General features: G+C 42.6%; 1 protein-coding gene and 2 non-coding genes across 7 annotated transcripts; 2 read left to right on the forward strand and 1 right to left on the reverse strand.

Moving 5' to 3' along the window:
- Positions 1-5,454: 5,454 nt before the first annotated feature.
- Positions 5,455-5,561, reverse strand: LOC123458943. The gene has a single exon (XR_006635877.1). It is a non-coding gene; the product is annotated as a U6 spliceosomal RNA (small nuclear RNA).
- Positions 5,562-8,020: 2,459 nt separating this feature from the next.
- On the forward strand, positions 8,021-40,668 carry Ndufaf6 (NADH:ubiquinone oxidoreductase complex assembly factor 6). Of its 5 annotated transcripts, none has more exons than XM_045143613.1 (9): positions 8,021-8,205; positions 12,046-12,145; positions 15,651-15,773; positions 20,594-20,650; positions 22,669-22,771; positions 28,838-28,971; positions 31,039-31,140; positions 33,665-33,721; positions 40,516-40,668. In XM_045143613.1, exons 1-9 carry the CDS (start codon positions 8,021-8,023, stop codon positions 40,642-40,644), a joined length of 990 nt encoding a protein of 329 aa, XP_044999548.1. In that variant the 3' UTR covers positions 40,645-40,668. The 5 variants fall into 5 exon arrangements, with proteins under 5 accessions (XP_044999548.1, XP_044999549.1, XP_044999552.1 ...); XM_045143614.1 differs by having other exon boundaries at positions 8,118-8,205; positions 12,046-12,149; XM_045143615.1 differs by lacking the exon at positions 8,021-8,205 and adding an exon at positions 8,412-8,452 and having other exon boundaries at positions 12,046-12,149.
- A 25,395-nt stretch (positions 40,669-66,063) lies between these two features.
- LOC123458933 lies at positions 66,064-66,170 on the forward strand. Its single transcript, XR_006635867.1, has one exon. It is a non-coding gene; the product is annotated as a U6 spliceosomal RNA (small nuclear RNA).
- Positions 66,171-71,763: the final 5,593 nt, after the last annotated feature.

A 71,763-nucleotide genomic window follows, 5' to 3' on the forward strand; every position in this document is an offset into this window, starting at 1 on the left:
ATTCTGCAGTCACAGGCTGCCTTGAACTCACAGTGATCCTTCTACCTCAGCCTCCCAAGTGCTGGGATTAAAGGCATGAGACACCATGACCTTTTTTTTTTTTTTTTCTTTTGGTAGGGTCTTGCTCTAGCCCAGCCTGACCTGGAATTCACTGTGTGGTCTCAGGGTAGCCTCAAACTCATGGCAATCCTTCTATCTCTGCCTCCAAAGTGCTGGGATTAAAGGCATGAGCCACCACCCCTGCTTCACCCAAAGTTTTGATTTTCATCTTAAGGTTCAAGAAACCTCTCACCAAAAAAGTGTGGGAGGGAGTGGGGTGATGATGGCTCATTGGTAAAGGCACTTATTTGCAAAGCCTGCAGATCTGGGTTCAGCTTTCTAGTACCCATGTAAAGCTGGATGCATAAAGTGGCACATGCATCTGAAGTTCATTTGCAGAGGTAGGAGGATTGGCACACCCATTATCTCTCTAGGAAAGAAAGAAAGAAAGAAAGAAAGAAAGAAAGAAAGAAAGAAAGAAAGGAAGGAAGGAAGGAAGGAAGGAAGGAAGGAAGGAAGGAAGGAAGGAAGGAAGGAAGGAAAAAAGAAAAGAAGGAAGGAAGAAAAGAAGGAAGGAAGGAAAAAAGAAAAGAAGGAAGGAAGGAAAGAAGAAAAAAAAGGAAGGAAGAAAGAAAGAAGGAAGGAAAGAAAGAAGAAAAGAAGGAAGGAAGGAAAGAAAAGAAGGAAGAAAGAAAAAAGGAAGGAAAGAAAGAAGAAGGAAGGAAGAAAGAAAGAAGGAAGGAAGGAAGGAAGGAAGAAGGAAGGAAGGAAAAAAAGAAGGAAGGAAAGGAAGAAATAAAAATCTTAAAAAGTATGGGAGAACAGGAGCGGGCAAATGCAGTAATAACAACACAAAGCACATGCATGAGCCTGTCATCTGCAAAGGTAGCCTCTCAGATCTAGTGCATAAAGCAAAGTAAGAAAACTAGTAGCTATATGGAAAAATTAGGTCTCATAACATTTATCCTTCCAAAAAGGAAATGTTAAAAGCAATAGCCCAGTGTGGTAGCTCACATCTCTCATCGCAGGCCCTTGGGAGAAACTCAGGCAAGAGGGTTATTTTCAGTTTGAGGCCAGCATTCCAGGTTACCTTCCACTGCAGAGTAAGCACCCTTGTTTCAAAACAAATCTGGGTGTGGGGAATCCTGGCACCGGGAGGCTCAGGTAGGACTGCTATGAGCTCAAGGCCTGCCTGGGCTGGAATGAGACCCTTCCATAAAACGAAACAAAAAGGAAAAGAAAAGAAATGAAACCAAGTATTGGGAATGAAGCTTAGTGGTAGTAGAGTGCCTTCCTGGGATGCATGAGGTCCTGATTTTGATTCCCAGCAACTATCTGTCTGTCTGTCTGTCTGTCTGTCTATCTATCATCTAACATTCATCCATCTGTTATCTATCCAACATCTATCAATCTATCTAACATCCGTCCATCTATCATCTATCTATCTATCTATCTATCTATCTATCTATCTATCTATCTATCTATCTGTCATCTATCAATCGTCTAATATCTGTCTATTTATCTATCCATCCATCTATAATTAGCTTTATGTGCAAAGTATTTTTGGAAGAATAGTCCCTTTTAAAAGTATTTTATGGGGCTGGATTGCTTAGTGGCTAAGGCATTTGCCTGCAAAGCTAAAGGACCAGGTTCAACTCCCCAGGACCCATGTAAGCCAGATGCACAAGGGGGAGCATGCATCTGGAGTTTATTTACAGTGCTTGGTGGCCCTGACATGCCCATTCTCTATCTGCCTCTTTCTCTCTCCTTATCAGTCTCTCAAATAAATTTTAAAAAATAATAAAAACAATTTTAGGGCTGGAAAGATAACCTTAGTGGTTAGAGTACTTGCCTGCAAAGCCCAACAACCAGAATTTGATTCCCCAGTACCCATGTTAACCCAGAAGCACAAAGTGGTACATACGCCTGGAGTTCATTTGCAGTGGCTAGAGGCCCTGGTGTGCTCATTCTCTGTGTCTCTATATATCATTTCCTCTGCTTGCAAATAAATAAACAAAAATGTCTTGAACTGGGCATGGTGGTGCACGCCTTTAATCCCAGCACTCGGAGGCAGAGGTAGGAGGATTGCTGCAAGTTCAAGGCTACCCTGAGGCTACATAGTGAATTCCAGGTCAGCCCAGACTAGAGTGAGACTCCACCTCAAAAAATACATATATATCTTATTTATTTTTAGTATGTATATATATATATGTATATGTATATGTATATGTATATGTGTATATATGTATGAGAGAGAGAATGCCAGGGTCTCTTACAGGCTTTGCAAGCAAGTTCCTTTAACTGCTGAGCCATCTCTCCAGTCCAAATAGTCCCTTTTTAGTACACTTTGTGTTTCCTTTAATTAGTGAAACAATTTTCTCAGAAGCCCATAATGCATTTTTCTCAAGTCTCATTGGCCAAATAGGGAAGCATGCACTCGACTGGACCAGTTCCTGGTGATGGATGTGGCAGCATCATGCTTAGACTCATTAATCACATGAAATTCCTGGGCTAAAGATTCCTTTAGAGAAAGATTCCTCAGGAGAAACTAAAGGAGTCCACCAGACTCCTCTAGAGAAAGAAGCTAGGAAAAAAATAAAGAGAGAGAGAGAGAGAGAGAGAGAAAGAAAGAAAGAAAGAAAGAAAGAGAGAGAGAATGAGAGAGAGAAAGAGACAAAGAAAGAGAGAGAGAGAGAGAGGAAGGAAGGAAGGGAGGGAGGAAGGAAGGAAAAAGAGTTGGGTTAGGTGTAGTGGCATATGTCTTTAATCCCAGCACTTGGGAAGCAGAAGTAGGAGGACTGGTGTGAGTTTGAGGCAGGTCAGCCTGAGCTAGAGCGAAACCTTACCTACAAAAACTAAAAAAGAGAGAGAGAAAGAGGCTAGGCACATGATTAAAAGGCTCCTCCCAGGGCTGGAGAGATGGCTTAGCGGTTAAGCGCTTGCCTGTGAAGCCTAAGGACCCCGGTTCGAGGCTCGGTTCCCCAGGTCCCATGTTAGCCAGATGCACAAGGGGGCGCACGCGTCTGGAGTTCGTTTGCAGAGGCTGGAAGCCCTGGCGCGCCCATTCTCTCTCTCTCCCTCTATCTGTCTTTCTCTCTGTCTGTCACTCTCAAATAAATAAATAAATAAAAATTAAAAAAAAAAAAGGCTCCTTCCCAAAGAAGGAAGCAGGTGGGATGGGGTCTTTTTTTGTTTGTTTCGTTTTTCTAGGTAAGGTCTCACTCTAGTCCACGCTACCACACCCGACATTTCTTGATCCCTGTGTATCAGCAATTTCTAGCATGCTACCTGAAGGACTAACATCCCCCCAGTTTTCTCCATCTCTATGGCTACACCTACATGATAATTAATCTCTGGTTATCAATTTGACAGCATTTAGAATCACCATGGAAACAAATGTGGGAATGTCTGTGAGGGGTTTTCTAGATTAGATTGAGTCCCTCAGTCCTAGTTCTCTTTCTCCTGCACAGCAGCCAAAGGACAAACTCTTAACTGTGGGAGGCACACTCCATGTGCTGAGACACAGTGAACGTAGAGGAAGAGAGAGAGCAGCGTGTTCATCTCGCTCTGCTTCCTCCCTGTTGAGCTGATGCCGGCTTCCTGCTCCTGTCCTCTTTCCCTGCCCCAGTGGACTCTACCCTCTGGAGCTGTAAACTGAAAATACACCCCCCCTTTCTTCCCCATAAGCTACTTCTGGTTGAGTATTTTGTCCCAGCAATGTGAAAATAACAAGTACAGAAAATTATGACAACTGCTGCTGTCATAAACTTGACCATGTGATTCTCAACAAAACAAAACAATTTTTTTTTTAAACAGGGTCTCTGGCCTTTAATTTGCTATGTAAACAAGGATAACCTTCAACTCCTGCTTCTATCTTGCAACTGCTGAATTACAGGTGTGAGCCTTTTATTCCTTTATTGAGGAAATCCATTTTATTGAGCTTTAAACATATATAATATGTATAATGGAAAACATGTAATAAAATGAAATGACCTAAGAAGTCAGCTGGTACCAGAGAATCTTTTTAAATTTTTAAAAAAACTTTATTATAGTTAAATAATAAGGAATCAAACAAGCCAATCAAAAAATGGGCTATGGAGCTAAATAGAGAGTTCTCAAAGGAAGAAATACGAATGGCATATAAGCATCTAAAAAAATGTTCTACATCACTAGTCATCAGGGAAATGCAGGTTAAAACTACATTGAGATTCCATCTCACTCCTGTCAGATTGGCCACCATCATGAAAACAAATGATCATAAATGTTGGCGGGGATGTGGAAAAAAAGGAACCCTTCTGCACTGCTGGTGGGAATGTAATCTGGTCCAGCCATTGTGGAAAACAGTGTGGAGGTTCCTAAAACAGCTAGAGATTGATCTACCATATGACCCAGCTATAGCACTCCTAGGCATATATCCAAAGGACTCATCTCATTTCCTTAGAAGTACATGCTCAACCATGTTTATTGCTGCTCAATTTATAATAGCTGGGAAATGGAACCAGCCTAGATGTCCCTCAACAGATGAGTGGATAATGAAGATGTGGCACATTTATACAATGGAGTTCTACTCAGCGGTAAAGAAAAATGAAGTTATGAAATTTGCAGAAAAATGGATGGACCTGGAAAGTATTATACTAAGTCAGGTAACCCAGGCCCAGAAAGCCAAGCGCCACATGTTCTCTCTCATATGTGGATCCTAGCTACAGATGACTGGGCTTCTGTGTGAGAATGAAAATACTTAGTAGCAGAGGCCAGTAAGTTGAAAAGGAGACATAAAGGGTGGAGAAAGGAAGGGAGGAGGATACTTAATAGGTTGATATTGTATATATGTAATTACAATGATTGTAATGGGGAGGTAATATGATGGAGAATGGAATTTCAAATGGGAAAGTGTGGGGGTGGGGAGGGAGGGAATTACCATGGGATATATTTTATAATCATGGAAAATGTTAATAAAAATTAAAAACAAACAAACAAAAAAACTTTATTATATTTGTTTGAAAGAGAGAGAGAGAGAGATTGGACACACCAGGGCCTTTAGCCACTGCAAATGTACCCCAGATGCATATGCCACCATGTGCACATGCTTACATGGGTCCTGGGGAATCGAACCTGGGTCATTTGACTTTGCAGGCAAGTACCTTAACCATTAAGCCATCTCTCCAGCCCAAGCAAATCTTGGATAGAGAGAATTCTGGTCCAGCAAAGTTTAACCAGCTGTGGTCTGATACAGTCTCTCAGATTGTTAGACATACAAACACAAGATGTCAAATAAAAACTGACAGATCAACTTGACTCAACATATTAAAGAATGGAACTCAAGTGACAAGTTGGCCTGGCTTGTTTTTCCATTTCATACTTTTCTTTCTTTTCTTTTCTTTCTTTCTTTCTTTCTTTTTTTTTTTTAGTTTTATAAATATTATGGAACGCTTCACGTATTTGCGTGTCATCCTTGCGCAGGGGCCATGCTAATCTTCTCTGTATCGTTCCAATTTTAGTATATGTGCTGCCGAAGCGAGCACTCTTTCTTTCTTTCTTTCTTTCCTTCTTTCTTTCTTCCTTCCTTCCTTCCTTCCTTCCTTCCTTCCTTCCTTCCTTCCTTCCTTCTTTCCTTCCTTCCTTCCCTTCCCCCCTTCCCTTCCCTTCCCTTCCCTTCCCTTCCCTTCCCTTCCCTTCCCTTCCCTTCCCTTCCCTTCCCTTCCCTTCCCTTCCCTTCCCTTCCCTTCCTCTTTCTCCCTTCCTTCCTTCCTTCCTTCCTTCCTTCCTTCCTTCCTTCCTTCCTTCCTTCCTTCCTTCCTTCCTTCCTTCCTTCCTTCCTTTCTTTCTTTCTTTCTTTCTTTCTTTCTTTCTTTCTTTCTTTCTCCGAGGTAGGTGGGGTCTCGCTCTAGCCCAGGCTGACCTGGAATTCATTCCGCAGTCCCAGGGTGGCCTTGAACTTGCAGCGATCCCCCTAGCATGCACATAATGTACTTTGATCATAGTCATTCCCACTACTCTCTCTTATCTCCCTCCCACTCTTACTAACTCCTTCTTTTCCCTTTCCTTTTTACCAACTAGTCCCCTTTTCTACCTTTATGACTCTTTTTTTTTTTTCCCCATTGAGTTTAGTTAGGGTTGTTTTCATGACTATGGGTGAAAGGTTATTTACTGGAGCATGGACAACTTACATTATGGAAGAACATAACTGCCTTTCCCATGGAAACCATCGACTGTTAATAGCCCCTCTGAGAGGGTTGGGCCTCATGAGGACCCCCTCCTTGCCCCGCACCCACGATGGAACGCTGACACGCTCAGTGTTGTGCAGGAACTCACAGCTGCTCTGAGTTGATCAGCGGAAGGGCAACACCACGTCCAGAAAACAGCATTCCACAGCACTCTTCCCCACCTACCAGCTCTTGCATCCTTTCTGCTCTCTTTCTTCCATGATGTCCCCTGAGCCTTCGAGGGGGTGATAAAGATGTCCTGTTAGGGACTGAGCACACAAAGTCACTTACCCTCAGCACTTTGGCCACATATGCATCTCTGCATTAAACTCTGCTCAATGCAAAAAGAAACTTCTGTGATCAAGGATGGCAGTAGCACTAACCTATGGGCAGAAACATAAATACTTAGAAGGCATAGCCTAATTCTCGACAAAAGAAATGGAGCTCTCTTCTTAAAGAAAGCCATGATTGCCAGGTGTGGTGGCGCATGCCTTTAATCCCAGCACTCAGGAGGCTGAGGTAGGAGGATGTTGTGAATTCGAGGTCAGCCTGAGACTACATAGTGAATTCCAGGTAAGCCTGGGCTAGAGACCCATCTCAAAAACCCTTCCCCTCTAAAAAAGCCATGGAAATATAAGTGATGGAGTAATATTTAGAACAAGGCATAACTCTTTACAATGTAGTAATCAACCAAAGAACTAGAGCAGGAGAGATGGCTCTGAAGTGAAAGGCACTTGCTTGCAAAGTGTGAGGGCAGAGGTTCAGTTCCCCAATATCCATGCAAAGCCAGATGCACAATGTGGGTGCATGGACAACTTCTTTTTGCTTGCAAATAAATAAATAAAAACATGAAAGAAAATCAACCAAAGAGCAGTAAAGACTGGGCTAGGGTTTGGAAAGAAATGTGGTTATATTTCATTTACAAGTACACAGATCAGTTGCAATATAGCTATGTAGAGTGATCAACCTGAAGAGGACATGGTGAGCAAGTCACTTATCATCACCATCATCGTCGTCGTCATTGTTTATGCATGCCTGGGGTTCTGTAGCTAGGCTGGCCTTGAACACATGATCCTTCTGCTGGGGTTGCAAAGTGTGCACACGTAGTCCTGACCTTCCATTATGTGAACTGAACTAAATCAACTTCTACACTGCTCAAAGGGACAGTCATGGGAGATAAAGCAAGAACCAAAATAATGACTCTGCCCTCTTGTCATTCTAGAGTATAACGCGAGAGAATGAAAAAGCAGGTGGGCCCAATCAAAGATTTCTGTGTGTTTTTCTCTTGGAAGTACAACTTATACGGCCAGTGGTACCTGTTCAGGGTGGTACTGCCAGAGGGCTCTGGGGAATGGGTGTCCGGCAGTCACCAACGCCTGGGCATTCAGGGATGGCAAGGCGCAGACTGCCCTGTTGCACCCTGAGCGCCAAGATAAACAGTGCAGGGGACTTGGGGATTCTGGTGGCTGCTCCTTTGAGAAGCGGATACTCTTTGCTTCTTACAGGTGCTCCTGGGTCTCCTGAGCTTGGACCTGGGAGATGGTAGGCGGTGCTATTCCTGGTGGCAGCCGAGGACCACAGCGGCAGCCGAAGACAACAGCGGCAGCCGAGGACCACAGCGACACCTGGCGTTCGGGGACCGCGTCCACAGCCTGCCTTCCCGCGGCTTCGCGGCTGGCGGCGGGCCGGGGGCGGGGCTTAGAGTCAAGGCGGGGCTTGGGTCGGGGGCGGGGCTTGGCGGCGCGGCGTGGGGTCGAAGGGCACGCGGCGTCGCTGTCATGGCGGCTTCCATGCTGGGCTCCGGGCCTCTCGGCGTGGCGGGCCTGGGCCGCTGGCGGCCGCCGCGGGGTCTGTGTGAGCGCGTGCGGCGGCTCCCGGGGCCGGCGTCGACCCAGCGAAACGTGGCTGCGGCCAGAGGGCCGAGCGCCTCGGGCTCTGACCTGTACTGCCTGCAGCTGCTGCGGTGAGCCGCCCGGTCCGCCCCGGCGGGGATCCTGGAGCTGCCCGTCGGGCCGGGAGGGGCGGCGGGGGACCCGGGGCGCACCGACCTGCGCCTCCTCCGTGCTCTCTGCGCTCTATAGGGCCCGGCTGCGTGGAGAGCCTCGAAATCCTGGCGAAAGTTCTGTCCACGTGTGTCACCTTTGCCTGAACCTTGATTTGCAAACGGCACTTTCCCCTTTGGCGCGCGAAGCACCTTATATTCACAGCTAGTAATTAATTTTTAAAATTTATTTTTGTTTATTTATTTGAGAGTAACAGACAGACAGAAAGAGGCAGATGGAGAGAGAATGGGCGCGCCAGGGCCTCCAGCCACTGCAGATGAACTCCAGACGCCTGAGCCCCCTCATGCATTTGGCTATCGCAGGTTCTGGGGAATTGAGCCTCGAACCGGGTTTTTAGGCTTCACAGGCAAGCGCTTAACCGCTAAGCCATCTCTCCAGCCCACAGCTAGTAATTAGTTTTTAACATTTAGTTAACTTTGAGTTTATCCTATGCATTCAGCACTATTAAAAGTAGCTTACAGTGCCCCAGCATCGTAAACCGGCCTGGTGGGTACATGTGTGTAATTCCAGCCCTCAGGAGGTGGAAGCATGTAGTTACAAAGCTTCATATTGAGTTCTATGCCAGCCTGAGCTACATGAAATTACTTTTTCTTTTAAGGTAAAGTAGTTCACAAGTAGCCTATTTAATGGTCATTACAAATTATGAGGGGCAAGTGTAGGCCTGACATCTAGGGTTGTGAAGATTAAAGCATTTGGAGCAATGCCTGGGACATAGTTAAGGGGCGGTCTGAGTATAGTGTAGGTGATTATTACCTCATCTAATAGATGTGGAAACAGGATCAAGGGAAAGGAATTTACCTGAGATTCACTAGAATATATCTCATCAAGTTAGGGAATTGTGTTCACCACGTAATTATGGGAAGGCTTGGCATTTGGGACTAACACCTTACCTATATGTGAGGGTGAGGTGGTCCTGTATTGGAATCTGTATAGACAATGATGGCTCAACTTCTCTTACTACCCCTTCTACCCTTTATTTATTTATTTATTTACACACAGACATGTATGCATGTGTGTATTGTGTGTATATGGTCATACTATATTGTCACTGCAAAAAACTCTTAAAGCTTTAAGTGCCCATCTGGCTTTATGTGAGTGACTAGGGAATTAAATGGGTCTCCTCAGCTCTCCTTTTACCCTTTCTTGATTATTGTGATGTCAGATTTTAAAGTATTTGGTTTTAAGAGCCTCTCAAAGATACTAGAGTAACTAAATTACTTTGGATTTGATTGGGCAAGTAAAGTACATGTGTTACTTGTTTTTATCTTCCTCTCTTCCTTTCCCTTCCCTTCCCCCTTTTTTTTCTTTTCTGTTTTATTCATTTATTTATTTTTATTTTTTAATCTTTCGAGGTAGGGTCTCATTCTGCTCCAGGCTGACCTGGAATTAACTATGTAGTCTCAGGGTAGCCTCCAACTCTTGGCAGTCCTCCTACCTCTGCCTCCCAAGTGCTGGGATTAAAGGTGTGCGCCACCATGCCCAACTAGTTCATTCTTTTATGAGGCAGGGTCTCACTCTTAGCTCAGTCTAAACTTTGTAGCTCAGGCATGTAACTCATGGTGATCCTCTCAACTCAGCTTCCCAAATGCTAGGGTTAAAGACATTAGCTACCATGGCTGGCTTTGATTTGTTTTTATTTTATTTGTGACAGAGTGAGTGAGGCAGATACAGAGATGGGCACACCAGGGCCTTCAGCCACTGCAAACTAACTCCAGACATATGTGCCACCTCATGCATATGGCTTACATGGGTCCTAGGATATTCAAACTGGGTCCTTTGGCTTTGTAGGCAAGTGCTTTAACCTCTAAACCATCTCTCCAGCCCCACATTTGTTTGTATGAGGTAGGGTCTTACCATATAGCTCAGGTAAACATGAAACTCGTTTTCCTGCCTCAACTTTCCAAGTACTGGAAGTATAGGCAGTGACCACCACTTGGCTTTTATTTTTTATTTTTATGTTTTGGTTTTTCGAGGTAGGACTCACTCTGGTCCAGGCCGACCTGAATTCACTATGTAGTCTCAGGGTGGCCTCAAACTACCGGTGATCCTCCTACCTCTGCCTCCCAAATGCTGAGATTAAAGGTGTGCGGCACCATGTCTGGCCTGGCTTTTGATTTTTATTTTATTTTTCCAAGGTAAGGTTTCACTCTAGCCCAGGCCTGAAATTCATTACGTAGTCTTGGGCTGGCCACAAACTCAGAGTGATCCTCCTACCTGTCTCTCCCAAGTGCCAGGATTAAAGGCATGCACCACCATGCCTGTTTGTGTTTTCTCTGTGGTGCTGTGAATTGAACTCGGCCTGGTGCTGCTAGGCAAACTATCATTGAGCTACATCCCTAGCCATAATTGCTGTTATATTATTAAATATTTATCTATTTGAGAGAGAATATGGGCACACCAGGGCTTCTAGCCACAACAAACAAACTCCAGATGCACACACCATCTGGATCATCTGGCTTTACATGGGTCCTGGGGAATCAACCCTAGGCTTTTGGCTTTGCAGGCAAGCGCCTTTAACCCCTGAGCCATCTCCCCAGCCATTATTATTAGTATTTATCAAAGACAAGGACTTGCTATGTTGCCCAGGCTGGCCTCAAACCCTTGGGTACAAGCAAGCAATTTAAGTACCCATATTGCCTAGCCTAGTCTATCATCATCCCCACCCCCCCTTCTTTTTTTTTGAGGCAGGGTCTCACTGTAGCTCAGGCTGACCTGGAATTCACTCTGTAGTCTCAGGATGGCCTTGAACTCTTGGTGCTCCTCCTACCTCTGCCTCCTGAGTGCTGGGACTAAAGGCATGCATCACCACAGCTGGCTCATTCTTTTTTGTTTTTTAATGAAAAAATTTTATATTTTATTTATTTGCGAGAGAGAAAGAGGCAGATAGAGATTGAGAATGGGCATGCCAGGGCCTCTAGACACTGCAAATGAACAGTGTTCCATCTTGTGATCAGACTTACATGGATCCTTAGGCTTTGCAGGCAAGTGCCTTAAGTGCTAAGCCATCTCTCCAGCCCTGTTTTTGAGGAAGGGTGTCACTCTAGCCTAGGCTGGCCTTGAACCCTTGAACTCACTGTGATTCTCCTACATCACCCTCCCTAGTCCTAGGATTAAAGGTGTGAGCTTTTTTTTTTTTTTTTTTTTTTTTTTTTGAGACAGGGTCTCATGTAGCCCTGGCTAGCCTCAAACTTACTATATAGTCCAAGCTGACCTTGAACTCCCTATCTTCCTGCCTCCACTTTCTGAATATTGGAATTACAGACATATGGCATCACACCTTCCCTAAAAACAAGGTATTATGAAACAAAATTACAAATGACATAAAAATAAAAGAGACGTCTTTTTTTTTAAATAAAATTTATTATTTATTTGAGAGAATGAGAGAGAACAGATAAAATGGGCATCATCAGGGCATCTAGCTACTGCAAACAAACTCTAGACATGTGCCAACAACCTGTGTATCTGGCTTACATGGGTACTGGGGAATTGAACCTGTGCCCTTAGGCTTCACAGACAAGTGCCTTAACTGCTAAGCCATCTCTCCAGCTCAAGACTTTTTTTAAATATGCTTTGGATGAAGGGTAGATACATTTTCATAATTGAAGAGAAAAACTTACAAAATATAAAAACTATCAGACCTATTGTAAACTGAAGTCACATTGTTTTTAGTTGACTAGTATTTTGTGTACAGCTTGGACAGCGAAGTCTAACTACTCGTTTCCTTCTTTCTTTTGTTGAAGGAAACGGGATTATGAAAGTTATTTATGTTCCCTGCTACTCCCTGCGGAATCCCGAAGCTCTGCTTTTGCACTGAGGGCCTTCAATGTGGAACTGGCTCAGGCTGGTATTACATTACCTTAAAATACTATTGCTTGGTGGCTTTCGCACAGCTGCTGTACTGAGTATGATGGATGTGAATAAGAAGTGAATGATTGTGAGGGCCAGGTGTGGTGGTGCACGCCTTTAATCCTAGCACTTGGGAGGTAGAGGTAGGAGGATGGTCATGAGTTTGAGGCCACCCTGAGACTGTATATTGAATTCCAGGTCAGTCTGGACTAGAGTGAAACCCTACCTCGAAAAACAGAGAGAAAAGAAAAAGAATGTTGGCCTGGCACTGAAGTATAGCTAAGACTCACAACCAATCTGCAGAGTCTACTGGACCAGCTCTTTCCTTCCTTCTGTATATTCCTAGAAGTCATGGATAGTCTTCCTTTCCCTCTTCACATATTAGCATAAGATAGTCACAAGTTAGTTATAAACAATGTTCATTGTGGCCTTTCATTTTATATATATACATATATAATTTTTTTTTTCTATTTGAGAGGAGAGAGAATGAATGAGAATACGAGTGTGCCGGGGCCCCTTATTACTGCAAACGAACTCCAGGTACATGTGCCACTTTGTGTGCCTGGTTTTATGTGGGTCCTGAGGAATTGAATCCAGGCTGGCAGGCTTAGCAAGCAAGTGCCTTTACCTGCTGAACCATATCCCCATCCCTCATTGTAAAAAAAAAAAAAAATTTTCTTTTGAGGTAGTTTCTTTTTTTTTTTTTTTGGTTTTTCAAGGTAGGGTCTCACTCTAGCCCAGGCTGACCTGGAATTCACTATGGAGTCTCAGGGTGGCCTTGAACTTACAGTGATCCTCCTACTTGAGGTAGTTTCTTGATGTAGCCCAGGCTGACCTAGGATTCACTGTGTAGTCTCAGGGTGGCCTTGAACTCAGCAATCCTCCAACCTCTGCCTCTTGTGCTAGGATTAAAGGGGTGCACCACCATGTCTGGCTTCATTATATTTTTTAAATAATTAAAATTCAATTTAAAAACATTTATTTCAGGAGAGACAGAAAGAGGTAGACAGACAGATACACACACACACACACACACACACACACACACACAGTTGCTCTGGGGCCCCCAGCCACTACAAATGAACTCCAGATACATGCACCACCTTGTGTATCTGGCTTTACGTGCATCCTGGGGAACTGAACACAGATACTTAGGTTTTATAGGCAAGTACTTTAACCATTGAGCCATCTCTTCAGCCCCTAAAATTCAATTTTTAATTATTGAATTCCCAGGTCTATCCTAATGGCATATCTTGCTAGTTTGCATAGTCATCTTGCTTTTTTGGGGGGGGGTTTCGAGGTAGGGTCTCACTCTAGCTCAGGCTGACCTGGAATTTACTATGGAGTCTCAGGGTGGCCTCGAACTCACAGCAATCCTCCTACCTCTGCCTCCCGAGTGCTGGGATTGAAGGTGTGTGCCACCACGCCCGCCAGACAGTCTTTTCTATCTATTCTTTGAGTATTGATTGTCTCACATATGCTACACACTGTTTTTTAGGTCTGTAGGGATAGCATTAAATGAAAGATACATCCTTTTTTATTATTACTTTTTATTTGAAAGAGAGGGAGGGAGAGAGAATGGATATGCCAGGGCCTTCAGCTGCTGCAAATGAACTCCAGGCACATGCACCCCCTTGTGCACATGTGCGATACTGCGAGCTTATGTCACTGTGCATCTGGTTTATGTGAGACCTGGAGATTAGAACATGAGTTCTTAGGCTTTGCAGGGAAGTTCCTTAACTGCTAAGCCATCTCTCCAGCCTGAAAGATACATTCTTTATAGTCAGTAAATAAGTAACTAATATACGAGATCAGATAAGTGCTCCAAAGAAAATAAAAGCTTGAGAGATGACTCAGTGGTTAAGGTGCTGCCTGTAAAGCCTAAGGACCCATGCTCAGTTCCCCAGTACCCATGTAAAGCCAGATGCACAAAGTGGCTCATATGTCTGGGAATTCATTTGCAGTGGCTGGAGGCCCTGGTATACCCATTCTGTTTCTCTTCTTTCATTTTTTTCCTTTTGGTTTTGCAGTGTAAGGGCCTCACTCTAGCCCAGGCTGACATGAAATTCACTATGTAGTCTTAGGGTGACCTCAAACTCACTGCAGTCCATCTACCTCTGCCTCCTGAGTGCTGGGATTAAAGGCATGTGCCATCATGCCCGGCTTTTTTCTCTTTCTATATTTCCCTTTCTCTGTTTTTTTTTTTCTCTCTCTCATATAAATAAATAGAATATGAAAAAATTATCAGCCAGGCATGGTGGCACATGCCTTTAATCCTAGCATTTTGGGGGCAGAGGTAGGAGAATCACTGTGAGTTTGAGGCCACCCTGAGAATACATAGTGAATTCCAGGTCAGCCTGGGCTAAAGCAAGACCCTACCTTGAAAAAAGCAAACAAAAAAAGTTATCCTTAAACATTGGTGTTGGATTTGGTTTATAGTAATTGAAGTTATTAGCCAAAAAAATCACAGTGTAGACTGGGGATACAGCAGGCTAGGAGTGGTTCAGAGCCATATCATGAAGCCACCACAGTTGAGTGTGTTTATGGTGTGGGATGTCATCCGAAGTGCATATCACACTTACACAGCTGGCTGGCTCATGCAAAGAATCTCCCCAATCCAAATGCTATAATAATTCTCAGAGAACAGAGTAGATTTGGAGCACAGAGAGATGTTATATAAGAAGAAGGTTAATCTAGGCCTCCCTCCTGAATCATCTTTTTGATAGGCAGGTCACCAATATGGGATCTATGAGCACTGATGCTGCCCTTGACCTTTACCTTCCCTTTGTTTCTTTTTAAATTAATTTATGAGAGCGAGAGAGAGGGAGGGAGGGATGGAGGGAGAAGTGTGTACCAGGGCCTCTTGCTACATTCATTCAGACAGGCTCTCATACCTAGACGTGGTAGACACCTTTGGTCCCAGCACTTGGGAAGTTGAGGTAGAGGATTGACATAAGTTTGAGTGCAGTTTGTGACTACAGTGTGAATACAAGTCGTCTAGACTAGATTGAGACCCTGCCTCAAAACAAACAACAGGTAGACAGAGTCTCACTCTGTAGCCCCACCTGTCCTGGAAGTCATGAGTGTCAGCTTCCTGTGGGCTGGCATTGCAGGTGTAAGCCACCACACCCAGTTTATGTATTGATGATGAAAATAAGGTGATGAGTGGCATTGAAAAAGACTGTATATGGGGCTGGAGAGATGGCGTAGCGATTAAGTGCTTGCCTGTGAAGCCTAAGGACCCCGGTTCGAGGCTCAATTCCCCAGGACCCACGTTAGCCAGATGCACAAGGGGGCGCACGCATCTGGAGTTCGTTTGCAGTGGCTGGAAGCCCTGGCGCGTCCATTCTGTCTCTCACTCTCTATCTGCCTCTTTCTCTCTCTGTCACTCTCAAATAAATAAATAAAAATCTTTAAAAAAAAAAAAAAAAAGAAAAAGACTGTATATGCAAGTCAAATTCACACTACCCCAGCTCAGAGTTTTAAACTTTATTTATAGGTTAAGGACTCAGTCTCTGAAAAGACAATTGGATTGATGCGAATGCAGTTCTGGAAGAAAGCTGTGGAGGAGATATACTGTGACAACCCTCCACATCAGCCTGTGGCTATTGAATTATGGAAGGTAAAAAAAAAAAAATCCTTACTGTTTGTTGTGTTTGCTATTACTTTGTAAGATCCCCCCACCCCTACCCCAGGTAGGGTCTCACTCTAGCTGAGGCTGACTTGGAATTCTCTATATAGATCAGCGATCTGCTTACTGCTGCCTCCAGAGTGCTGGCATGCACCACCACACCTGGCTTAAGAATTTTGTTTGTTTGTTGTATTTTGTTTTATCAAGTTAGGGTCTGGCTGTAGCCCAGGCTGACCTGGAATTCACTATGTAGTCTTAGGGTGGCCTCAAACTCAGGTGATCCTGCTACCTCTGCTTCCCGAGTGCCGGGATTAAAGGCGTGTACCACCATGCCTGGCTAGAATTTTTTTAAAAAATAACTTTTTTCAAAATTTTTTATTTTTTATAATTAACAACTTCCATGATTGTAAATAATATCCCATGGTAATTCCCTCCCTTTCCCCACTTTCCCCTTTGAAACTTCACTCTCCATCATATCCCCTCCTCCTCTCAATCAGTCTTTTATTTTTTTAATTTTTTCTTTCTTTTTTTGTTTTTTTGAGGTAGGGTCTCACTCTGGCCCATGCTGACCTGGAATTCACTATGTAGTCTTAGGGTTGCCTCAAACTTACGGTGATTCTCCTACCTCTGCCTCCCAAGTGCTGGGTTTAAAGGCATGTACCGCCACGCCTGGCTCAGTCTCTCTTTTAAAAAATAACTTTTTAAATTTATTTATTTATTTGAGAGAAAGAGAGAAACAAGGATGCAAATAGTGAGAGAGAGAATAGACATTCAGAGTCTCTAGCCACTGCAAACAAACTCCAGATAAATGTACCACCTTGTGCATCTGGCTTAGATGGGTACTGGGGAATTGAACCTGAGTCCTTAGGCTTCGCAGGCAAGCACTTTAAATGCTAAGCCATCTCTCTACCCACCCCCCTTTTTTGTTTTATTGAGGTAGGGTCTCGTAGCCCAGGCTGACGTGGAATTCACTGTGTAGTCTCAGAGTGACCTCGAACTCATGGTGATCCTCCTACCTCTGCTTCCCATGTGCTGGGATTAAAGGCGTGTGCCACCATGCCCGGCTTCTAATTTTCTCTTTTCTTTCTTTCTTTCTTTCTTTCTTTCTTTCTTTCTTTTTTTTTTAAAGATAGTTAAAATAGTTTTTGTATTTATTTATTTATGAGCAAAGAGAGAGAAGGAGTGAGAGAGTATGTAAGCATCAGGGCCTCCTGCCACTGCACATTAACTCCAAATCATGTACCACTTTGTGTGTCTGGTTTTCTGTGGGTAAATCAAGCCTGGACCAGCAGGCTTTGCAGGGAAGTGGCTTTAACTGCTGAGCCATCTTCCCAGCCTGGCTTCTATGTTTTTCTCACTGTAATTATAGTCCTTACCTTGGGGAAAACTCTGGGTTGTCTTTTTGAGCCAAGGTCTCTCACTGTGTAGCCCTGGCTGGCCTGGAACTTGTTATGTAGCAAGGCTAGTTTCAAACTTGTGGTGATCCTCCTGTATCTGCCTCCTGATCACTGAGATTATAAACGTCCCCCCACACCAGGCCAAGGGGGACACTTTAAAACTGTGACTATCCTCTTAAAATGGTTCTCTGGACTAGAGAGATGGCTTAGCAGTTAAGATGTTTGCCTGCAAGGCCAAAGGACCCAGGTTCAATTCCCTAGGACACACACAAAGCCAGATACACAAGATAGCGCATGTGTCTGGAGTTTGTAGTGGCTAGAGGCCCTGGGGTGCCCATTCTTACCTTTTGTCTATCTGCCTCTTTCTCTCTTTCAAATAAATAAAAATAAAAATAAATTAAGAAAAAAACAATTTTCCCAGAGTTATTAGCCATTAATAGTTCTTATGCTAATCAGACTTTACTATTATATTTGCAAAACGATACTCATTATCCTGTCTGCACCTGGCATTCACTAAGAATGAGCTCCTGTTCTCAATAATTCGTGTGGATGTGTGAATTCTTGTTTTCATTCAGTAGATATCATTAGTGAATTGAATGGTTTTGGATTGTCTCAGATTTGGACAGTAGAAGCTCCTCCAAATTGCCTCCCATGTCCTATGATGTACCACCATCCTCGTTTTTTGTTTTTTCGAGGTAGGGTCTCTCTCTAGCCCAGGCTGACCTGGAATTCCTTATGTAGTCTCAGGGTGGCTTCAGACTCATGGCAGTCCTCTTACCTCTGCCCACCAAGTGCTGGGATTAAAGGTGTGAGCGCCATGCCTGACTTATCCTTTTTCTTTCTTCTTCTTTTCTTTACTCCTTCCTTTTTTTCCTTCTTTCTTGTTCTTGAGTAGTTTTTATTTTCTCACATACTAAGATAGTCTAGGATTATCCTAATGACCCAACTGAGGAATCACCCATTTCCTTCATATATGTATATATTTTCATATATGTATGTATGTGTATATATATATATATATATATATATATATATATGTTTGTATGTGTGTATATATATATATATATATATATATATATATATATATATATATGTATGTATATATTTGTTTACGAGAGAGAGAGACAGAGAGAGACAGACAGACAAAGAGAATGGGCACGTCAGGGCTCTAGCCACTGCAAATGAACTCCAGATGCATGTGCCCCCTTGTACATCTGGCTTATGTGGGTCCTGGAGAATCAAACTGGGTTTCTTTGGCTTTGCAGGCAAAATGCCTTAACTGCTAAGCCACCTCTCCAGCCCAGAATCACCCATTTTTGTGGAACCCTCATTTCTCCGGAGAGAGGGATCATAAGCACTATGATCCAGGGCAGGTATGGTATGAGCTCCTTCCTGCTAGAGTATCTTTATTTGCTAACAGTTTAAAACTGTACATTATTTTCTTGGAGTTTTAGTCTTTTCATTTTAGGGGTGATGGTTAGTTTTGCTAATGTATTCTGTGGGGAAAAGTTTGAGTATAATGTACAAGCACAGAAGTCATAGTGAGTCACATAAAGTGAAGCTCAGTATTTAATTCTTGTATTTAAAAAAAAAAACTGACAGCTTCCATACATACAGACATTAAACTGTAATCATAATCCCTCCTACTACCTTCCCAAATTCCCACACCACTGAATCTCTTCTTTCCAGTTAGTCTGTCTTCTGTTTTGACATAATTTCCCCCCTCCTATTATGCAGGTACTGTCAGTCACTGTGAAGTCATGAATATATCCAGGCCATTTTGTGTCTGGAAGACAGGATTGTAAGCATTCCTCCCCTTCCTTTGGCTCTTATGTTCTTTCTGCCACCTCTTCTGCAATGGATCCTGAATTTTGGAGGGTATCGCTAGAGATACCGCATTTAGTGCTGGACACTCCACCGTCACTTCTCAGCACTGTGGTGAGGTTTGAGTCTCCCAAGTGATCACTGCCATCTGAAAAGAGAAGTGTCTTTGACCAAAAGTGAGAGTAGCATTAATAAACACAAGTATTTAGAGGGTAGTTTGGTGGGCATACTATATCCAGACAACAGTAGTAGTTTCTACCCTGGGGCTTCTGACCTCCTTAGTCGTAGGCTTTTCATTTACATTTTCAGTACTAGCAATGAATTCCCTCTCACGGAGGGGACCTCAAGTCCAGTCAGAGAGAAGTTGGTTTCTCCCATAACAGACATGCCACCACTGCAGTTAGTATCTTTGGCCTGGCTTTCCAGCCATAAAGCTTACAAGGTCCACTGCTGGTTAACACCATTGAATGACTTTTCTCCCCCAACAGGCTGCATAGTTCTTTCCAGCATCCTGACAGCTAGTCAACAAGGAGGAGTCTTCCAGCTCAGCTCCAGCTTGATTTCTCAGCGACCTGCCTCCCACGCATGTGAAGTCTCCAGCAATAGGGTTAATTCTTATTTTTATTTGAATATGGAATCATTCAATGATTAATAGTACAACAACAAAAAAAGTAGGGCTGGGGAGATAGCTTAGCAGTTAAGGCACTTGCCTGCAAAGCCAGAGGACCTAGGTTTGATTCCCTAGGATTCACATAAGCCAGATGCACAAGTTAGAGCATGTGTCGAGTTCATTTGCAGCAGCTGGAGGTCCTGGTACACCCATTTTCTTATCTATCTGCCCCCCTACACTTTTTCTCTCTAATAAATAAAAAATAAAATATTAAAAAGTAAAGTATTACAAGGGCTGGAGGGATTGCTTAATGGCTAAGGCATTTGCTTGCAATGCCAAAGGACCCAGGTTCGATTCCCCAGGATCCACATTAGCCAGATGCATGAGGGGGCACACACATCTGGAGTTTGTTTGCAGTGGCTGGAGGCCCTGGCATGTCTATTCATTTTCTCTCTCTTTCTTTCTCTATCAAATAAATATCTTTACTTGGAAATATTTTTCCAAAGATACTTCCTATTTTACTTTATTTTATTTTAATTTTTTGAGGTAGGGTCTCGCTCTAGCCCAGGCTGACCTGGTATCACTATGTAGTCTCAGGGTGGCCTTGAACTCATGGTGATCCTCCTACCTCTGCCTCCCAAGTGCTGGGATTAAAGGCGTGCACCACCAAGCCTGGGGACACTTGCTTTTTTAAAACCTGATACTACTTTAACAAGTTGTCTATCTGGTGATGTATTATTACAGATGTTCTCTTACCTAGCTGTGCATTTGGTTTGCCTATTTATTGAGATCTATAGAAGATATTTCTAGTACTTTCTAAAAGCTTTTTTTTTGTTTGTTTGTTTGTTTTTGAGGTAGGGTTTCACTCTAGTCCAGGCTGACCTGGAATTCAGTATGTAGTTTCAGGGTGGCCTTGAACTCATGGTGATCCTCCTATCTGCCTCCCAAGTAAAATCACTTTTATAACTCTTGTTTTTTAGGCTGTTAAAAGACATAATCTGACTAAAAGATGGCTTGTGAAAATCGTTGATGAAAGAGTAAGTTGAAATTGTCCACATCTTAAGGTTTTTTCCTTTTAATCATTTGGTTAAATCTTCAGGGAAGAAACGTGTGTGCCCACAGAGGCCAGAGGTTGATGTTGAGTATCTTCCTTGCTCACTCTCTACCTTATCTTCTGAAGCAGTGTCTCAGATGCACAAAAGGCTCACTGACTAGCCCTGTGGTTCCCGTCTCTATGGAGCGTGCTGGGATTTCAGGCACGCTGCTTCCCTGCCATGGACATTTATGTGGCTGCTGGGGATCCAAACTTTGGTCCTCACTTCTTTTGGTTTTTCGCGGTGGGGTCTCACTCTATCCCTGGCTGACCTGGCATTCACTATGTAGTCTCAGCATGGCCTCGAACTCACAGCTATCCTTCTACCTCTGCCTCCTGAGTGCTGGGATTAAAGGTGTGCACCACCATGCCTGGCAACATGAGCCACTTTGTGTATCTGGCTTTATGTGGGTACTGGGGAATCAAACCCCAAATGCAGGCTTTGCCGGCAAGTGCATTTAACAACTGAGCAATCTTCCTGGCCCTTACTTTTTTGTTGTTGTTGTTTTATTTGAGAGAGAGGGAGCATGAGAGAGGGAACCTTATGCTTTAAAATATACACATACATTTATGGAGAGTAGAGTTTCAAAGGGGAAAGTCGGAGGGAGGGAGGGAATTACCATGGGATATTGTTTATAATCATGGAAGTTAAAAAAAAAAAAAGGAGAAAACTAAAAAATTTATTTGTGTGTGTGTGTATGCATGTGTGTGTGCATGCCATGGTCTCTTGCTGCTGCAGATGAATGCTGACTGGCTTGTATGGGTGGCTGAGGAATTGAACCCCAGGGTGGTAGGCTTTGTGATTGAGTACCCTTAAGTAATGAGCCATCTTCCCCAGCCCCCTTTTATGTATACTTGTTTTTTTTTTTGTTTTTTTGTTTTTTTGCTGTTTTTGGAAGTAGGGTCTCACTCTCGCCTAGGCTGGCCTGGAATTCACTGTGTAGTCTGAAGGTGGCCTTGAATTGATGGCAGTACTCCTACCTCTGCCTCCCAAGTGCTGGGATTAAAGGTGTACACCACCACACCTGGCTAAAATCTTTTTATTTTTAAATTTTTATTTATTTGAGAGGGGGCAGATAGAGAAGGGGCACGCCAAGACCTCTAACCACTGCAAATGAACTCCAGATGTATGTGTCACCTTGTGTATCTGGCTTATATGGATCCTGGAGAATTGAACCTGGGTTCTTTGGCTTTGCGGGCAAGCACTGTAACTGCTAAGCTATCTCTCCAGCCCTTACTTTATAACTCAACAATAAAATGTTTGAGTAGACATTTCTCTAAGGAAGATATCCAAATGACCAATAAGCACCTGAAAAAAATTAAGCTGACCCCATGGCCATAGTGATTTGTGCATTTATATTATTCCTGAGTATTTTCAAGACAGGTTCTTCTGTAGCCCAGGCTAGCCTCCATCTTGCTATGGAGCTGAGGATGATCTAGAACCTCTAATCCTCCTTCCTCCATTTTCCTCCAAGTGCTGTAATTAGCCATGCCTGGCTAGATTTTAATCCTTATAATTAAAAAATCTGCTAAATAATATTTTTAATCTTATTTTCACATATAGGGCAAAAACTAGCATCTTTTTTTGGGTGGGTGGGGGCTTTAAGGACCAAATCCAGGGCCTTGTGCTTGCACTTTACCAATGAGCTACGTCCTTAACCATGGCATTTAAAAAAATATATATATGCGCACACATACATATGCATATATATTTTATTTATTTGCGAGAAAGAAAGAGGCAGAGAAAGAGAGAGAACGGGCATGCCAGGGCCTCCAGCCTCTGCAAGCAAACTCCAGATGCATGTGCCACCTTGTGCCGGTCCTGGAGACTAGAACCAGAATCCTTTGGCTTTGCAGGCAAACGTCTTAATTGCTAAGCCATCTTTCCAGCCCAGCCATAGCATTTTTATTAATAAATAATGATAATTCAACAAATTTTATTTGCATTTTCTTTGAATATAGGAACGAAATTTGGATGACAAAGCCTATCGTAATATCCAGGAACTTGAAAATTATGCTGAGAACACCCAGAGCTCTCTTCTTTATTTGACACTAGAAATATTGGGTAAGTTGGTTTTTAGTTCATCCTTTAAAAAAAAATTATTAGAGAGAGAGAAAGAGAATGGTCATGCCAGGGCCTCTAGCCATTGTAAACAAACTCCATACACAGGTACCACTTTGTACATCTGGCTTACATGGGCACTGGAGAATTGAACCTGGGTCCTTAGGCTTTGCAGGCAAGTGCCTTCAGTACTAAGCCATCTCTCCAGTCCTCATCCTTTTCTTTACAAATAAAATATCTTCAGATTTCACTTTTTACAAATTTGATAGTGTAACCAATTTAGCACTGAAATTTTGAAAATTTTCTTTGTAGTATTTATAAAATAACAAAATAACATTTTTGTTTTTGTTTTTGTTACTGTTTTATTTTTATTTTTTATCTTTTTGGGTTTTTTTTTTTTTTTTTTAGGTAGGGTCTTACTCTAGCCCAGGCTGACCAGGAATTCACTATGTAGTCTCAGGGTTGCCTTGAACTCCTGGTGATCCTCCTACCTCTGACTCTGGAGGGCTGGGATTAAAGGCATGGTGCCACCATGCCTGGCTTTTTGTTTTATGTTTTTGAGGTAGTTTCTCACTCTAGTCCAGGTTGACCTGGAATTCATTATGTAGTCCCAGGCTGGCCTTGAACTCAGTGATCCTCCTACCTCTGCCTCCTGAGTGCTGGAACATGTGCCACCTCCCCTGTTCTTTCATTTTTAAACCACGTCTCATTGTGTATGCAGTATGTGTAGACTATAACTTATATATCTGAATATGACCTTAAATTTATAGTGATTCTGCCTCATCTTCCCAAGTGCTAGAATTAATAGGCATGTGGTACAACATTTATTTATTTGAGAAAGAAATAGATACACACAGGGCATGAGAGAAAGAGAGAGTGTGTATGGGCCTGCCAGGGTCTCCTGCCACTGCAAACAAACTCCAGGTGCATATGCCACTTCGTGCCTCTAGCTTTACATGGGCACTGGACACTTGAACCCAGGCTGTCAGGCTTTCAAGCAAGCACCTTTAATTATTGAGCCATTTCTCCAGTCCCGACAACATTAATTAATTAATTTTTTCAGTAGTTTATCTGCCGCCGCCGCCTCCTCCTCCTCCTCCTTCTTCTCCCTCTCTCTCTCCCTCTCTCTCTCTCTCTCTCTCTCTCGTAAATAAAAATAAAGGTCATACCAGGGCCTCCAGCCATTGCAACTGAAGTCCAGACACATGTGCCACCATATGCATCTGGCTTACATGGATACTGGAGAGTCAAACCTGGGTCCTTAGGCTTTGCAGGTGTTGCAGTCAGAGGGTTCACATTGCTGGTAGAAATCATCTGACCAAGAGCAGCTTGCAGGGAAAAAGAGGTTTATTTTGGCTTAAAGGCTCGAGGGGGAAGCTTCACGGTGGCAGGGAAAACGACAACATGGGCAAAGGGTGGACATCACCCCCTGGCCAACATAAGGTGGACAATAGCAACAGGAGAGTGTGCCAAACACTGGCACGGGGAAACTGGCTATAATACCCATAAGCCTGCCCCCAACAATACACTCCCTCCAGGAGGCATTAATTCCCAAATCTCCATCATCTGGAAACCTAGTGTTCAGAACACCTAAGTTTATGGGGGACACCTGAATCAAACCACCACATTCCACCCTTGGCCCCTGTAAACTGATAACCATAAAGATGTAAAACGCCCTGGTGGTGCACACCTTTAATCCCAGCACTCGGGAGGCAGAGGTAGGAGGATCACCATGGGTTCGAGGCCACCCTGAGACTACATAGTTAATTCCAGGTCAGCCTGGGCCAGAGTGAAACCCTACCTCGAAAACAAAAAACAAAACAAACAAAAAAAACAACCAAACAAAAAAAGACGTAAAAAGTTGCTATAGTTTTTATCAATCCCAATGATGTTCAAACATTCCATAATCTAAGGTCTTTTAACTGAGCCATAATACCAAAAAATCCCCCCCAAAACCCATAATGGCACAGAATAAACATTCACACTGCAAAAGATGGCATTGGGCATAGCAAAGAAATATTCAACCAACACAAGATTTAAACAGGGAAAACATTGAACTCTGTAACTTCAAGTTCAACAACTCTAGTTAGTGACAAATCTCCCAGCCCGATAATTCTAACTAGCAACAAGTCTCTGGAATTTCAATTCCGCCCCTCCAGCTAGGCTACTCACAGTCCTGGAAAACTTCATTGGGGCCAGCAGCTTTCCTTAGGAGCCATTTCATGGTCCTGGCACCTCCACTGGATCTCCACTGCAACGCATGGTTCATCCTCATGGCCCCATGGGATCTCCATGCAGGCATCTAGCAATCCTGCTTCACACTTTCCACGGCCATTTCCAAAACCACACAAAAGACCATATTGCAAACTCAATGACCTTCTCTTTCCTGCATTTCTTATACTCCATAATACCAGGTAGGGTGCCAATTTGTTAATCGAGGGAGAATAAAGCAGACTTTGAAGAACAGGACACTCCTTGAGCACTCAGGCCACTTCAAAAGAGTCTACATTCTTCGTGTTGCCCTGGTGCAGGTCAGTTGGCCCATTCTCAAAGGTTGTAATCTCTCAAACAATTTTCAAGTGAATGGGCAGAAGTTTGGGCCCAAAGATTGCACATTTTTATGCCACATCTCTCTGCTCATACCAGTTCATTTCTAAGCAAAGCAGCCCTGCACAACTTCTCAGGCATAACAGCAAGCTTCCCACACAAACTGCTAGCCCACTCCAGGCAAACCTCTTTCTCACCCTCATAAGCCAAACCTCACAGTCCATAGTTTTTACTGCATTCAGGTCTTGTAGCTCAGACCAGAACAGTCCATCAAGCTCTACTTAAAGCACTGTAAGGTAGCTCTTAGGCCAAAGTTTCAAATTCTCACACATTCCTCTTGAAAATCAGCTCCAAAAGGCCAAAGGCACACAGTCAGGTGTCTAGCAGCAACCCCACTCCTGGTACCACTTTACTGTTGCAGTCCTGTTCGCATTGCTGATTGAAATCACCCAACCAAGAGCAGCTTCTGGGAAAAAGAGATTTATTTTGGCTTATAGACTCGAGGGGAAGCTCCATGATGGCAGGGGGAGACGATGGCATGAGCAGAGGGTGCACATCACCCCCTGGCCAACATAAGGTGGGCCACAGCAACAGTAGGATGTGCCAAACACTGGCAAGGGGAAACTGGCTATAACACCCATAAGCCTGTCCCCAACAATACACTTCCTCCAGGAGGCTTTAATTCCCAAATCTCAATTAACTGGGAACCTAGCATTCAGAGCACCTAAGTTTATGAGGGACACCTGAATCAAACCACCACAGCCACTAAGCCATCTCTTCAGCCTCTAAATAAGGTTTTTAAGTTATTTTTATTTGGGGGGGGGGTTGAGGTAGGGTCTTGTTCTGCCCCAGGCCGACCTGGGATTTACTGCGTAGCCTCAGGGTGGCCTTGAACTCAAGGTGATCCTCCTACCTCTACCTCTCAAGCTGGGATTAAAGATGTATGCCACCACATCTGGCTTTAAACAATTTCTGTTTGTTTGTTTTTAATTTTATTTTTTGAAGTAGGGTCTTACTCTATCTCAGGCTGACCTAGTATTCACTCTGTATTCTCAGGGTGGCCTTGAACTCACAGTGATCCTCCTTCCTCTGTCTCCTGAGTGCTGGAATTAAAGGTGTGCACCACCATGCCTGGCTCTTAAATAAATTATTTTTATTTTTATTTATTTATTTATTTAATTTTTATTAACATTTTCCATGATTATAAAATATATCCCATGGTAATTCCCTCCCTCCCCACCCCCACACTTTCCCATTTGAAATTCCATTCTCCATCATATTACCTCCCCATTACAATTATTGTAATTACATATATACAATATCAACCTATTAAGTATCCTCTTCCCTTCCTTTCTCTACCCTTTATGTCTCCTTTTTACCTTACTGGCCTCTGCTACTATCCACATATGAGGGAGAACATGTGGCGCTTGGCTTTCTGGGCCTGGGTTACCTCACTTAGTATAATACTTTCCAGGTCCATCCGTTTTTCTGCAAATTTCATAACTTCATTAAATAAGTTATTTTTAAATTATTTTTTCAAGGTAGGATCTCATTCTAGCCCAGGTTGACCTACAGCTCACTCTCTAGTCCCAGGTTGGACTTGAACTCAGCGATTCTCCTATCTTTGCCTCCTGAATGCTGGATTAAAGGTATGTACCACAATCAACTCCTACCAAATCAGAGAGCCAGAGCCTCAGAGGCCCCCAACACCTCAGCACTGAAGCAGACCAAAAATGAACCCAACATGGCTCAGGGATATTTTGCGGAAGAGGGGGCGGAAAGAATGTCAGAGTCACATGTTGGGTCATGATTTGCAGAGACATTTATCATACCAATAACTGGGGGCTAACTCCACAATGCACGACCCATTTTCATTAACAAGGAGGGTCTAATGGGAAGGGGTAGATCACAGATGAGCCTAAATAATGGTACCAAACTGCCTGAATTTACTGAAAAGAAAACTAATAAATTAAATTTTAAAAAAAAGTATGTACCACAACATCAGGCAATAAATATTTAATGCATTTTTATGTTTAAAAAATTGTTTTTATTAATTTATTTGAGACAGAGAGCAAATGAGTATGGGCATGGCAGGGCCTCTTGCCATTGTAAACAGTAGAAAGGCTCAGCTCCAAACTCATTTGCCAATTTGTGCATCTGACTTTATGTGGGAATAGAACCTGAACTGTCGGGGTTTGCAAGCAAGTGCCATTAACCACTGACCCATCTCTCCAGCTTTAATAAATACTTATTAAAAATAAAAATAAGGGCTGGAGAGATGGCTTAGCGGTTAAGCGCTTGCCTGTGAAGCCTAAGGATCCCGATTCGAGGCTCGGTTCCCCAGGTCCCACGTTAGCCAGATGCACAAAGGGGCGCACGCGTCTGGAGTTCGTTTGCAGAGGCTGGAAGCCCTGGCGCGCCCATTCTCTCTCTCTCCCTCTATCTGTCTTCCTCTCTGAGTCTGTCACTCTCAAATAAAAAATAAATAAATAAATAAAAATAAGGCCAGGCATGGTGGTGCATGCTTTTAATCTCCAGCATTTAAGGGCAGAGGTAGGAGGATTACTGTGAGTTTGAGGCCACCCTGAGATTACACAGTGAATTCCAGGTCAGCCTGGGCTAGAGCGAGACCTTACCTTGAAAAACTGAAAAGCTCCCCCAAAATTAAATAAAAATAAATAAATAAATAAAAATAAGGGCTGGAGAGATGGCTTAGCCGTTAAGGCATTTGCCTGGGAAGCCTATAGACCCATGTTTGATTCCCCAGTACCCACATCAGCCAGCTACACAAGGTGGCGCATGATCTGGAGTTTATTTGCTGTGGCTGGAGGCCCTGGTGTACCGATTCTCTCTTATCTGCTTCTCTTTCTCATAAATAAATAGATAAATAAGTTTTTAGAAAGGAAAAAAAATTCAAACATTTTATTTATTTATTTATTTGAGTGAGATGAGATTAGAGAAAAGGGCGGGGGGGGGGAGAGAGAAAGAGGGAGCCAGGCTTTGTGGTGCATGCCTCTAATCCCAGCACTCAGGAGGCAGAGGTAGGACTTCTGTGAGTTCTAGGCCACCCTGAGACTACAGAGTGAATTACAGGTAAGCCTGGGCTAAGGTGAGACCCTACTTCAAAACAACAACAACAAAATAAAAAGAGTAACACAAATCTCTTGTGACATGTTTGCTGTCACAATGAGAAGAGGCAAAGAGCAGAATGGTGTAAGGGTGTACTTGAAATGAGGTCATATGAGGAAAAGCAATGGAAGACTTGCAATATTTTCCATAACAGCTGATTAATTCTCAGTGTGTTCCTAGTGTGCTGAAGTTTGAGGAAAAGTTTTTAACTAGTTGAGACTCAGATATCTGCCAGTAGGAAAATGGTCAGGTTATTCTTGACACACAGTCTTTCCCTCATAAATTCTGTTTTTCAGATCTAAAGCAGGAAAAACACCTTTGTTCAGATGATTTCTGTCTACTGTTTCTGTTGATTAGTCACAGTGCGGCCTTGCTTGATTTCTGAAATTGTAGGTGTGAAGGATCTTCACGCAGATCATGCTGCCAGTCACATTGGAAAAGCACAAGGCATTGTCACTTGCCTGAGAGCAACACCCTATCATGGCAGCAGAAGGAAAGTGTTCCTTCCCATGGACATTTGTATGCTGGTAAGCTGTGATGTGTATTCTAATTACTCAACTGGAGGTTACCAGGAGGGAAGACATCCATTGAATTTCTTGTTGAGTTTGTTCCCAGGAACTGCTTTGAAAAGAACATTCATTACTTCCTGCAAATTTTCTTCCTTTTTTTGCCCTACTTACTAAATCAGAATTTTCCGTGTGGGGCATGTAGTCTCTGGAGGCATTATGAGGAACAAGGTCTGGAGAACCTCATTTAGTTAACTTCATGTTAATGCTTTACTCCCACCCTGGCAATTATGGCAGCTAACTACTCTTATTGTTCTGGCCTGCATCTTTTTTACTGGAGGAAGCAGGAGTTTTGTTGCTATTTTGCTTTCTTTCCAAGGTATCAGGTCACCCAGGCTGACCTTTAACTCCCGATTCTCCTGCTTCTAACCTCCTGAGCGTGCTGGGATTAAGCCATGTGTCACCACACCCAGCTGGAAACCTTCTTTTTTGTTTTGTTGTGTTTTCCAAGGTAGGTTCTCACTCTAGCTCAGGCTGACCTGGAATTCACTATTCTCAGGGTGGTCTCAAACTCACGGTGACCCTCCTACCTCAGCCTCCCCAGTGCTGGGATTAAAGGCATGTGCCACCACACGCAGCTTGAAACCATCTATTTTTATAAAATTATTGTTTATCAAAATTTCTATTATTTGAGTGAGATTCTTTTTTTAAAAGAAATATTTATTTATTTGAAAGTGAGAAAGAGGGAGAGCGAGAGAGAGAATAGGTTTGCCTCTGCAAACAAACTCCAGATGCATGCACCCCTTTGTGCTCTGGCTTGTGTAGGTTCTGGAGAATCGAATTGGGATCCTTTGGCTTTGCAGGCAAACACCTTAAATGCTAAGCCATCTCTCCAGACCCTGAATGAGATTTTTTATTTGTCTCTACATTTTTTTTCTTTTTATTATACATTTAAGAGAGAGAGAGAGAGAGAGAGAATGGGCACTCCAGGGCCTCCAGCCACTGCAAACGAACTCCAGATGTGTGCGCCCCCTTGTGCATCTGGCTAACTTGGGTCCTGGGGAATTAAACCTGGGTCCTTTGGCTTTCCAGGCAAACATCTTAACCACTAAGCCATCCCTCCAGCCCTTTTCTTTCCTTTTTAATCAAACTCTGGAGGCATGTACCACCTTGTGCATCTGGCTAACATGGGAACTGGGGAATTAAACCTGGGTCCTTATGTTTCATAGGCAAGCATCTTAACCCCTAAGCCATCTATCGAGCCCTTTTTTGTTTTTTGTTTGTTTTTGAGGTAGGTTCTCACTCTATCTAGCCCAAGCTGATCTGGCAATCTGTAGTTCTAGGTTGGCCTTGAACTCATGGTGATAATCCTGTCTCTGCCTCTTGAGTACTGGGATTAATGGTATACACCACCACACCTGGTTCCATCTACACTTAAAAATTTTTTTTTTAGTTTGAGCCCACCCTGAGACTACAGTGAATTCCAGGTCAGCCTAGGATACAGTGAGACATTATCTTGAAAAACCGGGAAAAAAATGTTACTTACTTATTTGCAAGCAAAGAGAGCTTGAGAATGGGTATACCAGGGCCTCTAGCCACTGCAAATGAACTCCAGATGCACATGCCACTTTGTACATCTGGCTTTATGTGGGTACTAGGGAATTGAACCTGAGTAGTTAGCTTTGCAGACAAGCAAGCACCTTAATTGCTGAACCATGTTTCCATCTGTATTGTCTACACATTTATTTATTTATGAGAGAGAAAGGCAAATAGAGAGAGAGAAAATATGGGCAGGCCTCTAGCCACTGCAAATGAACTCCAGACACATGTGCCACATTGTGCATCTGGCTTACGTGGTTACTGGGGAATTGAACCTGGCTCCTTTGGCTTTGCAGGCATGTGCCCTAACCACTAAGCAATCTCTCCAGGCCTTGTCTATACCTTTAAGCTTTGTAGTTTTGTTTTCTCCATTCTTTCTATCTACACACATGCATGTACAAATTTAAAATCAGGCATTATTCTGTATATGCTATACTCTCTGCCTGTTTTCTTGAGTCACTTTATTCCTGACACATATTTTGCACACAGCATGGTGTTTCACAAGAGGACATTCTACGAAGGAACCAAAATAAGAATGTGAGAGATGTAATATATGACATTGCCAGCCAGGCACACTTGCACCTAAAGCATGTAAGTAGCCTCTTTTTGCCCAGCTACTTTGGAAATTGTCATTTCTAATCTTTTTTTGTTTGTATGTTTGTTTGTTTTTTTTAAATTTATTTGAGAGTGATACAGAGAGAAAGAGGCAGGGAGAGAGAGGGAGAGAATGGGCGCACCAGGGCTTCCAACCACTGCAAACAAACTCCAGACGCATGCACCCCCCTGTGCATCTGGCTAACATGGGTCCTGGGGAATCGAGCCTCGAACTGGGGTCCTTAGGCTTCACAGGCAAGCACTTAACTGATAAGTCATCTCTGTAGCCCTCATTTCTAATCTTACCATGGCATATTTCTCATCATACCTTGGAATAATTTTTTAAAGTGTTTTATTTATTTGAGAGAGAGAGAATGGGCACGCCAGAGCCTCTAACCATTGCAAATGAACTTCAGATGCATGCATTATTTTGTGCATCTGGCTTTACCTGGGTGCTGGGGAATCAAACTCAGGTCATCGTTAGGCTCTGTAGGCAAGCACCTTAACTGCTAAGCTATCTCCCCAGCCCAGGAGTCTATTGTAAACTAGCTGAATTTCTTGAAGAATTTAAGCCAGTTCTGTACCATGGAAGAGGTATTGATAAAATATATGGAATTCAATGAAGAATTAATACTGGCAGAATTTGGAGTAAGAATTGAAGAAGCAGGGAAAGTCTGGACTTGTGTGGGAACCTGAGTAATGTCAGTCAATGGACATGTAAGGTGCCTGGGAAATAGAAAATCCCAGACCCACCCCTGTCCCTCCCTCTCTTCCCCCCACCCTTCTCTAGAGACTGGTACAGTAAACCTGGGACGGAATCAATAATTGAGTTTACAAATTATTTTATTTAGATTAGTTAATTTATTTTGTAGCACTGGGGATTGAACACTGGGCATTGCCTGTGCCAGATGAGCATATACCACTGAGCTAACATCCTTGATCCATCTGCCTGACCTCAAGTGATGAGATTGTAGGTGTGTGTAACCATGCATGCCTGTCTTCAGCAGGATTTGAGAAAAGATTGAGTGTTGGAAGATCAGTTAGGAGACTCTCTTAGGAGACTGGATGAATTATGGAAAGATCAGAATAAGAATAAGCCAAAGGTTGGGCTGAAGAGATGGCTTAGCGGTTAAGGCATTTGCCTGCAAAGCCAAGGATCCTGGTTCAGTTCTGCAAGACCCACATAAGCCAGATGTACAAGGAGGCGCATGCATTTGGAGTTCGTTTGCAGTTGTTGAAGGCCCTGGCACACTCATTCTCTCTCTCTCTCTCTTTACCTCTTTCTCTCAAATAAATAAATGACATATATTTTTTTAAACAACAAACCAAAGGTTGCAAAAGGAGTTCAAGTATAGGTGATGTTGGTGCCAACCAGATTCAGCAGAAAAGCAGTGATATGGTTGGTACTGTTGGGAGAAGAATTTGAATTTGAGGGGAGTAGAAAACATTTAGGGAGCTATTGAAAAATTCAGTACTGTGACTTTGAAAGGTCATAATTAGCTGTAATAGATTTGGAAGTCCTCCACATTTTGTTAGTGGTTGAAGTTTGGGAGCTGAGGAGATGGCCCGGCAAATAAGAGTGCTTGCCGTGCAAGCACAAGGACCTGAATTTGATCCTTAGAACCAGCATTAAAAAAGCCAGGCATAGTGGCTAATAACTTCATTGCTGAGGGCCACTGAGACAGGAGAATGGTTGGGGTTTGCTGGTGAGCCATTGTAACTGAAAAGCAGGGAACCTCAGGTTCAGTGAGAGACTCTGTCTCAAGGAAGTAAAGTGAAAGGGCAGTGGAGTTGAACATCTGATGTCATCCTCTGGCCTCTGCACATGGGAGCATAGGCTGCGTTCGTCTACATGCACACCTCCACACACATTCCACACACCAAAGCTCTTAAGTTTGGATGCTGTTGGTAAAGGAGAATATACATTTAGAACTGAGGACCAGGAACCAGGTGTGTTGGTCACATCTATAATCCCAGCACTAGGGCTAAGGTATGAGGATCATAGGTCAAGGCCTCTGAATTCTAGGAAGAATAGTGGACATTTGGTGAAGTGAAAAAAGAAGTGGTGCTGCAAGGACACACTTTCTGTGTGTAGTCAATTGAAGGTTGGACATACAAAGGCAGGAAGATCACTTAAGAGGATCGCCTACTCGTCTAAACAGGAGATAATGTCATCTAAGTAAGGGAGGTGCTGGGACTTAACACAGCATGTCTTCATTTCCCCTACCACAGAGCTGTAGAATCCAAGTTATTGTAAGCTGTAGTAAGGTAGTTGGAAAATCCTATAGCCAATTGATAAAAAGAACAGAATTTTACAGTGCAGTTGTTACTTTTTGCCAAGTCTGTGAGGATTTGGAAGCTCATCTTCACCATCAGGAGATGAGTTATTTTCTTGCTCTTAGAAGAATGATCATCTGTGAAACTGCCGCTCCTGCTCTGTGTTCACTTGCAGAGGGAGAGTGTTTGTTTTTAGAAGCATTTCAGACCAGTTTCTTTCTTTCTTTTTTTTTTTTTTTTTTAGGCGAGGTCCTTCCACAAAAGTGTTCCTGTGAGGGCATTTCCTGCTTTTCTTCAGACGGTAAGTGCATTTGCAGAGAAGGCCGAGTGATTACTGATGCAGATGTGCATGGTCTCCTATTTATAAGGCTCCCGGTGTGGCTCTTCTGAATGAAGTCTTTGGCTTGGTTTCCCTCCCTCATGGTGGCTTTATTAGCTATGTGATGTTTTTGGTGTTGTCACACCTTTTGTTAGCACCAACTCTACAGCCAGACTACACTGGGTTGGATCTGTTTTGCCTCCTACGGGATTTCTTTTTTTTGTTCATTATTTATTTATTTATTTGAGTGTGACACAGAGAGAAAGACACAGAGAGAGCGCGCCAGGGCTTCCAGCCACTGCTAATGAACTCCAGACGTGTGCGCCCCCTTCTGCATCTGGCTAATGTGGGTCCTGGGGAATCGAGCCTCAAACTGGGGTCACTTGCTTCACAGGCAAGTGCTTAACCGCTAAGCCATCTCTCCAGCCCCTCTTACAGAATTTCTGCATAGCCACTTGACCATTCTGTAGCATGGTTCACAGGACAGTGCTAAGCTAGTTGCATTGGAATATCCTGGAAAAAAAAAAAATTCAAAAGAATTAGTTTCTTGGGCTCTTCATACTAATTACAACTCTCAGGATTGAGGACAGGGGGATAGTTCCTAGAAGAATCTGATTTTTCAAAAGTTCTCAGCTGGGCCTGGTGGCACATGCCTCTAATTCCAGCATTTGGGAGGTAGAAGTAGAAGGACTCATGAGTTCGAGGTCATTCTGAGACCACATAGTAAATTCCAGGTAGCCTGGGTTAGAGCGAGACCCTGCTTTGAAAAAAACAAAAAGTTTTCAGATGAAACTCTGTGTCAGAAAACCAAGAAATAGTCAGACATGGTGGTACATTCCTTTAATCCCAGCACTTGGGAGGCACAGATAGGAGGATCACTGTGAGTTCAAGGCCACCCTGAGACTCATAGTGAATTCCAGGTCAGCCTGAGCTAGAGTGAAACCCTACCTCAGAAAACAAAATGAAAGGAAGGAAGGAAGGGAGGGAGGAAGGGAGGGAGGGAGGGAGGGAAAAAGAAATAAACTGGGCATGGGGGTGCACGCCTTTAATCCCAGCACGCCACCTTGAGACTACATACACAGTAAATTCAGGTCAGCCTGGGCTAGGGCAAGACCTTACTTCGAATAAAAACTAAACAAAAAAGAACAGAAAACCAAGAAATAGGCAGGCACTATAGTTCAGTTAGAGCTTACATAATATCCACAAAGTCCCAGGTTCAGTATCCAGCACTTCATAAAATCAGGTCAGGTGGCACTTGTCTACAATCCCAGCAGGAAGTGGAAACAGGATAATTAGAAGTTCAAAGTTGGGCTGGAGAGATGGCTCAGCAATTAAAGGTGCTTGTTTGAAAGCCTCATGGCTTGGGTTTGATTCCCTAGTATCCTTGTAAAGCCAGATGCCCAAAACAGCACATGTATCTGGAGTTTATTTGCAGTGGCAAGAGGCCCTGGAGTGACTGTTCTTTCACTTTCTCAAATAACTATTTTTTAAATTTATTTTTTGGTGTTTGGGACCTTTTATATATGCTGGTCATCCACATTACCATTGTGCTAGCTCTCTGGCTGATACATCCTCTCTTAAAATTCCACAGAATTTAGTAATAAGGCCAGACAAACATGATTTCTCTAAGCCTTCTATCTTGACCACAGCATTTTATATCTTGACCAGAAGAAGCTTGGTATTTGTATTTTAAGTTTTCTGATACTCTGTTATTTTAACAGACATTTCTTGGAAGAGGTGTTTGTTTTCTCTTTTCCTTTAAAATTTTTCATTATGTAGCTAGACTATTATCTCACAAAACTGAAATAGTCTCAATACTTGTATTTTAATATTTCTTTGAAACTGTGTGTGTGTGTGTGTGTGTGTGTGTGTGTGTGTGTGTGTGTATCTTTGAGTATATGTCTTTTTCTTTGAAACAGAGTCTGTATATATCCCAGGCTAGCCTTTAATTTGTCATCCTTCTACCTCAGTCTCCTTATTGTTGAGATTATGGGTATAATGTCTTTCATAGTTTTTATTTATTTATTTGAGAGAGGGAAAGAGGTAGAGAAAGAGAGAGAGAGAAAGAATGGGCATGCCAGGGCCTCCAGCCACTGCAAATGAACTCCAGAATCGTGCACCATCTTGTACATCTGGTTTATATGGGTCCTGGGGAATTGAACCAAGGTCCTTTAGCTTTGCAGGCAAGCACCTTAACCACTAAGCCATCTCTCCAGCCCTTTTCATAGTTTTTTTTTTTTTTTCTTCCTTCCTCCCTTTTCCCCCTCCCTTCCTTTCTTACCTTGCTTTGCAGTCAGCTTCATGTTGTTGCACAAAAAAACCCCACCAAGAGCAGCTTGTGGGAGGAAAGGTTATTTTATCTTACTAACTTGAGGGGAAACTCCATGTTGGCAGGGGGAAAATGATGGCATGAGCAAAGTGTGGACATCACCTCCTGACCAACATCAGGTGTACAACAGCATCAGGAGAGTGTGCCAAACACTGGCAAAGGGAAGTGTCTATAACACCCATAAGCCCACCCCTTACAATACACTTCCTCCAGGAGGATCCAATTTCCAAATTGCCACCAGCTGAGGATTCAGACTACTTAAGTTAATGGGGGACAAGTTTGAATGTAAAACATTCCTCAAGGGCTGGTGTGCTTGAATTCTTTTGTCTCTAGCTGGTGGCACTGTTTGGGAAACCTTAGGGAGGTGGAGCCTTGCTGGAGGAAGTGAGTCACTGGGGACAGGCCTTTAGGATTTATAGCCCAACCTCACTTCCTGTTCTCTTTTGATTTCTGTCTGTGGTTGAAATGTGACCCACTGGCTTCTTGCACCTGCCATGCCTTTCCCACCCTGACAAAATGTATCCTCTTGGAACTGTGAGCTGAATTAAACCCTTTCTTCCTTCAGTTGCTTTGGCCAGGTATTGGTTTATAGCAACAAGAAGGTAACTAATACAGAAAGTTGGTACTGAGAGGTGGGGCTGCAGATGCAGTAAACCTGACTATGTGGTACATAGGCTTTGGGAACTGGTTGTGAGAGGATTGTTGAAGAATTTGGACCTTTGAGCTAAAGAAGCCTTATAATGCTCTACACAAAGCTTAAGGAGCCATTCTAAAGGGAGTTTGGAAGTCCAGAATGCTAAGAGAGACACAGTGGAGGCTGTTCATCAGGTTCCAAAGGGGAATAAGGACTCTACTAGGAACTAAAATAGAAGCAGCTTGTAGAGCTTTCATCCTGCTCATGTTGTGGGAACTTGAGCGAAGTTGCATTTAGCGGTAATGGCCTAATGTGTTTGGTGGAAGAAGTTTCAAGGGAGAATAGTAATGTCTGTGGTGCAGCTTTTGCTGTCCTTATTCAGATCTACAGTGAGAGAAGGAGCACCAGGTGGAACATAAAGATATGAAAAATGTGAAGTTTGGCAAGGAAAGGAGTTTAGACAAACTTAAAGTTCCAGACAAGGAACTTAACAAAGATTAGCATCATTAATGAGAAGCCTACCGCTCTGCAATAAGGGAAGGTGCCATGAAGGCAAAACCCTATTAAAGGCTCTAGCTTGTGAGAATACAAATTCTTTTTTAAATTAACTTATTTATTTTTAATTAACTTATTTTTTTTCTTTTCAAAAACATTTTTTATTAACAACTTCCATGATTATAAAAATATATCCCATGGTAATACCCTCCCTCCCCCAATTTTCCCCTTTGAAACTCCATTCTTCCCATCTCAATCAGTCTCTCTTTTATTTTGATGTCATGATCTTTTTCCTCCTATTATGATGGTCTTGTGTAGGTAGTATCAGGCACTGTGAGGTCATGGATATCCAGGCTATTTTCTGTCTGGAAGAGTACATTATAAGCAGTATCCTTCCTTTGGCTCTTACATTCTTTCTGCCACCTCTTTTGCAATGGACCTTGAGCCTTGGAAGGTGTGATAGAGATGTTTCAGTGCTGAGCACTCCTTTGTCACTTCTCAGCACCGTGATGTCTTCTGAGTCATCCCAAGGTCACCGCCATCTGAAAAGAGAAGGTTCTCGAGCCAAAAGTGAGAGTAGCATTATATATGGGTATGAATATTACAAGAAGTGCTTACTGGGAAGTTTGGTGAGCATAGTATATACATTTAGCCAGACAGCAGTGGACGTTACACTCCTAGGGCTCGTGACTACCCATGTTGTAGGTTTTCAGTATCAGGGATGTATTCCCGGGATGTATTCCCTCTCATGGACTGGGACTCCAGTCCAATTATAGGGCCATTGTTTTCCCCCATAACAGACATACCACGATTGCACCTGTTGTCTCATTTGGCCTGGCTGCCAAATTTTTTTTTTTTTGCATTTTTAAAAATGTATCCATTTATTCATTTGTTACTTGGAGTTTGTATAGGCATCACCATCCACTTCATTCTGGGGAAGGGTTTGAATGAGTTATCTCTGGACGATTTTATAGCTATAGCTATAAACTTAGAGTGAGGAAGAAAATTCAAGCACCCATTCAAATGATTCACAAAGGGGAAAATGAATTTGCTTTAACAATTCCAGTCTTTCAGAAAGTTAGTTCTCAGGGTGTTTCTCACCTCAGTGCATAGCAAATAAAACCAAGGACTCAGCTTATGTGTCAGTGTCTCTATTATCATAAACATTGACTTAAATTTTCAAGTTTCTTTCTTTTCCTGTAGACAGTTTTGTCTTTGAAGTGGCTGACGTATTTTGATTAGCCTTCCCTCCTCCTTTCCTTTACTCAATCTCGTCCCCTGACCTCACTTTGGGCCTTTTCACTCCGTTAATCTTTTCTTCTACTTACATACATACAATATCAACCTATTTTTTTTTTTTTTTAAGAAAGAAGGAAATCAGCTAGGCATGGTGGCATACACCTTTTTTTTTTTTTTAATTTTTTATTTACTTATTTGAGAGTGACAGACACAGAGAGAAAGACAGATAGAGGGAGAGAGAGAGAATGGGCGCGCCAGGGCTTCCAGCCTCTGCAAACGAACTCCAGACGTGTGCGCCCCCTTGTGCATCTGGCTAACGTGGGACCTGGGGAACCGAGCCTCGAACCGGGATCCTTAGGCTTCACAGGCAAGCGCTTAACCGCTAAGCCATCTCTCCAGCCCCAATATCAACCTATTAAGTACCCTCCTCCCTTCCTTTCTCTTTCCTTTATGTCTCCTTTTTAACTTACTGGCCTCTGCTACTGAGTTTTTTCCTTCTCACACAGAAATCCAATTATCTGTAGCTAGGATCCACATATGAGGGAGAACATGTGGTGCTTGGCTCTCTGGGCCTGGGTTACCTCACTTACTATAATCCTTACCAGATCCATCCATTTTCCTGCAAATTTCATAACTGCATTTTTTTTTTTAACCGCTGAGTAGAACTCCATTGTATAAATGTGCCATATCTTCATTATCCATTTATCAGTTGAGGGACATCTGGGCAGGTTCCATTTCCCAGCTATTGTGAATTAAGCAGCAATAAACATGGTAGAGCATGTACTTCTAAGGAAATGAGATGAATCCTTAGGATATACCTGGCTGCCAAATTTAAGGTTTGCAGTGTCCACTGTTGAGTATCTCCACTAGTGATTTCTCTCTCTCCCATTGAACTGTATACAGCTTAGCTTTTTCCAGCTTTCTATCAGCTGGTCTACATGGAGGAGGTTATCAGCTCAGTTCCAACAGGATTTCTCAGTGGCCTTGCAGCTCAAGTATGTGGAAGTCTTTAGCAATAGGGTCTTACCATCTATTCCTGGTGGGAAACCAAGAGCCTTGGCAGTAGCCTGTAATGTTTTGGAGGTATCAGTGACCTCCCTGGCCAACAACTCACTGGAAGGTATCCCATCCCTGGCATTGAAAATTTTCTACCAACAATATATGGCTTCTGAATGTTCATTGTCCAAAAAAGTAGGTTTCCATATGACTTATTTATATCCTCTTAGACTTTGATTAGCCCTCCCTCCACCTTTTTTTTTTTCCAATTATTTATTTATTTGAGAGCAACAGACACAGAGAGAAAGACAGATAGAGGGAGAGAGAGAGAATGGGTGCACCAGGGCTTCCAGCCTTTGCAAACGAACTCCAGACGCGTGCGCCCCCTTGTGCATCTGGCTAATGTGGGACCTGGGGAACCGAGCCTCGAACCGGGGTCCTTAGGCTTCACAGGCAAGCGCTTAACCGCTAAGCCATCTCTCTAGCCCCCTCCCTCCACCTTTACTTAATCTCTTCCCCTGACCTCACTTAGGCCTTTTCATCCCCATTAATCTGTTCTTGTACCTACATATATACTATACCATCCTTTTTTTTTTTTTTTTTTCTTTTTTGAGGTAGGGTTTCACTGTAGCTCAGGCTGACCTGGAATTAACTATGTAGTCTCAGCATGGCCTCAAACTCACAGTGATCCTTCTACCTCTGCCTCCCGAGTGCTGGGATTAAAGGTGTGCAGTACCACGCCCAGCTTTTTTTTGAGGCAGAGTCTCACTGTATCCCAGGCTGACCTGGAATTCACTATGCAGTCTCAGGCTGGCCTTGAGCTCAGGGTGATCCTCCTACCCCTGCCTCACAAGTGCTCAGATTAAAGGTGTGTGTCACCACACCCAGCTTTTAATTTTTTTCTCTCCATAGGAGTTTTATTTCAATTTACTACACATACTGAAATTTTAAAAAAATTAGGTACTAGTTTCCTGAGTGCTAGGATTATAGACATGAGCCTACATGCTTAGGTGTACTGACTTTTTTTAGTTTGCTTGAAAGAGTTGAGCCTTTTCTAATCTACTACCCTCTCTCTCTTTTTAGGTTTCTTTAGAAGACTACTTAAAGAAAATTCAGCAAGTGAATTTTGATATATTCCACCCGTCTTTACAGCAGAAGAATACATTACTTCCATTATCTTTGTATATTCAATCATGGAGGAAAAAATACTAAAATGTTTCATGTCTCTAATATTAATGTACTTGTTGTTCATTTTAAAAAAAAGTCTTGGTCTGACTTCTTGTTTAGAAACAGGGAGAAAAGGGGGGCTGCTGAGTCCCTCACAGGTGGACACAAGCCAAGCTCTATGGGACTAGAGTGTGAGGACACTGCTGAGACTCCCTATGCGCTCATTAGCACCGCCGCCAGCCCAGGTGGGCTGCAATTCCTTCCCTGGGAAGTTGGAGCCCCAGGAGCCAGGTAGAAGAGAATGTCATCTTCTTTCCCTCCCTTGAGCCACCCCTTGAGGGTAGGAAGGGGAAGAGGTTCCAGTTAACAGTGACTTAACATGCTTAGCAGTCGAACTCAGGTGTTCGTTCAGTAGAGCTAGGAAAAGCATTTATTTAGAGGTCATGGGGAACTCAACCTTTGAGTAGTATTGGGCTGTGTTGAAGACTGTCCATCCCTAAGTTTTAGCTTTTTTGGGGGGGTGGGGAGGTTCGAGGTAAGGTTTCACTGTAGTCCGGGCTGACCTGGGATTCACTATGCATTCTCAGGGTGACCTTGAACTCACAGTGATCCTCCTACCTCTGCCTCCTGAGTCCTGGGATTAAAGGTGTACACCACCAATGCTCTGCTGTTTTAGCTTTTATAACCATGTAACAACCTATCCATAATGATAAAACAACTCACTTAAAGAAAGGTAGTATATGAGCTGGAGACCTAATTTAATTTTATGTCTGTGACCCAAAAGCTTTTTACTTTGTGGTTAATCCCCACTGTAAAGCTGTCATTGAACATTATCATGATTATATGTAGTATTATGTTGGCAAAATTTGTATTAGTAAAACATATTAATAGCATTGTTTTTGAACAACTATTAAGGAGGTATACATTTGTTGGTTTATGTATGTTTTTTATTCATTTATTTTGAGGTAGGGTCTCACTGTAGCCCAGGCTGATCTGAGATTCACTCTGTAGCTCAGGCTGGCCCCAAACTCACAGTGATCCTGCAATTTCAGGCTTCAAAGTACTGGGATTAAAGGCGTGATCAACCATGCTGGGTAAGGGCATACTTTTTTTTCCAAAGTAGTGTTCAGACAGTGTGGCGGTGTATGCAGCACTTGGGAGACTGAGGTAAGAAGGTCACCTTGAGTTTGGGGCCAATCTGGAGCTACAGAGTGTGGAGCAGGGCAGCCTGTGCTGATGTGAAAAGCAGTGTTCACTGAGTGTCTTTGTGATAAGCCCTGATGTGTATGTTTTCTCACTTGATCTTAAAAACTGAAGCAAGATACTTTTTTGTAATTGTTACAATTACCTATTCATCACTGAGACAAACATCCAACCAGAAGCAGCTTAGGTTTTATTTCAGGCTTTAAGGAATCCAGGGAATTTCCATCATGGCGAAAGAAGCTGGCTCACTTCCATAGATGCATCGTGGAGAGCCAGCAGCCAGCACCCGAAAGCACAAACTGGCTTTTTATACACCTTAGGCCTGAACTAAAAAATGATCAGCCCCTGTGACACCTCCTCCAGCAGGCTGCTGGAGACTTAAGTAGCAAGCTCAGTCTTAATCAAAAACCTCTGAGGCTGTGGGGGGCATACACTTACTTTTAAACCATCACAGCAATTACATTTAAATTATGATACTGACCACAATATTCAAAACTTTATACTGCTGGTAAGTGGCAGATTTGGTGTCTGAATGAGACTGAATCCCATGACCAGGACTATTTAATCGTTTTCTTTTTCCTGCATTTTCAGTTGTCTTATTGGCCCACTGACATCTCCATGATACGTGGCTCATTTCTTTGGTCTTTATTTTAGCAGTGAATTAGTACCCTCCTCAATTGTGAGTTAGTAATGGTTTAAATAATTCAGTTTTGCAAATAACATTTCAGCTGAGAGCTTCTGAAGAGCAAGAATACATGGTTTCCTTTATCTTGGCAACCACCCCTCCCCCTGACCCCAGTACTAGAATGGCTTCTGATCAGAGCCAGTAGGAATCAGTAAACATGATAGAGTGAGTGCACAGTGTGGCTGTGCATGTTAGCATATGTTTATCTGATATGGATGCTAATGAGCGCACAGTGTGGTTGTATTATTATTATGTATTATTAGCATGTGTCTAAATAATAAGGAAAGAGTCCTCTCTAATTTTCTGGCTTTAGTGAGCCTTTCAGCTTATCTTTGAAGGCCAAGAACAAGGAAATGGGACATGTTTCCTCTTGGGAATGAGCCTGGGTGGAAGGTTCACTAGAGGGTCTTTGTTAGCATTGTCTGCCAGTCTTCCAAATTAAACTGGGCAGCAGTCAACTGCTAAACATCTTGGTTCCTGTCTAAGGGTCTTACAAAGAAGGCTTTAAAATCACTTAATTTGGATTTTTTACTGGCTAATGTACCAATTTATTATTAAGTAAATAACTTGGCAAATACTTTCTAAGAGGTTTTATATGTTTTGCAAGCAGTGAAAGGGAGGAAAGAATGGGTACACCAGGGCCTGTTGCCACTGCAAACGAAATCCAGGTACGTGCACCACTTTGTGCATCTGGCTTTACATGGGCACTGGTGAATTGGACCTGGACCATCAGGCTTTGCAAGTAAGCCCATTTAATCACTGACCCATCTTTTCAGCCACATAAGATATCTTAACTTCGTTGCTTAGAGTTTTGGATGAAATAGTTTCCTTAAGATCAAAATGTGGGTTTAGAGCTAGGTGTGGTGGCACATGCCCTTAATCCTAGCACTCAGGAGGCAGAGGCAGGAGGATTGGTGTGAGTTCAAAGCCAGCCTGAAACTACATAGTAAATTCCAGGTCAGCCTGGACTAGAGTGAGACCCTACCCTGAAAAAAAAAATGTGGGTTTAGTTGATGTCATTTATAGTACTATTAATTTCCTGGCATAAGCCCTCTTAATCCCCAGTTCCACCCCCATGACCAAGCCCACAATTCCTTTAGAACCTGGGCTTAATGTTGAGTGCATATAGTTTCAAGCATTGGGAGATTGAGGCAAGAGGATCATTTCAAGGTCATCCTCTGGCAAATTTGAGCCCAGGCCAAATGAGACCCATCCCCCCCCCCCCGCCACCTCACACAAAATCCCAGTAATAATAAAAATAAAAAAGCTGGGCATGGTGGTACATGCTTTTAATCCCAGCACTCAGGAGTCAGAGGTAGGAGGATCATAGAGAAACCCTACCGTAAAAACAACGACCAAAAAAAAAAAAAAAAAGATAAAAAGAAACTCCCTTAGATGGGCCAACACTTTTTAGAACAACATTTAGGGGCCTGGGAAGATGGCCTAGCAGTCAAAATCACTTGCTTGCAAGGCCTGCAGATCTGGGGTTCAATGCTTCAGCCACCCATGTAAAACCACACTCAAAAACTGGAACAAGGGGGCTGGAAAGATGGCTTATGGGCTGGAGAGATGGCTTAGCGGTTAAGCGCTTGCCTGTGAAGCCTAAGGACCCTGGTTCGAGGCTTGATTCCCCAGGACCCACGTTAGCCAGATGCACAAGGGGGAGCACGTGTCTGGAGTTTGTTTTCAGTGGCTGGAAGCCCTGGCGTGCCCATTCTCTCTGTCTACCTGCCTATATCTGTATATCTTTCTCTCTCTGAAATAAAGAAATAAAAATAAAATATTTTTTTAAAAAACTGGAACAAGGGCTGGAGAGATGGATTAGCCGTTAGGGCACTTGCCTACAAAGCCTAAGGACCCAGGTTCTATTCCCCAGATCCCATGTAAGCCAGATGCACATGGTGGCACATGTGTCTGGAGTTCATTTGCAGTGGCTAGAGGCCCTGTCATGCCCATTGTCTTTCTCTCTCTCATAAATAAATAAATACATTTTTTTAAAGTTCAGTTTTATTATTTTTACTATTTTATTGAATGAAGATCAAAGACTCGCAGGTCATAGTGGCACATATCTTTAATTCCAACACTTGGGAAGCTGAGGTAGGACAATTGCTGTGAGTTCGAGGCCAGTCTTGACTACAGAATGAGTTCCACGTCAGCCTGGGCTAGAGTGAGACCCTACTTTGAAAAAAATAAGCAAAACAGCTGGGAGGATTTCTCAGTGGTTTAGGCACTTGCTTGCAAAGCCTGCCATCCTGAGTTTAATTCCCTAGCTGCCCATATAAGCTGGAGGGAAAACATAGTACACGTAAGTATCTGGCATCCATTCGCCATAGCAAGAGGCTCTTACACAAATATTTTTTTTAAAGCTTTTGTGTTTTTATTCTTTTTTTTATTGACAACTTCCATAATTTAAATAATAAACCATGATAGTTCCCTCCCATCCCCCACTTTCCCTTTCACAAATCCACTCTCCATCATATTCCCCCTCCAATTAGTCTCTCTTTTATTTTGATGTCATCATCTTTTCCTCCTATTATGAGGGTCTTATATAGGTAGTACCAGTCCCCCTGCAAGGTCATGGACGTTGAGGCCAAATTGTGTCTGGAAGACTGCATTGTAAGGAGTGGTGTCCTTCCTTTGGCTCTTACATTCTTTCTGCCACCTCTTCTGCAATGGACCCTGAGCCTTGGAGGGTGTGATAGAGATGTTTCAGTGCTGAAAACTCCTCTGTCACTTCTCAGCAGTGTGGTGCCTTTTGAGTCATCCCAGTCGTCACTGCTATCTGAAAAAAGAAGCTTCTCTAGCCAAAACTGAGAGTAGCATTAGCATAGGGAAATGAACGTTAAGAAAGGTGCTTATAAGGCAATTGGGAATTTATATTTTGCTCATTTCAGCAGATCTCTAGGTGCACTTGAATTTGTTTTTATTTTTGCTCATATAAATCTAATTCCTCTAAAGACAGTCTCCTAGTTGAGTTCTTGTCTAGAAAGATCCACAGTTGTAAACATCATGCAGACAGTCACTGGAAGTCAAACAAAACATGATCCTCCTGTTTGTTCCTGTAAAGGGACTAAGCAAGAAACCACCACACCCAGAATCAGGAAACTGAAATGAGTTAGAAGGAAGGCAGAGTGATTGGGGGAGCACATTAAAAAACGTGGACATTTTTCACATAGTCAGTGTTTTTGCACAATTTCGAAGTTATTTCTTAAAATTTAGAAGCCTTCAAATGATAAGGATGATGCTAGAGGGAAGGCGATTAAATTTGCATAACAGTAAGTAGGAGCACATTAATTTTTGCATTGCATGTGACATTTAAAGACTCAGCTTGACAATAAAGAAAGAAAGAAAGAAAGAAAGGAAGGAAGGAAGGAAGGAAGGAAGGAAGGAAGGAAGGAAGGAAGGAAGGAAGGAAGGAAGGAAGGAAGAAAGAAAAGAAAAGAAAACAGGGCTTGATGGCTTACACCTATAATCCCATCATGTGAGAGGCTGAGGCAGTAAGGATTGTCATGAGTTTGAGGCCAGCCTGGGCTACATAGCAAGTTCTAGGATGATCTGGGCTATAGAACAAGATGCTATTTCAAAAGCAAAGAACAATGCTGGAGATGGAGCTCAGTTGGGAAGAGTGTTCTCCTAACATGCAGGGACCAGGTTTGATCCCCAGCACTCCATAAACTGCATGGGTAATCCCAGCACTAAGGAGGTAGAGGCAGGAGGGTCAGAAATTCAAGATCATTCTTGGTGACATAGCTTGTTCCAGGCTGGCCTGGGATATAGGAGACCCTGTCTCAAAACAACCTATAAAAAGGAATATTAGACCGGGGTGGTGGCGCACGCCTTTAATCCCAGTACTCAGGAGGCAGAGGTAGAGGATCACTGTGAGTTCAAGGATACCCTGTCTCTACCTGAAAAAAAAAAAAAAGAAAAAGAAAAAGAAAGAAAGAAAAGAAAAAGCAAGATTGGCACCAGGTGTGCTGATTCATGCCTGCAATTTCATCACTTGGAAAGCTGAGGTAGGAGAATCATGGTGAGTTTAAAGGCAGCCTGGGCTACAGAGTGAGTTCCAGATTAGCCTGGGATAGAGTGAGACTGTCTCAAAAATACTGGAGGCTGAGAGAGGAGCATCAGAGGAGTAATCGAGTAATCTTTTTTTTTTTTTTTTTTCAAGGTAGAGTCTCACTCTGGCCCAGGCTGACCTGGAATTCACTATGTAGTCTCAGGGTGGCCTCAAACTCATGGCAATCCTCTTACCTCTGCCTCCCGAGTGCTGGGATTAAAGGTGTGCGCGACCACGCCCGGTTTAGAGGAGTAATATTGATGTAGGTGGCCCCATCAAAGTGGCTGCTTTAGGGGCTTTGTGTTCCTGTAAGTAACCCCTGTTCTCTTAGTAACCACAATAAACTCATTGGTTCATGGAACTGTTATTGGTGGCATCATTCTTTGGCCTGCCATCTGAACACTATCTGGGGTGAAGATGTGAGTTCATGTCTCCCCAAGGGAAGTTTCCCATGACGCTAGTGTTATGTTTCTGGATAAGCAATGCCTTTAAAAAATATTTTTTTGGGGCTGGAGAGATGGCTTAGCGGTTAAGCGCTTGCCTGTGAAGCCTAAGGACCCTGGTTCGAGGCTTGGTTCCCCAGGTCCCACGTTAGCCAGATGCACAAGGGGGCGCACGCGTCTGGAGTTCGTTTGCAGAGGCTGGAAGCCCTGGCGCGCCCATTCTCTCTCCCTCTATCTGTCTTTCTCTCTGTGTCTGTCGCTCTCAAATAAATAAATAAATAATTAAAAAAAAAAATTTTTTGGCTGGGCGTGTTGGTGCACGCCTTTAATCCCAGAACTCGGGAGGTAGAGGTAGGAGGATCACCGTGAGTTCGAGGCCACCCTGAGACTCCTTAGTGAATTCCAGGTCAGCCTGGGCTACAGTGAGACCCTACCTCAAAAAACCAAAAAAATATATATATATTATTTGTTTGTTTGAGAGAGAGAAAGAGAAAGAGGTAGAAAGAGAATGGGTGTGCCAGGGCCTCTAGCCACTGCATATGAAATCCAGATTCATGTGCCACCTTGTCACCTTGTGCATCTGGCTTATATGGGTACTGGGGAATTGAATCTGGATCCTTAGGGTTTGTAAGCAAGTGCTTTAACTGCTAACCCCTCTCCAGCCAACAATGCCATTTGACACAGGCCTGAGACAGAGTGTCCTTGTCATTCGATAAGTCTGTTGACTCTCTTCCCTTACACAAATTGTTTTCCTTTGAGTCAGTTGCCCTTTCTTCATTAAAGTGTAGCCTTGGTATACTGTGCATTTTGTTTTCTTGCTTTGTTTGTTTTGCTTTTTGAGGCAGGGGGTTGCTCCAGCCCAGGCTGACCTGGAATCCACTATGTCGTCTCAGGCTGGCCTCAAACATAAGGATGATCCTCCTACCTCTGCCTCCTGAGTGCTAGGATTAAAGGTGTATGCTATTACGCCTGGCTAAAAGTTTTTTTTTTTTTTTCCTTCTGTTTCTTGCTGCAGTGCTATTTGGTGTTAATTTCTAAATTGACTAAATCAGAGTTGCTTACTTAACATAATGGCACCACCACTGTCCCTTTCTTGTGAACTGAGGATAATTTTTCAATCACATAGTTCATTAAATCCTTCCATTTTTCCTCTTGGTACACATAATATTGAAAACTGACATATTTCAGTCTAGAGAGATGGCTCAGTGGTTAAGATATTTGCCTACAAAGCCTAACGACCTGAGTTTGATGCCCCAGTTCCATGAAAATCCATTTGTAGTGGCTACAGGCCGTGGTGCACCCATTCTCTCTGTACCTGGGCATGGTGACGCTCAACTTTAATTCCAGCAGAGGTAGGAGAATCGCTGTGAGTTCCAGGCCACATTATGCATCTGACTAATGTGGGATCTGGGGAATTGAACCTGGGTCCTTTGGCTTTGCAGGCAAATGCCTTAACTGCTAAACCATCCCTCCAGCCCTTTAATTTTTTAATTTTTTTTTTTTTGTGACCCACTTTATTGCTCATGTAAGTATGGGTAGGGGTTATTTATTGGAGCATGAGCTACCAACCAACAAACAAAAATCCTTTATTTTTCTGGGGCTATGGCTCAGTGGCAAAGTACTTGCCTAGGATGTGTGAGGCCCTGAGTTCACTCCCCTGTACTGTGAAAAAAAAAAAAAAATCTATAGTTGCAGGCATGGTCACACATTTCTTTAATCCCAGCACCCTGGAGGAGGCTGAGGTAAGAATATTGCTGAGTTGGAGGCCAGCCTGGGTTACAAGAGTGAGTTCCAGGTCAGCCTAGAGTGAGACCCTGCTTCAAAACAAACAACAGCAAAACAATCATTGACTTGATATGTTTTCATTCTGCATTGTAGCTTAGTAATACAACATGAACAATACCAGAAATCGTTTTTATGAGATAGTGTCTCATGTATCCCAGGCTGACCTTCTCCCTATGTGGCTGAAGATGACCTTGAATGCCTGATCTTCTTGCCTCTGCTTTCCCAGGGCGCAGAGGTGTGTGCCAACACGCCTAGCTAAGAGCCAATTTCAATTTGCCCAGCTTTATCTTTGGATGTTCTCCCTCACTCACTCCTTACTTCCTCTCTTTCCCTCTTTCAACAGGGAAGAGGTGACACAGAGAGAGAAGGGCAAACTGGAAGTCTGGAAAAACACCACAAGTACACATATCTGCAAAAACAATACATTGTCCAACTCTAAGTCATCCTGACTTGCTTTTATTCTCTTGGTGTTGGATACCTACAAATTAAAAGCCTTTTTGTTGTTTTTTATTTTTTATTTATTTTATTTTGTTTATTTATTTTTTTGGTTTTTCGAGGTAGGGTCTCACTCTGGTACAGGCTGACCTGGAATTAACTCTGTAGTCTCAGGGTGGCCTTGAACTCACGGCGATCCTCCTACCCTCCTACCTATGCCTCCCGAGTGCTGGGATTAAAGGCGTGTGCCACCACGCTCGGCTTACTTTTTGTTGTTTTTTAAATCATTTGTTTATTTTTTAAAATTTATGTAAGACAGAGGAAGAGAAAGGGAGAGAGAAAATGGGTGCGCCAGGGCCTCTAGCCACTGCAAACAAACTCCAGACATGTGTGCTACCTTGTGCATTTAGTTTACGTGGGATCTGGAAAATTGAACCTGGGGCCTTAGGCTTTGCAGGCAAGCACCTTAACCACTAAGCCATCTCTCCAGCCCTTTTTAGTTTTTTTTATTTGCAAGGAGGGAGGGAGGGAGAGAGAGAGAGAGAAAGAATGGGAGCTCCAGAACCTCTAGTCCCTGCAAAGGAAGTCCAGATGCATGCACCACTTTGTGCATCCAGCTTTACATGGATACTGGGGAACTGAACCTGTGTCATTAGGCTCTGCAGGCAAGCACCTTAACTGCTGAGTTCTCTCTGTAGTCCTCTTTTCAGTTTTTTTTGGCTTGTCCAGTTTCCTGATGGGTTAGCTCAGAAGTGAGTCACAAGTGGCACGCTGGGCCCAGGGTTCAACCAAGAAACATGAAGCACACTAATGGATGAGTTCTACTTAAAGGCTCGAGATTCACTTAATGGGGATGGAGCTGCTAGTGAGGATCGTCCCTGCACTCAGGACCTGTCTTCTGAACCTACCTTAATGTAATACTACTCTGGCAGGAGAAATAGAAACAGGAGCCAGCTTTACCACTCGGCCTGTGTTCACATGGAAGGGAGGAAGCTTGTGGCTGCCCCCACCCCAGGCATCCACAGATAGCAGCCTGGCTGGGAGAGGTAGGAATGCTTCTCTACTGGTCCCCATGTGACCTTCTCTCAGTGTGTACAGTCTCCCTAGTACCTCCACTAGGCTCTTCTGGGGGATCTCCTCCTGTGGGTTGTGGGGGTGCTTTGTTACTTCCTTGTGTATGCAAGTTCATAATCCCTGTGTGGGCTCTACTGATGCCATGGGGACCAGAGCCCTTACATTGTCACATGGGATGAAAGTCCTGGCTCTTTGTGACCTTCCCAATCCCACATGGTGGAGGTGAGTATGCACATGCCCGAGCCCCACACGTAGAGATCAGAGAACAGCTTTGAGGTATCTGTGCTCTACCTTCTTTTTTTATTATTTTATTTATTATTTATTTGCAAGAGGGGGTGAGGATGGGACACCAGAGCCTCTTGCCCTTGCAAACAAACTCTAGACACAGGCTGGAGAGATGGTTTAGCAGTTGAGGCACTTGCTTGCGAAGCCTAAGGGCCCAGGTACGATTTCTCAGTACCCACATAAGCCAGATGTACAAGTGGCGCCCGTGTCTGGAGTTCATTTGTGGTGGCTAGAAGCCCTGACATACCCATTCTCTATCTGCTTCTTTCTCTCTCTCTCAAATACATACATAAATAAATAAATAAATGAAATTTTAAAAAACACTCTAGATGCATGTGGTATTTTGTGCACCTGGCTTTATGTGGGTACTGGGGAATCCAACCCAGGCTCCCAGGCTTTGCAAGCAAGCACCTTTAACTACTGAGCCATCTCTCCAGCTCTATGCTCTGCCTTCTTTGAATCAGGGTCTCTTGCTGCAGCAAACAAACTGCCAACAGCCAAACGTCAGACTAGCTGGCCCAAGAGCTTGATTCTCCTGGCTCTGCCTCCCATTGTCATAGGTGTGTTGGCATCACAGAGACGTGAACCACTTTGCATCTCACATGGTTGCTAAGGAACTGAACCTGGACCAGCAGGCTTTGCAAGCAAGTATCTTACCACTAAGTCATCTCCCTGCCCCTCTATTTTTTATATTCATATTTGTATTTATATTATTTATATTTTTATATTTTTTATTTGAGAGAGGCAGATGGAGATAGATGATAGATAGATAGATAGATAGATAGATAGATAGATAGATAGATGATGTAGATAGATGATGGATGTTTGGGGGTAGAGAGACTGGGCATGCCAGGCCCTCCAGCTGCTGCAAACAAACTCCAGATGCATGTGCCACCTTGTACATCTAGCTTACATGGGTCCTGGGGAATCAAACCATGGTCCTTTGGCTTTGCAGTCAAATGTCTTAACTGCTAAGCCATTTCTCCAGTCCCAGCCCCTCCATTTTTTTTTTTTTTTAGTAATATCCAGGATTTTTGGTTGGACTTAGTGAGAACATAGTAAAAAATACAGCCTAGTCCATCGTCCTGGAAACACCAGGAAATGGTATTCGTTGGCTTTCTGTTTGGAGAGTTGTACAGAGATGGCTCTATCTCTGGTGTGCTAGCCCTCCCAATGCTGCTGGATCAGTGTCTGCCATATGGTAAGAGCGTCATAGTACTCAGTGACTGCAGCCTCACTTTGCAGGTAAGAAAAATGTAGGGAATTAAGTAATTTCCCCAAGTCAAACAGCTAGTAATAGGAAGAACTGGGGTTCCAAATGGGCAGTGTGATTCCAACATCCAAGCTCCCAGAAGCATGAACGGAGCACTCGTGATATCAGAGGCCCGCTTTGTTCTCAGAACAAAAGATACTGAGTGAGAGGGAGCCTCCACTTGAGACGGTGGCAGAGTGACAGCATGGACTTCCTGGCTGAATTAACAATGCTGTAAGCTAATGCCCAACACTGCTCTGCCTTCCTTCCATTCACTGCCAGACTTCACTGGTGTCCTAGTGACGCCTCAGCTCCCGGGTGAGTAGAACTTCTTCTGCGGCTTCTCCCCAGTCCCCGACTACACTTGCGGCTTGTCTGCGGTGATGCCTAGTGTGTCTCTAACTTCTCCCTACTGGTGACGCTCGTGGTGTTCCACTTTCTTGTCTTCTCTTCAATTTGACCAAATGTCTCAAGATTCCACCCTTCTCCTGATGATCCACGGTCTTACTGTCACCTTACGTGAGCGCCCTGCTGCTACAGGTAAACACAGTCCTCCATTCATTCATTTTATTGAGCACATGCTGTGTCAGTGGACAAGGTAAACGGGTGGCTGGTCTCCCAGAGCTAACACGCCCGTGGAGGACGCGGAGTAACGATCACCGCCGCAGTAAATGAGTTATGAAGCCACACAGCGCGTCAACACTATTAAGCCTGGGTGTGCATAATTCCAGTGATGTATCAGCAGAAGACTACTGTTACCACTTTATCTTTATGTGTATGGGTTTCTTTAAAGGCTGTATTTTCATATAGTTGTTGATAGTTCACTTCGGTTGGAGGGCTGGGAAGACGGCCCAGTGGCTAAAGGCGCTTGTTTGCAAAGCCTGCCTGCCCCGGTTCAGTTCCCACGCTGCCCATGCAAGGGTCTAGCATTTATTTGCAGTGGCCCTGGTGCATGTGCGTGCACACACAAGTGCAAATAAATTAATTTAAAAAAATAAAAGTAAATTTTGTTGCATTATGCCAACAAAACACTAATTTTTCTCAAGATTTAATTGCAAATAACTATTGATGTCACAGAATGAATTTGAAATTAATCCTTTCTTTCCATATATTGCATTGCCCCAGCATCGAGAAGATAGCTGCTACAGGAGTAACCAGCTGCTTTCTGATTAGGTATTTTTTTTTGAGAGAGAGAGAGAGAGAATGGGTGCACTGGGCTTCTAGCCACTATAAATGAACTCCAGATGCATGTACCACTTTGTGCATCTGGCTTATGTTGGTCCTGAGAAATCAAATCTGAGTCCTTAGGTTTCTCAGGCAAGTGCCTTAACTGCTAAGCCATCTTGCTAGCCCCTTGAAATATTGAATTACTAGTAAAACTTAAAGCATTAAAAAAAGAAAATCAACACGCAGTAAAAAACAATTTCTAAGCCAGGCATGGTAGAGCAGGCCTTTAATCCCAGCACTCAGAAGGCAGAGGTAGGAGGATACCTTTAAGTTCAAGGCCACCCTGAGACTTCATAGTGAATTCTAGGTTAGCCTGGGCTAGCACAAGATCCTACCTTGAAAAATAAAACCAAATAAACACCCAAACAAAAACAATTCTAGGTGCTGGAGAGATGGTTCAGTGGTTATAGGTACTTACTTGCAAAGCCTGATGGCCTGGGTTTGACTCCCTAGCACCCATATAAATCCATATGTACAAAGTGGCTCATGCATCTGGAGTTCATTTACAGTGGTAAGAAGCCCTGGCATGACCATTTATCCATTCTTTTTCTCCTTGCAAATAAATAAATAATTTTTAATGAAAAAACTATTTCTATAACTGGGAACCAACACTGATGGTAATTTGAATTTTGTGGAAGCTAAGGTTAGGCTCCATAAAAAACTGGCTTTGAGCCAGGCATGGTGGCACATTCCTTTAATCCCAGTACTTGGGAGACAGAGGTAGGAGGATCACCATGAGTTCAAGGCCACCCTGAGATTATGTAGTGAATTCCAGGTCAGCTTGGGCCAGACTAAGACCCTTCCTCAAAAAACTAAACCCAAACCCTGGCTTTGTCAGGGTCCATTGTGGAAGAGGTAGCGGGAAGAAGTAAGAGCCAAAGGAAGGGTAGGGCTGCTTACAACACAATCACCCAGATAGATATTGGCCTCGATATCCATGACCTCTCAGTACCTAGCACTACCTGCACAAGACCCTAATAGGAGGAAAAGAAGATGACATAAAATCAAAGAGAGACTAATGGAGAGTGGGAGGACTATGGAGGCTGTCAATCAAAAAAAAAGCCAAGGGGCTGGAGAGATGGTTTAGTAGTTAAATGCTTACTTATGAAGCCTAAGGACCTTGGTTGGAGGCTCAATTCCCCAGAGCCCATATAAGCCAGATGCACAAGGGGATGCATGCATCTGAAGTTCATGTGCAGTGGCTGGAGGCCCTGGGGCGCCCATTATCAATCTATCTATCTGCCTCTTTCTCTGTCTGTTGCTCTCAAATAAATTAATTAATTTTAAAAAAAGAACAGCCAGGCGTGGTGGCACACGCTTTTAATCCCAGCACTTGGGAGGCAGAGGTAGGAGGATCACCATGAGTTCAAGGCTGCCCTGTGATTACATAGCGAGTTCCAGCTCAGCCTGGGCTAGAATGAAACCTTACCTCAAAAAATAAAACTAAAAATAAATAAATAAAAACTGGCTTTGGCTGGGGATGGTGGCACACACCTTTAATCCCAACACTAGGGAGGTAGAGGTAAGAGGATCTCTGTGAGTTTGAGGCCAGCCTGAGATTACATAGTGAATTCTAGGTCAGCCTGGGCTAGAGTGAGACCCTACTTTGAAAAAACAAACAACAAAAAGGGCTGAAGAAATGGCTTAGTGTTTAAGGCATTTGCCTATGGAGCCTAAGGACCCTGGTTCAATTCCCCAGGACCCATGTAAGCCAGATGCAGATGCACAAGGGGGTGCATGCATCTGGATTTCATTTGCAATGGCTAGAGGCCCTGGTGTGCTCATTCTCTCTTTCTCACTATCTGCCTCTTCCTTTCTCTCTCTCTCTCAAATAAATAAATAAAATATTTTAAAAGAAAGAAAGCCGGCATGGTGGTTCACGCCTTTAATCCCAGCCCTAGGGAGGCAGAGGTAGGAGGATCACTGTGAGTTTGAGGCCACCCTGAAACTACATAGTGAATTTCATCCATGTCACAGACCCCTACCTCAAAAAAAATTTTTTTTATTTTTAATTTAAAAGAAAGATAGAAAAGAAGACAAGACAAAACAATAAAAAAAAAAAAAATCCTTCAGTAATAAAAACAAAAATAGAACTGGTTTTGTTCTGTAAGGTTCTTTTGCTTTATTGGTGCTGGCATTGAGCCCAGGGCCTCATACACAGTAAATTTAGGGTAAATTTACCACTGAGTCATATCCCCAGCTCCAAGTACAAACATTCTAGTGAATGAATGGATTAATTTTTGGTGCGTGTGTAGTATGTGTGCTGTGTGTGGTGTGTGCGCATGCGTGTGGAGTGCACCCTGAGCACATGCGAGTGGGCGCCCGAGGCCTCCTTCGTTCTTCTGCCTCACTTTCCTGAGACAGTCTCTCCCCAAGTGCCGTCGGTGCTGGAGTTACAGGTGTGCATGACTACCTCTGGCTCTTTTTGCACAGGTGTTGGGGATTGAACTCAGATCCTCCTGTTGTGCTGCAGGTGCACTTACTTACTGAGCCATCTGCCCATCCCCCCACTTTTGTTTTGTTTTTCAAGGTAGGGTCTCATTCTAGTACAGGCTGACCTGAGTGTACATGCCTTTAATCCCAGCACTGGGGAAGCAGAGGTAGGAGGATCACGGTGAGTTCAAGGCCACCCTGAGACTCCATAGTGAATTCCAGGTCAGCCTGGGCCAGAGTGAGACCCTGCCTCGAAAAAGAAAACAAAACAAAACAAAACAAAACAATCAAATAGCCAGGCTGGCCTTGAACTCACTATGTAGCCAAGGATGACCTTGAATTCCTGATCATCCTGCCTCCACCTCAAGAGTACTGGGATTATAAATCTGTGCCACCACACCCAGCATTTAATATAGTTATTGATAGGCACTCTCTCTATGTAGCCCAGACTGACTTAAAACTCGCCATCTTCTTATCGCACGCCTTACCCCCGAGTGCTGGGATCACAAGTATGTGCCGCCATGCCTGGCTATGGGTAGCTAGTGTAAAGCACAAGGCAGACATTAGAGTACAATGTCCCCAGTAACCAGCCAGGCTGGAGACTGGCCACCACAAGGCTGCTCTAGGAGCTCATGGGCCTGCAGATCCTGCCTCAGGATCTAAGAAGTCAGCAATTCATCATGTTTAACCCTAGCATGCCTCAGAGTTTCTCAGTGGGCTTCAAGGGCCTGCATCTGTTAGGTGGGCTCTGGGAAAATAGCTCACATGCCTGAAATACCCAGCTGTTTACAAATATTTCAAATACCACCATGGGCAGTAAAGATTCTTAAGAATAAGAATTTGGCCGGGTGTGGTGGTGCGCGCCTTTAATCCCAGCACTTGGGAGCCAGAGGTAGGAGGATCACTGTGAGTTCGAGGCCACCCTGAGACTACATAGTGAATTCCAGGTCAGCCTGGGCTACAGTGAGACCCTACCTTGAAAAACCAAAGGGAAAAGAAGAAGAAGAAGAAGGAGAAGGAGAAGGAGAAGGAGAAGGAGAAGGAGAAGGAGAAGGAGAAGGAGAAGACAAAGACGAAGACGAAGACGAAGACAAAGAAAAAAAAAAGAATTTGGATGCTGGTGGAATGTGTCATGCTATGTTAAGAGGTGGTGGCCTACATGTCTATCATGGTGGAAATGAACTGCCCTCTAATTTAACTGGAAGCCCACTCCATGGGAGGGAACACATCCCTGATACTGAAAACTTAAAACAGGGGTAGTCATGAGCCCTAGGGGCTAAATGTACATACTATGCTTATCAAACTGCCCAGTAAGCACTTCTCTTAATGTTCATACCCTTATATTAATGCTACTCTAACTTTTGGTAGAGAATCTTCTCTTTTTATAATCATGGAAAATGTTAATAAAAATTGAGAAAATAAATAAATAAAATATGTTTAGGAGGGCTAGAGAGATTTTACAGTGGTTAAGGCATTTGCCTGCAATGCCTAAAGACCCCAGTTTGACTCCCCAGAACCCATGTAAGCCAGACACACAAGGTGATGCATGCACACAAGGTCATGCATGTGCGCAAGGTGGCACACACTTCTGGAGTTCAATTGTAGTGTCTAGGGGCCCTGGCACACTAATTCTCTCTCTGTGTCATAAAATAAAAAAATAAGCATGGTGGCTCATGCCTTTAATCCCAGCACTCCAAAGGCAGAAGTAGGAGGATTGCTATGAGTTCAAGGCTACCCTGAAACTACATAATGAATTCCAGGTCAGCCTGGACTAGGGCGAGACACTACGTCAAAAAACAAACAAATAAACAAACAACAAAGACTGGAAAGGGTGATGTAAGTTTCAGAAAACAAACCTGAGACTGGCATGAAAACTTCTGGCAACTCAGCTTATTTCCTCACGAAAACTACGATCACTGTTCCACACAGGCAAAGGGCTGGGCGTGGGTCTAGTGACTCAGCTTATGTGAGATAACCTGGGCTTTGCAAAGTTGAACCCTGGGGTCTCAGTACTTTAGCCTGCTGCCCTCAAGTTTCCCACAAGCTCTAGGACACCACCTTGTTTTTTTTTTCTTTCAAATTTGTATTAACAACTTCCATGATTATAAAAGATATCCCATGGTAATACCCTCGCCCCACTTTCCCCTTTAAAGCTCCATTCTCCATCATATACCCTACTCTTCTCAATCAGTCTCTCTTTTATTTTGATGTCACGATCTTTTCCTCCTCTTATGATGGTCTTGTGTAGGTAGTGTCAGGCACTATAAGGTCATGGATATCCAGGCCACTTTGTGTCTGGAGGGAGCACGTTGTAAGGAGTCCTACCCTTCCTTTGGCTCTTACATTCTTTCCGCCACCTCTTCCGCATTAGACCCTGAGCCTTGGAAGGTGTGATAGAGATATTTCAGTACTGAGCACTCCTGTCACTTCTTTCCAGCACCATGATACCTTCTGAGTCGTCCAAAGGTCACTGCCGTCTGAACAGAGAAGATTCTCTACCCAAAGTGAGAGTAGCGTTAATATAAGGGTATAAATATTAAGAGAAGTGCTTACTTACTGGGCAGTTTGATAAGCGTAGTATATACACTTATCCATATATCAGAGATGTTATACCCCTAGGGCTCTAAAAAATATTTTTAAAATATTTTATTCTATGTGTGTGTGTGTGTGTGTGAGAGAGAGAGAGAGAGAGAGAGAGAGAGAGAGAGGAAAAGGTAGAGAGAGCGAGAGAGCGGGCATGCCAGGGCCTCTAGCTGGCGGTGGTCAAATGGTAGCAACGGTCAATTCTGGAGTGTGATGCTGATGGAACACCATTCAGCAGGGCTGTGGCATCCCAGATGTTCTTTGGCAGGGTCGAGAAATCTTTCAGCGACCTCCTGGAGCGCCTGTTGTCTGACAGTTTGAGCTATTGATATCTTTTCCTTGGAAGTTTTGGAATTTTTATAAGTTTATTACTGCTTATTTTTGCTTTCATTTTCCCTTTCTCGGTTGTAATAGGGGCATCCCATTCAGATGTGTTATACAGTCACCAATGATTAAACAGAAACTTCTGAGGCTGTAATGTTTAAACAGGTAAACAGATTATGGATCCTGAAACTACAACTAGCTTGAATGAACAAAGGTTCTTAACACCACACATGTATATTTCACCTAATGAGACTTGTTCCTGGCAATGCCATTATGTCACATGCCTTACCAATTGTTCCCAAGAAATATTACTTATAATGACAGGAATTAATGGGCACATTTCCTGGACCTACAGATGGCTTACTAAAAAAGGAGCATGAAATGCTTGGGAGCAAAAGTAAACATCTTTCAAATAATCGGGTTGGGCCCACACAAGGAAGTAAAACAGAATATGTAACTTTCAGAATTAATTGTAGAGTTTGGTGGGCTCCTATAGGAAAGACATCAATGCAAAACACTGGTTGGATAAATCAACCTTTACCATATACAGGGCATACATTAATGGAGTAAGGATGGTCTGGAAAGATGGAAAAAGAGTTAAATATCAACATCTTCCTTTTATGGAGAGACTTGAAAGATCAGGACCAAACTGTAAAATGGAGCAACAAAAAAGGTCATAGAAAGACAATTAACTCAGTACTGGATTAGAAATAGAGAAACATACTGTATTCAGGCCACAAGATAATTTATGTAGAGAATGACTAACACAGCCCTTTCTGAGGTCAAAAAATTTCTATCATTTTATAGTCACAAGAGCTGCCTGCCTGGGCTCTTGGCTAGTTTCCATGAGCCTGGGTAAGGTATTAACCAGTTTGCAATCCTTGACTTTCTTGTTTAAGATATTATCAGAATGTCTGTGGGGCAAGAGGTTCATGAGTTAAGCAGAAACAGGGGAAAACAAGGGAAAAGAGTAATATTGTGCAAGATTTCTTAGAGAATAGAAGCCACATTAATGTTACTATGTCTTGCTTGCAAAAAATATAATGTATAAATAAAGAAGTATGGCCTTGCTCTGCATTCAGTGTGCTTCACCTGAACTACTGGTCCGAATCATTTCCTCACAACGCTGACTCCACACGTCCCCTTTGAGTTCTACAACCCCGCTAAGGCTGGACCTCAGCATCCAGCCACTGCAAACGAACACCAGATGCCTGCACCACCTTATGTATCTGGCTTGCATGTGTCCTGGGGGATTTGACTTCGGTTCTTAGGCTTTGTAGGCAAGCGCTTTAACTGCTAAACCATCTCTCCAACCCCTAAAAGTGTTTTGTTTTGTTTTGTTTTTCAAATGAAAAATGAGCTGGGTGTGATGATACACACCTTTAATCCCAGCACTTAGGAGGCAGAGGTAGGAGGATCACTGTGAGTTTGAGGCCACCCTGAAACTACATACTGAATTCCATGTCAGCCTGGCCTAAAGCGAGACCTTACCTCAAACAACAGCAACAAAAAGGAAAAATGAGGGCTGGAGAGGTGGCTCAGTGGTTAAGGTTCTTGCCTACAAAGCCTAAGGACCCAAATTTGATTCTTCTTTACCCACTTGAATCCAGATGTACAAGGTGGTACATGCATATGCATCTGGAGTTCATTTGCAGTGGCTGGAGGCCCTGGCATGCCTATTTTCTCCCTCTCTCTCTCTCTAAAAAATAAATGAAATATTTTATAAAAAATAAAGACGATCTATATTGTGCTAGACTTACCAGACCCTAAAAACAACAAAACACTGAAGGTTAATTAGCAAACATTTCCTACAAGAGTAACTATTCAGTGGAAGCAAAGAATGGAGATTATTAGGGAGCTTTTCTAAGACTTAAAAGTAAAATCCAGAACTTTTCCTTCATTACTACTTAAAAAAATTAAAAAATAAATAAAATAAAAATGAAAGTGGGCATGGTGGCGTATGCCTTTAATCCCAGCACTCAGGAGGCAGAGGTAGGAGGATTGCCAAGAGTTCTAGGCCACCCTGAGACTACATAGTGAATTCCAGGTCACCTGGGCTACAGTGAGATCCTACGTCAACCCCCGCCCCCTCAAAAATAAAAATGAGTGTAGAGGATTGGAGTTGACCTCATTCTCACAGAGAGGCTATTTATGAAGAGACATACATTACACTTGTCCAGATGAACATGATGCTTCTTGGTGATTAGGGTGGACCAAAACACAACAAGAACATTTTGTGTATGTTTCTAAAATTGGTAAAACAATGCAATAACAAACCTCTGCTTTTATGTTCAGCAGCTTAGATATATTAAGTACATTGTAATCTGTTACTTTCATCTAAGAGGGGCTTATGGTTATATAACACCTCAGGAAACTAAAGAGATTTATATCTATTGAGAACAGTATTCAATGTTTACAAAAGCAATAAAAATAAGATAGAAGTTTAGAAGACTTGGCATAATGCCAGCAAAACAAAGGCTTTTTTGGTTTGTTTTTTCTTTGTTTTGTTTTTGAAGCAGGCTCTCACTTTAGCTCAGGCTGGCCTCAAAGTCCTGGTGATCCTCCTACCTCAGCCTCCCAAGTATGGGGATCAAAAGCATTGTCACCATACCTGGCTGAGGCAAATACTTTTATTTTCATTTATATCTATATCTATATCTATATCTATATCTATATCTATATCTATATCTATATCTATATCTATATCTATATCCCTATCTATCTATCTATCTATCTATCTATCTATCTATCTATCTATCTACATTACTTAACAGTTAAGGCATTTGCCTGCAAAGCCAAACAACCCAGGTTCGATTCCTCAGGACCCACATTAGCCAGATGCACAAGGGGGCACATGTGTCTGGAGTTCATTTGCAGTGGCTAGAGGCCCTGGCATGCCTATTCTCTCTCTCTCTCCTTCTTTCTCTGTCAAGTAAATAAATAAATAAAAACTTCAAAGTTGTGACTTTAATATTAAAAAATAAATAAGGCAGAGGTAGAGGATCACCATGAGTTTGAGGCCAACCTGAAACTATATAGTGAATTCCAGTTTAGCCTGAACTAAAGGGATTTCCTACTTCAAGAAAAAAAAAAACTGTAAATGCTTTTAAAGAGACGTGTCATGCACCTCCAACATCATATAATATAATGACTAGGATCAATCAAGGGCAGTGAAAAAGACATACCTGTGTCTTAAAATTGAGAAAACATTCTGAGGCATGCGCAGGATAAACATTGCCCTCTTCTCAGTTGTTTGACTTTCTCATGAACTCATTTATTTTTATTCATCATTTCAACTCCAGGTGAATTATGATCACCAAATAAAGAATTGCTTTCACCCCTTCAGTGCGTCCAGTGGTAGGAGATTCCTCACTATGCTGAAAAGCAGTGTCCATAAAATGAGCAGTCCTGTCAGAAGTTCCATGGATAATGCTCTTACTGATGAACTATAGTCAGTTATTGTTCTTAGAGTTATTACAGTTTGAAAATATACATCCCTTGTGCAAAAAAGCTATGGTCTTGCTGGTCTCTAGCAAGAGGGCACTCAAACCAACATGACATATCTTTCCGTATGAGGAGTGTAGAATGAATGATGAACAAAATAAAAGTTGTGGGCTGGAGAAATGACTCTGATTAAGGCACTTGCCTGCAAAGCCCAAGCACCCAGGTTTGATTCCCCAGTAGCCATGTAAAGCCAGATACACAAGGTGGCACATGCATCTGGAGTTTGTTTGCAGTGGCTGGAGGCCCTGATGTGCCCATTCTCCACCTCCTCTCTGTGTCTGTCTCTCTCTCCTTGCAGATAAATACATACATTAAAAAAGTTGTGACAACATACACATGACAAAGTTCATAGGAGGAAAAGAACAGCATTAGTTGTAGCTATATGTAATAATAACTCGACATAAAGGAAAAAATAAGCAAAATTGTAAATTTGATCTAATTTCTTTTTTTTAAAGTTTTTTGTTCATTTTTATTTATTTATTTGAGAGTGACAGAGAGAGAAAGAGGCAGAGAGAGAGAGAGAGAGAGAGAGAGAGAGAGAGAGAGAGAGAGAGAATGGGCGTGCCAGGGCTTCCAGCCACTGCAAACGAACTCCAGGCACGTGCGCCCCCTTGTGCATCTGGCTAATGTGGGTCCTGGAGAATTGAGCCTCGAACCGGGGTCCTTAGGCTTCACAGGCAAGTGCTTAACTGCTAAGCCATCTCTCCAGCCCGATCTAATTTCTGATTACTATTCAGATATTGTCTTAGTATGTGAAAAAGATAACACTGTGTTTAAATTTTTTTTACTTTATTTTAATTTATTTATTTGAGAGAGAGAGAAAGGCAGAGAGAGAATGGGTGCCCCAGGGCCTCCAGCCACCGCAAATGAACTCCAGATGCATGTGCCCCCTGCGCGTCTGGCTTGCGTGGGTCCTGGGGAATTGAACGGAGGTCCTTTGGCTTTTCAGGCAAATGCCTTAACTGCTAAGCCATCTCTACAGACCACATTTGTTAATTTATACATATTTGAAATAGTTAAAAACTCTTTAGGGCTGGAGAGATGGCTTAGCAATTAAGGCATTTGCCTGTGAAGCCTAAGGACCCAGGTTAGATTCCCCAGTGCCCACGTAAGTCAGATGCACTGGTGTCACAAGCATCTACAGTTCGTTTGCAGAGGCTGGAGGCCCTGGGGTACCCATTCTCTCTCTCTCAAATAAAAAATAAAGGAACAATAACAACAGCAAAAAACCCTCTAAGATATGTACAGAAATCTTATTTGAAGAAATATACACCAAAAAGTAAAGAATACATCCACCTAAAAATGTCATTGGTTATGGTATACAAAAGATGAGCCAAGTAGAAAGTCCCAACAATTAAAACATATTTTGTAATGGCCTGCTAAGCACAGATAATCAAAACCCACATAAAGGCTGGAGATATGGCTCACTGGTTAAGGACGCTTACTTGCAAAGCCTCATGACCTGGGTTCAGTTCCTAAGTACCCACATAAAGCCAAATGAACAAGGTGGTACCTGCTTCTGGAGTTTGTTTGCAACCCATTCTCTCTCTCTTACAAAAAAAAAAAAAAAACTATATAAAAGTTTAGTGTGCTATCATATGAAAAAGATTTCAGTTCACCCATGGATTCAATAGGGTTTAATATAAAAAGAGAAGGGATCCGGGCGCAGTGGCGCATGTCTTTAATTCCAGCGCTGGGAGGCAGAGGTAGGACGATCACTGTGAGTTTGAGGCCAACCTGACTACATAGTGAATTTCAGATCAGCCTGGACTAGAGTGAAATCCTACTTTAAAAAAACAAACAAACAACAAACGGAGAAAGGGAGACTAAAGAGATGGTTCAGTGATTAAAGCTACTTGCTTGCAAAGGCTGATGGCCCAGGTTTAATTCCCCAATACCCATGTAAAGCCAGATGCGCAAAGTGGCATGTACATCTAGAATTTTTTTGCAGTGGCAGGAGGCCCTGGAATGCACATTCTCTATCTCTCTTGCTTTCTCTCTCACACTGTTTGAATAATTTAAAAAATTAAAAGAGAAGGGGGCTTGGGAGATGGCTTTGTGGCTAAAGCCTGCCAGCTCATCCATGTATTTCCCTGAGATAGGGCCTCTCACTCAACCTGGAGCTGCTATCCATTAGCAAACCCCAGCACTTCTCCAGTCTCTGCTCCCTGAATACGGGGGTTACAAACAAGTATGGCAATGCTCAGTTTTGTTTTGTTTTTTTTTTTGCTTTTCGAGATAGGGTTTCACTCTGGCCCAGGCTGACCTGGAATTCACTACGTAGTCTCAGGGTGGCCTTGAACTCACAGTGATCCTCCTGCCTCTGTCTCCTGAGTGCTGGGATTGAAGGTGTGTGCCACCATGCCCAGCTTTTGTTTTTATTATTATTTGAGAGAGTGAGACAGAAGGAGAGAGACAGAGTGAGAGAGAATTGGTATGCCAGGGCCTGAGCCACTGCAATAGAATTCCAGATGCTTGCACCACGTAGTGGGCATGTGTGACTTTGTGCTTGCCTCACCTTTGTGCATCTGGCTAAGGTGGGAACTGGAGAGCAGAACATGGGTCCTTAAGCTTTGCAGGTAAGCGTCTTAACCACTAAGCTACCTCTCTAGCCTGCAATGTCCAGCTTTATACATGGGTTCTAGGGAGTCAAACTTGGTGGTCTCCAGCCCCCTAGAGCTCCTCATGTTAAAATGGTAAGCACTCTTAACCACTGAGTTGTCTCCCAGCCCTAGTCTCAACATTTTTAGGACCACATACGCATATGGCCCTGAAAACAAATTAAGATAACTGGGAATCCTTTTGTTACTGTTTTGTGTTCCTCTTGTGTACTCTGATGCCTTACTGGATTGATTATATAGCACGCATTAACTAAAAATGGCCTTAGGTTTCCAACCAATTGAGGTGGTTTTCCATCTCCTCCAGTTTTAGTATGTCTAAATCTGTGTAGCTCCCTCTTCTACCTGCTTGCCTCCCTTTTCTATAATGGCAGAGTGTTTCCTCTGCACAGATCCAGACTAGAAGCCACTCAGCTGTCTCTGACAACCCCCCTCTCTGTGGACATCCACTCAGTCACCAAGTCTATGGATGCTTCTTCCAGTGTTTTTCAGATTCATCTCTTCCTTTACGCTTTTATTACTACCCAGATGTGACATTCTTCTTTATTTTTGTTTGTTTTTTTCTTTTTAAAAATTATTTATTTATTTGTTTGTTTATTTACTTATTTTAGACAGAAGGAGAGAGAAAGAGAGAGAAGGAGGGGGAAGACAGAGAGAGAATGGGCATGCCAGGGCCTCTAGCCACCACAAACGAACTCCAGATGAGTGGGCCACCATGTGTGTCTGGCTTCTGTGGGACCTGGAGAATTGAACCTGGGTCCTTAGGCTTCACAGGTAGGTGCCTTAACTGCTCAGCCATCTTTCCACCCTGTGACTTTCTTCTTGTTGCATCTACTTCCTCCTCTTACCTGTCCTTATTTTCCTCCTTCCAGCTAGCCTATGTGAAACTGACCATGAGAGAAGATCATTAGATCCAGGGACTCAAATTTACTCTGAAGGCAGAAGAAGCAGGAAGTATAATTAAGCTTCCTTCACTTACAACCTCAAGAATTTCATTTTTAAAAATTGGGATGGTGATTATCAGGCAGTAAGCAATGCCACACCTGAAATATAGTCAAATACAGAATAGAGAAAACATTGTTTCTTTGGGATTATTTTTGAAAACAATGTGATACTATAATGGTGGATGCATGCCCATGATAATTTGTTTAGCCCTATAGAATGTACATCAAGAGACACCCCCAAATAACAATTAAGGCTGAAGGTATAACTAAGTGATAGATCACTTGTCCCCCTCCAAATTTTTTTTTTTGCCAGGAGTGGTGGCACACACCTTTAATCCCAGCACTTGGGAGGCAGAGGTAGGAGGATCGCCAAGAGTTTGAGGCCACCCTGAGACTACATAGTGAATTCCAGGTCAGCCTGAGTCAGAGTGAGACCCTACCTTGAAAAAAAAATTTTTTTTTAAGAGGGCTGCGGAGTTTGCTCAGTGGTTAAAGGCACTTGTCTACAAAGCCTTTCAACCTAGGTTCAATACCCCAGTACACATGTAAAGCTTCTCATGGGTCAGACTCATTTGCATGAGCAAGAGACCCTATCTCAAAGAAGGTAAAGTGGTGCTTGCTTCGGCAGCACATATAATAAAGTTGGAACAATACAGAGAAGATTAGCATGGCCCCTGCGCAAGGATGACACGCAAATTTGTGAAGCATTCCATATTTTTATTCATCAAACAAACACTATTAGAACTAAGTTCACAGATAACACCAAACACAGTGGCAGTGGGTGACTTCAACACCCCACTCTCATCAATTGACAGGTCATCCCAGGAAAAAATAAACAGAGATAAATAAACATCTGGACTAAATGAGGTCATAGAAAGAATGGACCTAACAGATATATACAGGACATTTCATTCAAATGCTGCAGAATATAGATTCTTTTCAGCAGCACATGGAACATTCTCTAAAATAGACCATATATTACGACACAAAGAAAATCTTAACAAATTCAGGAAAGTTGAAATAATTCCTTGCATTCTGTCTGACCACAATGGAATCAAACTACAAATCAAATCAATAGCAAGAAAGGCTATAGAGCATACACAAAATCATGGAAACTAAACAATACACTACTAAATGATGAATGGGTCAATGAAGAAATCAATAAGGAAATCAAAAAATTTATAGTCAAACGATAATGAGAACACAACATACCAACATCTCTGGGACACATGAAGGCAGTTCTAAGAGGTAAATTTATAGCGCTAAGTGCGATATTAAGAAATTAGAAAGGTCGCAAGTAAATGACCTAATGCTTCACCTTAAAGCCTTGGAAAAAGAAGAACAAGGCAAACCCAAAATCAGTAGATGGGAAGAAATAATAACGATTAGGGCAGAAATTAATGAAATAGAAACAAACAAACAAAAGAAATCCAAAGAATTAATGAAACAAAGAGTTGGTTCTTTGAAAGGATAAACAAGATTGATAAACCCTTAGCAAATCTGACCAAAAGAAAGAGAGAAGAGACACAAATTAATAAAATTAGAGATGAAAAAGGTAACATCACAACAGATGCCAGAGAAATTTAAAAAATCAAAGGGACATACTATAAAAGTATATACTCCACAAAGTATGAAAATCTGAAAGAAATGGATGATTTCCTTGATTTATATGACCTACCTAAGTTAAATCAAGGTGAGATTAACCACTTAAATAGACCTATAACAAGCATGGAGATCCGAACAGTTATCAAAAATCTCCCAACTAAAAAAAGCCCAGGCCCAGATGGATTCACTGCTGAATTTTACCAGGCCTTCAAGGAAGAGCTAACATCATTGCTTCTTAAGCTTTTCCAGGAAATAGAAAAAGAAGGAATTCTACCAAACTCCTTCTATGAGGCCAGCATCACCCTGATACCAAAACCAGACAAAGATAGAACAAAAACGAAAATTACAGACCAATCTCCCTCATGAACACAGATGCAAAAATTCTCAACAAAATACTGGCAAACAGAATACAAGAATATATCAGAAAGATCATTTATCCTGACCAAGTAGGCTTTATCCCAGAGATGCAGGGATGGTTCAACATACACAAATCTATAAATGTAATACATCATATAAATGGGTTGAAGGACAAAAATCACATAATCATCTCATTAGACGCAGAGAAAGGATTTGACAAAATCCAACATCCCTTCATGATAAAAGTCCTACAGAGACTGGGAATAGAAGGAATATATTTCTCTATATAAAGGCTATTTATGACAAGTTTACAGCCAACATATTACTAAATGGGGAAAAACTGGAAGCACTAAAATCAGGCACAAGACAAGGGTGTCCACTGTCCCCTCTTTTATTTAATATAGTTTTGGAAGTCTTAGCCATAGCAATAAGGCAAGAGACACACATAAAAGGGATACACATTGGAAAGGAAGAGATCAAGTTATCATTATTTGCAGAAGACATGATTCTATACATAAAGGACCCTAGAGACTCTACTAGCAAACTGTTAGAGCTGATCAAAACCTATAGCAATGTAGCAGGATACAAGATAGATACACAGAAATCAGTAGCCTTCATATATGCTAACAACAAACACACAGAGGATGAAATCAGAGAATCACTCCCATTCACAATTGCATCAAAAAAAAAATAAATAAATAAATAAAGTACCTTGGAATAAACCTAACCAGGGAAGTAAAGAATCTCTACAATGAGAACTTTAAAACACTCAAGCGAGAAATTGCAGAAGACACTAGGAAGTGGAAAAACATCCCTTGTTCCTTGTTTGGAACAATCAATATTGTGAAAATGGCAATCTTACCAAAAGCAATCTACACATTTAATGCAATCCCCATCAAAGTTCCAAAGGCATTCTTCATGGAAATAGAAAAAAACACTCCAAAAATTCATTTGGAATCACAAAAACCTTGAATATCTAAAATAATACTGAGCAACAAAAATAAGGCTGGTGGTATCACCATACCTGATTTTAACCTATACTACAGAGCCATAGTAACAAAAACAGTGTGGTACTGGCACAAAAGCAGACATGTAGATCAATGGAACAGAATAGAGGACCCAGATGTAAGTCCAGGTAGCTATAGCCACCTGATATTTGATAAAAATACCAAAAATACTCATTGGAGAAGAGACAGCCTCTTCAGCTAATGGTGTTGGTAGAACTGGATATGTATCTGTAGAAGGATGAAAATAGATACTTATCTTTCTCCATGCACAAGAATTAAGTCCAAATGGATTAAAGACCTTAACATCAGACTGGAAACTCTGAAACTGCTAGAGGACAAAGTAGGGGAAACCCTTCAACATATTTGTCTTGGCAAAGACTTTCTGAATACAACCCCAATTACTCAGGCAATAAAACCACATGAAATTACAAAGATTTTGCACTGCAAAAGACACTGAGAATAAAGCAAAGAGTCAACCTACAGAATGGGAAAAAATCTTCGCCAGCTATATATCTGATAGAGTATTAATATCTAGGATATACAAAGAACTTAAAAAGTTAACTAATAAGGAATCAAACAAGTCAATCAAAAAATGGACTATGAGGGCTGGAGAGATGGCTTAACGGTTAAGCACTTGCCTGTGAAGCCTAAGGACCCCGGTTCGAGGCTCGGTTCCACAGGTCCCACGTTAGCCAGATGCACAAGGGGGCGCACGCGTCTGGAGTTCGTTTGCAGAGGCTGGAAGCCCCGGCGCGCCCATTCTCTCTCTCTCTCCCTCTATCTGTCTTTCTCTCTGTGTCTGTCACTCTCAAATAAATAAATAAATAAATAAAAATTTTAAAAAATGGACTATGAAAAAAATGAGCTATGGAGCTAAATAGAGAATTCTCAAAGGAAGAAATACGAACAGCATATAAGCATCTAAAAAATGTTCTACGTCAGTAGTCATCAGGGAAATGCAGATTGAAACTACATTGAGATTCCATCTCACTCCTGTCAGATTGGCCACCATCATGAAAACAAATGATCATAAATGTTGGCGGGGATGTAGAAAAAGAGGAACCCATCTACACTGTTGGTGGGAATGCAATCTGGTCTAGCCATTGTGGAAATCAGTGTGGAGGTTCCTAAAACAGCTAAAGATTGATCTACCATATGACCCAGCTATAGCACTCCTAGGCATATATCCTAAGGACTCATCTCATTTCCTTAGAAGTACGTGCTCAACCATGTTTATTGCTGCTCAATTTATAATAGCTGGGAAATGGAACCAGCCTAGATGTCCCTCAACTGATGAGTGGATAATGAAGATATGGCACATCTATACAATGGAGTTCTACTCAACAGTAAAGAAAAATGACGTTATAAATTTTGGAGGAAAATGGGTGGATCTGGAAAGGATTATACTAAGTGAGGTAACCCAGGCCCAGAAGCCAAGCGTTGCATGTTCTCTCTCACATGTGGATCCTAGCTACAGATAATTGGGCTTCTGTGTGAGAAGGAAAAAACTCAGTAGCAGAGATCAGTAAGTTAAAAAGGAGATATAAAGGGAAGAGAAAGGAAGGGAGGAGGATACTTAATAGGTTGTATTGTATATATGTAAGTAGAATGATTGAGATGGGGAGGGGATATGATGGAGAATTGAATTTCAAAGGAGAAAGCGGGGGGAGGGGGAGAGGGAGGGTACCACCATGGGATATTTTTTATAATCATGGAAAATGTTAATAAAAATTGAGATAAAAAAATAAAAGTAAATAAAAAAAAGAAGGTAAAGCGCAGACAATTCCTCTGACTTCCATATGTGTGTTCGTATGTACATACATGCGTAGATACAGAAATTTTTTTAATGAACTGTAGTTTGTCGGTAGAAAGTTTGCATGTGTATTCAAGGTCCTGGGTTTGATCATCAGCACTACATGCACAACAGCGAATCCTCATATAAACTATGGCCTTAGAGTAACATGACAGAGAAATGTAGGTTTGTCTCTTCTAACACACATAGCTCTGCTGATGGTGACAGATGCTTGCGGCAGTAGGGAGGGTATGCCTGGGAACTCTACTTTTCATTCAGTGTTGTTAGGAAGCAAAAACTTCTCTGAAAACCTAAATGTCCTCACAAAGAAAAAGGCAGAAATATTGCATATGATGTTTTGAGAAATTTGAACTTAAGCTTGGGAGTTATCTGACATGCCTTTTGGCAGGCTTTTAAATGTACTTCATGAGAGATTTGTTGTAAATCATATTTCTCAGACTACTGCTCCTTTTACCATCTGTCAAACTATCTTACCTTAGAATCAAAAAATGGTATTTAAACTTAAACAGAGATGCATATTCATATTTTAAAATTATATTTTCTTGGCAGAAATTTGATCATAATTCTGGTAGTGTTAATATAGCTCAAGAGTCCTGTGAGTTCTTCCCAGCAATGAATGTAAATCCACTCAGAATTTGCCTTACTCCAAACTAACAGGGGTGTCACTTATATGTCATATGGGGAACTAGGCTTACATTTATTTCTATCTGATGAGAAACATATGGCTTAACACCTTACATGAAAATAAATCCCAGGCAGATTAGTCAATTCCATGTAAAATATGCACCTTTCAGTATGAAGAAAACATACAATATCCATCTCTTGGGCTGGAGGGATGGCTTAGCAGTTAAGGCACTTTCCTGTTGTGGTGGTTTGATTCAGGTGTCCCCCATAAATTTAGGTGTTCTGAATGCTAGGTCCCCAGCTGATGGCAATTTGGGAATTAACTCCTCTTGGAGGAAGTATATTGTTGGGGGTGGGTTTATGGGTGTTGTTGCAGTCAGATTCACATTGCTGGCAGAAAATACCCAGCCCAGAGCAGCTTCTGGGGAAAAAAGGGTTTATTTTGGCTTACAGGCTCAAAGGGAAGGTCCATAATGGCAGAGGAAAACAATGGCATGAGCAGAGAGGGTAGATATTGCCTCTGGGCCAACATCAGATACAAAATAGCAACAGGAGAGTGTGCCAAACACTGGCAAAGGGAAACTGGCTATCATACCTATAAGCCCTCCTCCAGCAATACACTGCCTCCAGGAGCTTTAATTCCCAAATCTTTATCAGCTGGGAACCTAGCATTCAGAACACCTAAGTTTATGGGGGACATGTGAATCAAACAACCACAGGTGTTATAATCAGTTTCCTCTTGTTAGTTTTTGGCACACTCTCCTGTTGCTATTGTCCATCTCATGTAGGCCATGAGGTGATGTCCACCCTCTGCTCATGCCATCATTTTCTTTTTTTTTTCTTTCTTTTTTTTTGGTTTTTCAAGGTAGGGTCTTACTCCAGCCCAGGCTGACCTGGAATTCACTA

This window comes from Jaculus jaculus, chromosome 2 (assembly GCF_020740685.1).
Source record: "Jaculus jaculus isolate mJacJac1 chromosome 2, mJacJac1.mat.Y.cur, whole genome shotgun sequence".
Lineage (NCBI taxonomy): Eukaryota > Metazoa > Chordata > Mammalia > Rodentia > Dipodidae > Jaculus > Jaculus jaculus.

Excerpts from the sequence above, each read along its gene's own strand:
- Ndufaf6 (XM_045143613.1), top strand. The coding sequence starts at position 8,021 with ATGGCGGCTTCCATGCTGGGCTCCGGGCCTCTCGGCGTGGCGGGCCTG. Across the intron at positions 8,206-12,045 it reads TACTGCCTGCAGCTGCTGCG|GAAACGGGATTATGAAAGTT; the intron begins GTGAGCCGCCCG and ends CTTTTGTTGAAG. Across the intron at positions 12,146-15,650 it reads TCAATGTGGAACTGGCTCAG|GTTAAGGACTCAGTCTCTGA; the intron begins GCTGGTATTACA and ends CTTTATTTATAG.